The following is a 72089-nucleotide window of genomic DNA, read 5'->3' on the forward strand; positions in this document are numbered from 1 at the left end:
TGCTTGCAGAGATGATAATTACTGAGCCACAATTTCTCATTCCATCACGGTATACAGTGATGCGAGATTGTATGAAGAGGCATGCGAAGGAGAAGGTGGAGATGAAGAATATGTTTATTACCACTAGCCAGAGAGTGTAATTTATGACTGACACATGGACGTCCATACAGAACATTTACTACATGTGTATCACAGCACATTACATTGACAATGAGTAGATTTTGCATAAAATAATTATTGGCTTCAAAGAAATTGTGGATCATAAAGGTACATCCATTGGGGCGAAAATGGATGCTTGTATAAAGGACCGGGGAATTCGCAAAGTGCTGTGTATTATAGTTGACAATGCCAATGCCAATTACACAACAATTGATTGGTTCAAGTAGAATACAACGGTGAAAGATGATGTTATTCGGGCTCACGAGTTTATTCATGTTCGAGGTTGCACTCATATCATCAACCTCATAGTTGTTAACAGGTCAAAAGATGTTGATGATTCCATTACTAGACTTTGCAGCTTTGTGTGATTTGTGAGGGGTTCCCCCCAAAGGTTTGTCAAGTTTAAGGCAATAGCAGAAGATCATCAGATTGGATATTCTAGTATGTTGTGCTTGGATGTTCCAAATCAATGAAATTCTACATACATGATGTTGGATGTGGCACAGCAGCACCAAAGTGCATTCAAGCGGATAGAGGTCAAGGATGGGGGCCTGAGATATGCTTTGTTGGAGCCAACAGGATAGGGGCTCGGTGCGCCGGACGCACATGATTGGACTAGTGTAAGGTACTTTGTTTAATTTTTGAAAATTTTTTATGACATAACCATGCGAATATCTGGATCCAAATATACGACTACAAACTTGTACTTCAGCGAGCTCTCAGGGCTTCATTTCCACTTGCAAAATAGTTGTGCTGACTTTAGGGGATTGTTATCTACTATGGCTACGAGGATGAAAACCAAATATGATAATATTGGGGGAATATTGAGAAGATAAATAGATTACTATTTGTAGTTGTGATCCTTGACCCCTGATATAAGTTGGCCGTTATAGAATTTTGGGTAAATTCTATCATCGGGACAGTAAAGGCTGTAGAGTTTATTAGAGTGCTAAAAAGTAATATTGATGACCTATATAGTCACTACAACAATAGTTTTCAGCCTTCATTCGTAGCTAGTAGCTACTCATATTCGAGGCCGACGGGGTCGACAGCTTCGTTAGATGATACAGACCCATCCGGAGAGGTTGCAGGAGATCTTATTATGCAACAGTATCTTCAACTCATTGCAACGAGGAATATTATGCAGTGTACATCTGAAGTTGAACAATATTTTGTGGAAGCTGTCGAGGCACCTAGTGGTATATTTCAGTTATTAACTTAGTGGAAGGTTAATTCCGCCAAGTATCCAGTCCTTTCTCGTATAGCTCTGAGATGCGCTAGCTATTCTTGTCACTACGGTTACTCGGAGTCTGCATTTAACGCTGGAAGTCACATGTTAGATGCTTAACGAAGTTCATTGTCACCGTCAACCTGGGAGGCCCTTGTTTGCACACATAATTGGGTAAGTGAAATACTCATTGGACTTGATACCGTTGGCCCTGATGCCGAGAGTTATAAGCTTGAATCGAGTAACTTTATATGCTTTTAAATGATTATTTAGTTATTTTTAATGTTTCTAACTTTTACTTTTTATGATTTTTTATAGACCTAATTGTGAACCCTAATATAATTGCCGATAACTGAGAGTCTGAGACGGACGCCCCTTGAGAATTGGGATGGAGTTGAGAGAGTATGGACTATAGAGAACCCCCCCCCCCCTTCTTGGTGAGAATCAAATTCTACTTTTACCGTATTCAATTTTTTATTATCTATTTTTTCCTTTATTGATTGCAACTTTCTATCTTCATTTCAGGTATGTCCAATGGACCATCGAGATTTGAGTGAAATCCGTGTTTAATATTTATGTAGTTATCTTTAAAGACTAAGTCAATGTTGTAATAAATGAGATTGTTATAACTTATGGCTATATGTTATTTAGTTTTTAAACTATTGTATTTAAGGTTTTTTTTTTTAGTATTTTTTTTACAGGTTTGGAATTGGGCTTTGGTGAGCCCAAAAGTTGAAAAAGGGCATTCATTTAGCCCAATAAACGATTGGAGCTCTGACCTCCATTTAGAACTTTTATCGGAGTTCAGAGTTCTGACCTTCGATCGGAGTTCAGAGTTCTGACCTTCGATCGGAGTAGTACTCCAACTCTGGAGTAAAATTTTCCTCCGACTGGAGGTTAAAAATGTGACGGAGTCAAAGCTCAGCCCTGCATTCAATGCATCTTCATTCTGATGGTAGGAACAAAAATTCCTTCCTCTCTTCGCTCAATTGTCTTCCATTTGGTATGGCAACCTATCCTTCGACAGCACATTCAGGTTGTTGTGAACGAGTCTCAGACCACTTTCTCGAGGGGTGCTTGCGTTTCTCACCTTTTATCGCGATGGCTCCGTCCAACTTTCTCTGAGACTCTTTGTTCACTCGACCTTTGTGGGTGCCTACCTTTTTCTTTCATCTCTGTTTTCCTTGGTGCAATTAGGGCTTGTAGTGTGTTTTTAGTATTGACGAGGTCATAGGCCTTCCATGCTTTCTCCGCCATGAATGGACTTCGAGGCCATACACTCTCCAGAAGGGCTGCCAACATAATTTTCTCATCTTGATCATCAATGGTTAATCGCTCTTTATTGAATTGGGTGAGGTATGCCTTCAGTCTCTCTTCTTCTTTTTGCTAGATGGTCAGGAGGTATGTTGCGGGTCGTCTTCACCTCTTGCTAGCCATGAATTGTGTTAGGAATTGCTTGGCTAATTGTTCGAAGCTATCAATTGATCCCAGTCATAACGTTCCAAACCAGCCTCTTGCCATGCCTTTTAATGTCAATGGGAAAACCCAACATGCTGCCTCCCCAGGGAACCCATGAAGGGTCATGTGTGCTTTGAAGTTCTCTAGGTGGTCTATAGGATCTCGCAACGCATCATATAGCTCTATCTACAGGACCTTGAACTTTGGTGGGATTGGCATGACCATCACCTCCGAGCTATAGGGTAAATCTGTGTGGTTAAGAATCTAATTGACTGAGCCTCCCATCTTTTTGGCCTTCTCCTCATATTTATCAACAAGACTACACAATTCGTTGTGTAGCTTCTTCTTTTCTGCTTCCTTAGTATTCATTCCACCTGCACTGTGTGCATCTCCTTCTAGTTGTTCGCTTTGGTCTGGCGTGGCACCCTCACTATAGTCTTGGTTTTTTTGTTTCAGGTTCTTATTCTCTCGCTGGAGAGCCTCCATCGCTACATTCATCTTCTATAACTGTTCTTCCATCTCTATAAGTTGTGCTTCCATATTTGTGGAGTGGTTGTATGGGAGTGAGTCGTAGCAGGCATGTGAAAACCATGTTGAAATGTCTTCAAGAAATCCATGTCCATCCCACAGACGGTGTCATTATTTCTGACATGTTTCACCACCAGCTAATCTCGACCACTAACCTCTGACAATGAAAGAGGGTGGCCCAGTGTGCCTGGTACACCTCCAATGACTAAACTAGAGATATGTATTTATTGTCTTGTAATGAGGTATATGAATATATTAACTTGGGCTGCTAACATTGGTCCTCTAGAGATGGATTGTTGCTGATAAGGATAGTTCAATCATTTCCCCAAATCTCAAAGTATTGATTATCAAACTCCCTAGATATACTTCAGAAGGAAAGGATTAATTGTCGAGAATAAACATTTTGAAAATCTCGTTGTTTCCTTAGGGGTGAGTATCTTTGACTAACGTCAATTACCATATTAATCTCGTTAGGCCGTACGGTTCCATGGTAGGGAGCGTAAGGTGCACTTGCAACTTACTTGGCATAGTTAGTCCTGTTTTAGTGGAGATAAAAGAGCCTCTTCAGATGGACTGAAATATCGGGCTCATGTTATGGTTGTTCTACAAGTCGTCCGAATAGCATTGGCCAAGCTTTGAGACGGTTTGGTCGGTTCGATAAGGAAATAGACATTGGTGTTCCTGATGAAGTTGGGAGTCTTGAAGTTCTTCACATCCATACCAAGAACATCAAGCTCTCTAAGGATGTTGACTGGAATAGAATCTCAAAAGTTATCCATTGGTATGGTATGTTGCTGTTGATCTTCTCTTTGTACCGAAGCCACACTACAGTGCATTAGAGAGAATATGGATGTGATTGACTTGGAAGATAAATCCATTGTAGGTGAGGTACTTAACTCCATGGCCATTACCCATGAGCACTTCCACACTACTTTTGGAATAAGAAACCCATCTCCTTTGCCTGAAACTTTTGTTGAAGTGCCTAATGTCAGTTAGAAGGACATTGGAGGCCTTGAGAACGTTAAGCGAGAGATTCAAGAGACTCTTCAGTATGTTGTGGAGCACCTAGAGAAGTTCAAGGAATTTGTAATTGTTGCATGCTACTCAACACTGTCTGATGCAAGCTCCTTTGTGATCCTTTAGATTGTCACAACAGTTTATTTCTATGGAGTCATGGGGCAGCTTATGCTTGTATTTGCTCCAGTAGCAATTATTTTCATATCCTGGTTTACCCGCACCTTGTTGGCAAGCTGCTTTGAAGGGAGAGGATTTCTCACAATCCAAGAAATTGTCCAAGGCCCCAATAACGTAGTTAGAGCTCATATGTTTGTGACACCTCAAAATTCCACTTGGGATTAGACAGACTCTGAAGCGTCAAGACATGCAACACAAGGTTACCTACCCCTGTTCATGATAAATAAAGATGCAATGCACTTAGTATAGATCTAACAATATGTTGTATTCGTAGCGGATAATTTTTTTCTTGAGCAATACTATGCACCAAATATAACATATCCCAAATTAGCATAAGCAAGCTTCATAACATATAATATCTTACGTCTGAAAGTTACAGTGTATGTCCAAAAGTTTTGTAACATCAACATTATTGGAGAGAGCGCTCTTTAAATACATGCAAAAGCTAATATAAGTATTACGCTAGCCCATTGAGTAGCTCACGTAACTTGCCAAGGTAGCCAAAAGCCTATCGATAAAATGGAGCATCGAAGCGATGAGCTCTGCGTTGTTCAGTTGCTGCCTAGTCGACCTCTTCCAGTCGACCCTTTGTCTCAGCTCCTGATCTTGACACATGATCTACCATTCTCCATTCTGGGGGAATGGTAGTTGGAGCTTCCAAGTGAACATGAATAAATGTGGCGTAACTTGGCAGACATCATGACATGTATGGACATAACTTAATTTGACATGAACTGAACTATATTGACATGAACTTGAACTATACATGAAATAACGTGACATGAAAACTGAACATGAAACTGAGACTTGAAGCTAAACTTGCACATGAACTTGGAATTGCTCATAAATAACTACTTAATTAAACATGAACTGTGGATGCTACACGGGTCCCCTTAAGCTGTGTGCCTCTGCCAGTACCGTATCACATCATAGGTATTTGCCCCAGCTGTGAGTAAGTTAACATACATATCACACCATAGGTATCTGCAACTATTGTGAGTACATAATGTATGCATCCCCTAATAGGTATTTGCACATACTCGAGTGCGTATAACATGAATGTGAACTATGGTTGGCACCATTGGCGTTGGTGCCTGACGTCACTTCTACGAACAGTTAGTTAGGCCCCATTTGAAGCCTGTTGACGGTATTTTGTCAACTTAAATAATTTCACACCAGTCTAAACACTCCAATGTGAACAATGGACTTCTACTAGGATATTTCTCCATTCTAGTACTTGAGGTCGTGATAAATGTAAAAGACTCAACTAACTTGAAAATACTGTTTTTCTTCACGAACTCCAAACTTGTGACATGACGTGGTGTGAAATGAAATGACATGGCATGTAAGCATGACTAACAACACGGCATGACATGAAATAGCGTGTGATAAATAATTTCATACTTGAAAATAAAATATGGCATAACATAACTTAACATATATATATATATATATATATATATATATAAAACCTAACCAGCATGAATGATGGTTTCTTATCACCATACGCACATAGATACCCTGAAGTAAGTTAGAAGCTAACTTACAGTGATTGTAGCATGACGTAATAAAGTGCAAAATAACGAGAACTATAATCAGATATTTCTAAATGTTAAAAACTTCACACTAACATACATAGAAATATTAAATCACTGACTCATGGCGAGATTATCATTTTACCCCTAATTTAAGGATTTCACATAGTAACTCTAAAACTCACCAAAATAATATAAATTTCAACCACTAACTCATGTGACTTTTATTTTTGTTGTAATTCTTTCAAACTCTAACTTTCATGCTCAAACGGAATCATGTAACATTCAAAAATCATATCCTATGATTTCATATCATGCTAGGACAGTAACAAACCAAATATCATAAAAGTCACAATTTCCTTCATGCCAAAACATCCAAGTCTTTTGACCACAAAGAACAATCCTTGATGTTATTGGTTTATCCTTCTTCAAATCAATTCGACGAACTCCAAAAGTTAAAAAACATACTCTTAACATATTCAAAAATCAATCTTCAGAAATAGCATGCTTGAGCAAATAAGTCAAAGATCACAAAAAAAAAAAAAATCACAAAACATCAACCAACACAATTGGTTTGCACATTTACTCCAAAACAAAGTACTATATCTTTTAGTTTTTTACCAAACCACTAGATCTGAATTTTCCATGAAGTAAACCATCAAGAAACAATATCATATGCTTCATATTCAAGTCCTAAAATTGAACTAAGCATGAAACTCAAGATCACAAGGAAAAAATTGCATAGAAACACTACACAACCCGTGAGCCTCAAGCTGTGTTCCAACCGGACCTTAGCATGCATAAAAATTTATTTTCTCAATATCACAATCATAAATCTTCAACCTAACACATTGATCAAAGTCCTAAGAATAACATATGCAAATATAATGACCATAGGAGCATGCTTCCATAACAAAAGATCCAAGCTTTCTCAAAATAGAAACTGTTTTTACACCTCCAACTTTCAACTTTCTAGATTCAAAAGAACATCCTACTAAAAACTCTCAACATTTAAAAAAATCCACATCAAACTTGCATGTTAACATGTTAATTCTAAACTATAAAAATATCGGACCAAGATCTTTCCAAGAACATCATCAAAACATCAAAGAATCATACATTATCCTGATTATTGCCCAGAATGACCTTTGCATGCTTTAATAGAATTTTCACCAAACAAACATCCATGAAAAATTCAATGAAAACTAGACTCAAAGAGGAACAAATGATATAAAGAGATTTTTGTGATAGTCTACTTACAAAGGCTTCAAATAATTCAAGCAAGAAAGGTCAGAAAAACTGTCTATAGTCTCCCCTTGAGTTCTCTCCAAGAAAGTGAATGAAAAGTGACAAAAGCTTAAGGGATAAGCCATGGACGACTCCTATACTGCTAGAGGGATTGAGAAGGAGATATGAGGGTGATCATTTGGTGATGTGTTGTAAGCAAAAACCATGGACAACAGCACACGATTCTCTGCCTTGGAGTTGCCCAATGATGGGGTGGTGGTGAGGTGGTTGATTGCCCTCCCATCAGCCATAATTTGGGGATGACTTGGGTAGTGAAAGTACACTCATGGCAATAGAGAAAATTCCTCAGGAAGCCTTACATAGGTGGAGCTTTTCGGTGGATCTTAGTGGGTTTCAATAAGGTTTGGTTTGGGGTTTTAGTTTATAACAAGCCCAAATCTAATTTTTCTTGATCTAATAAAAATACTATGTTATAAAAGAATGGATAAGGGTGTAATGACATGAATTTGAATAGTTAATAGCATAGTTAATAGCATATGGAAGTGATTTAATTAAGTGATTAAACACTGAGATAAAATCGTCCACATTTAGGGTTTGGTAAACATTTGGGGTTTGGGGAAACCATTTAGGGCTTCAAGTTTCACCAAGGTTTTGGAGTTTCAATTGGATCTCAAATATTTGGGATTTCACTTAGGTTGAAACCCTCTTTGGTTTGGCACAAAATGAATAGTTGTATCGAAGTGTTTGGCTTTGGTTGCATGATCATAATGCTTGATTTTCCTTTCTTTCCTTCACATTTCTATCTCATGGTTCCTCTTGGTGCCAAGTGTCCTAAAACATTCACCAAGTGTGGCTAAGATATTGTCATATGTCCAAATAAAATTTCTCTAGACTAATTTGGAAAATCCACACTGTGATTTGAAAGCAATTGGAGTGTATGCTAACACTAGTGCTACTATTCACTCCAAGAATGGTGTAAATAACTTTTCACTTTAAAATCCTAAATAATCTATGAAACTAGGAGTGCAATTCGTTTCAAAAATTTTGACTCCTAAGCACCTTGAATAAATCAAAACACATTTTCAAACAACTATCATCCTAAAAATGAGAATAATTTTATTGCGTCATATAATCCTAAAGATCTACTATCAACTAAAAGAGAAGATGCTACTCACCAAGCCTACTGTCCATCACTGGACATATAGGTGCTAGTTGATGCGAGGGGGCATGAGTCAAGGTCTACTGTCTTGGTGCTGTGGCATATAGTAGAACACGTTGTCGTCAAAGTCATAAAACATGTTACCGAAGTGCCCAAAGTCAATGTGCGGCTCAACCTCCTCCTCGTCACTGCCAGGTATATGATCTTGAATGAGTAGTCATCCTCAGTAAGTAAACAACATAGATGATCCTGATGTCTTGGGCTCAGGATCGACAGCTGATGCGATGCACTCCTCAGCTGGACTCAGCTCCATCTCATGACATCCTTACCATGAAGCTATGTTGATTCATCCATGTGGTCTGGTGAAGAGGTGGGTAACGCTCCTCATGATGTAAAGCCTTCCTCTCATATAACCTATACCATTCTTATTTATGTCCATCACATGGGTGCGATGGTGTTGTAGATGTTCCATCTCCTGCCAATAGGCAGAAGTCTACCTATCCAACTCGATAAGTTGCCTCCTACGGCGTTCCTCTCTCATCTCTCGCACTTGTTGTGCGAAAAGAGTCAATTTCCTAACAGTCTTATGCTTGTGTGCCATGAATACTGCAAAAGACATAGTCAAAGATGGAAAACAACTCACGACATAATTAAACACGATTTCCAAAACAGATCTAAGATGAAAAATATATACTTTATTTGATACCCAAACAATGAAGTACAGTGACTGATGCATTGCAATGCAACCCGTACAAAAGTGAACACAAAAATCGACTGACACGAGACCATAGACAAAACAAAAACCAGATTAAGATCCCAACATATGAGGGTATTTGACTCTCATATCAACTTCTTTTTTCCAAGTTGCTTCGTGAACATTATGATTCAGCCAAAGTACTTTTACCAATGGGATCTTGCGATTATGCAATTCCTTCTCTTTCCAATCAAGGATTTGCATTGGTCTTTCCTCGTAAGTTAGTTTGGAGTACAAAGTTATGCTCTCGGGATCTACGACTGCTGGTGTCTAATTTCCAAAACTCTTTTCCAGGTAAGGACACGTGGAATACATTATGGATTCCATGGAACACAGTTGGTAACTCCAAACGGTACACAACTACTCCCACCTTTTCCATTATTTCTTAAGGTCCCACATATATCGAACTTAACTTGCCCTTAACACCAAATCGGCTTACTCCTCTCATAAGAGATACTTTCACCTAAGCCCAATCTCTGACTTCAAACTCTATACTCTTTCTATTATCAGTGTAGCTCTTCTATCGACTATGTGCTGCTTTCATCATTTCTCTAATTGTAAGGACTTGGTCTTTTATCTCTTGTAGGACTTCCTGTCCAATCACCTTATTCTCTTCGACTTCGTCTCAATATAACGGGGATCTGCACTTCCTACCATACAAAGCTTCATAAAGTGTCATCTGAATGGTGGTCTGGAAGCTGTTGTTGTATGCGAACTCTACCAAAGGTAACTACTTCTCCCAATTTACTTTGTGTTCTAGTACACAAGCTCTAAGCATGTCTTCCAAAGTATGAATCGTCCTTTTGATTTGTCCGTTTGTTTGAGGATGGTAGACACTGCTGAATTTCAAACTGGTGCTCATTAAACTCTGCAAACTCTTCCAAAACTAAAATGTAAAATGTGGCTCTCTATCTAACATGATAGTTATTGGTACTCCATGCAGTCTGATGATCTTTGACGTATAAATCCTCATTAATCTCTCTAAAAGAACCAATATTCTTGATGGGTATGAAGTTGGCACTCTTTGTTAAACGACTTACTTTCACCCAAATAATGTTATTCCCGCCTATAGTTCTTGGAAAACTCATTACAAAATCCATCGAGATATCTTCTCACTTCCATTCTGGGATTGGCAGTGGCTAGAACCCACCTGCCGATTTCTGATATTTTACTTTAGTCTATAGACAAAACACTTGTTTACAAACTCAGCCACATTCTTTTTCATTCCTTCCCACCAAAAATGATGTTTCAGATCCTGGTACATCTTTATACTACCAGGATGAGCTGTATAGGGAGTATTATAAGCTTCTCTCAACACCATATCTCTTAGTTCTCGATCTCTGTGATAAGTCTCTAGTCCTTGTAGTACAATGTTCCATCTTCTCTGATACTGAAGTCTTTTGGCCTTTCAGACATATCGACCTTTCTGTTGATCTCCATAAGTTTACTATCTTCTCTGTGACAGCATTTTAGTTCTTCCCAATCCAACCGAACAAACTCTTGGACTACTATCAGAATGGTTTCTTGATTGCAGTCTCTGATCAACAATTTCCTTATACTGATTAAAAAAGATCTCACTTTTGATGATGGAACAAATTAATTTTCTGCTCGACTCTTGCGACTCTGGCATGGCACTTTATGTCGTACTGGTAGTCACTAATTAGTCCCAACCATCTCATATGCCTCATATTAAGGTTATTTTGCTCAAAAAGGTACTTGAGGATTTTGTGATCCATAAAAACTTCACACTTTTCACTGTATAAGTAGTGTCTCCAAATCTTAAGAGCAAAATTCATTGCAGCTAACTCCGAGTCATAAGTAGGATAATTCTGCTCATTATCCTTCAGTTGACGTGAAGCATAGGCAACTACTCCCTTCCTAAATTAGCACACATCCTAGTCCTGCCTTGGATGTGTTACTTGAGGCTCCAACAATGTAAGTATCAGTGTTACCATATTTGTTTTCTTCAACTCAAGAAAACTCGCCTCACACATATCACTTCAAATGAACTTCACAATCTTCTTGGTTAAGGCGGTAAGTGATCCTGACAAATTAGAAAATCCTTCCACGAACCTCCTGTAATAACCAGCCAGTCCTAAGAAATTGTGAATCTAGTGCACGCTGTCGATCTCTACCAGTTCGTTACTGCTTCAATCTTGCTAGGGTCTACTGCTACTCCTCCACTAGAAGTCATGTGACCTAGGAAGTTTACTTCACGAAGCCAGAACACACACTTATTGAACTTGGCATATAACTCCTAATCTCTGAGTATGGTCAGCACCATACTTAGGTGGTTTCTATGCTCATCCTCGTTCTTTGAGTAAATCAGGATGTCATCAATGAATATGACTACAAAACTATCCAAGTAAAGTTTGAATATTATGTTCATCATGTCCATGAATGCAGCAAAAGCACATGAATACAGCAGAAGCATTGGTTAACCAAAAGCATCACCATAAACTTATAGTGGTTGTACCTTATCCTAAAGGCACTTTTCAACACATCCTGCTCCTTGACCTTCAACTAGTGATATCCGGATCGCATATTGATCTTCGAAATACTGATGCGCCTTGCACTTGATCCAACAGATCGTCAATCCAAAATAACGGATATTTGTTCTTGATCGTCAATTTGTTTAACTCCCTATAGTCTATGCACATCCGCATGGAACCATCCTTCTTCACGGGAGCCATGCAATACGCGCCTTATGCATCGGAGCCATCGCAGGTTCCAACTCTATTCCAAACTCTGTCTCTCTGTCTGATAGTAATCCAAGTAACTCGTCATGGAAAACTTCAAGAAAGTCTTCAATCATAAGTATCCCATGGATTTCTTTACCTTTTACTGACTTCTCGACAACCATTAGCAGAAATGCTGAGGCACCACCCTTGATGCACCTCCTGACCTATAAGGCCGAAATTGGATGAGTGGGCTTAACCGACGCTCCTACATAAATCATCTTATCTACACTTAAGGGTTCAAATACAATTTCTCTCTTCCGACAGTCTATCTTAGCATAGTGCTTAAATATCCAGGTCCAACACCAAAATTAGGTCGAACTCCATCTGACTGAATACCAATAGGTCTGCCTTCAACGTCCTACTTTCTACCACGACAGGATGCTCCTCAACTAAATGGGTACAAGCTACTGTATTCCCGTCAAGAATCGTTACTACAACCTTATGAGGTAATAGCTCGGTTTGTAAACTAAAAATCATTGCAAACACTGCAGACACAAAAGACTATGATGCGCCCGAATTGAATAGTACACAAGTTGTGAACCTTAATAGGTTGACGTTTCCTAATATAGATATAAGGTGGTACTACTATCAACAGTAGTCCTATCATCTATACTAAAATAAAAGCACAAAAGTAGTAGAAAATACCAGTGATGATGCCAACTTCCTCTGTCTCTGGCGCGTCACCATCGACATCACCTAACGTTACAGCATAAACTAGAGCTAGGATGTGGGGCCTTGGTTTTTTGTCACCGTTGTAACCGGCTCTACTACTCTACGTGGCATTGGGGCATTCTTTGATCAGGTGCCCAAGTTTTTCGCATCTGAAGCATACACCATATCTATAGCAGCACTCTTCGGCATGATGCTTGCCACACTTTGCACACTGCGGGTTGAAAGACGGCATCCCCCTCCCCCCCCCCCCCCCCCCCCCCCATTACTACTCCCTTGCCTATAGCTGGACTAAAAAAATATCTCTTTTTCTCGGTACTACCACTTACAACAAACAACATGGTCCTCTTCCATTTAGAATTGATCGGGATGGTCAGACCTCTATGTTCAGCCTTTGCTAGCACAACAACTTTGACTATCTCCTAGTAATTCTTTATTCTAAAACAAGCCCTTGGCTACGAAACCTAGGCTGAAGTCCTCCCTGGAACTTATGTGGTTGCATCCTCTCCATAGAAATTAGGTGAGATGTAAACCTCCCTAATGCCATAAATTTGGCAGCGTACTACTCTACAATCAAACTACCCTAAGATTGAGATGCAAACTCCTGTGCCTTCTGTTGACAGAATCTGGAAAGAATTTGTAGTCAAATTCTTCCGTAAATCTTCCCCAAGTCAATGCAGCTAGGGTTCCAAACTCCCTTACTAGAAGTTGCCTTCGTGTATCCCACCAAATGTCAGCTTCTCCTTGAAACAAATATTTAGCGTATAGAACCTTTTAGTCCTCAGTGCATTCGTAGATCACATATGTCCTTTCGAGATCAATAATCCACTTTTTTGCCCTCAAGGGCCCTTCATTACCAGAAAAGTTCAAGTAACAGTGAGTCAAAAATTTCTCGTACGAACAATCCCTAACTTTAGGTCTAAGGACATGCACTTGCTACTGTTGTTGTTGTCTGACCCATCTGTCAGTAGGTGAAGGGCTTCAACTATTGGAGGATTTCGGTCATCTTGATTGCTGCGTCATGTGTTACTCCTTGAAACACACGGGTACTCGTATTAGACCCACATGCTAACTCTTATACTTGGGAAATTCAAGCCTAAGAAAGACTAAAATTTCAATCTTATATTATCTAGTACAATTCCTAAGGACATGTGGATTTAACCCAGAGATGTATTGCTCTGATATCACATTATGACGCCCCTAGATTTTGCTTGGGATCGAACGGACTCTAAAGAGTTGAGACATGCAACACAAGGTTACCTGCCATGTTCAAGACAAAAAAAAAGATGCAATGCACCTAGCATACATCTAACAATATACAATATTTGCTACGGATACTTTTGCTCTTGAGCAATACTATGCACCAGATATAACATATACCAAATTAGCATAAGCAAACTTCATAACATATAATATCTGACGTCCGAAAGTTACAATGTATGTCCTAAATTAGCACTCCTTAAGTACATGCAAAGGCTAATATAACTATTAAGCTAGCCCATCGAGTAGCTAGCGCAACTCAGCCAAGGTAACCAAAAGCCTATTGATAAAACGGAGCATCAAAGCGATGAGCTCCGCATTGTTGCATTGCTGCCTAGTCGACCTCCTCCAGCCAACCCTCTATCGCATCTCCTGATCCTGATACATGATCTACTATTCTAGATAAATGGTAGTTGGGACTACCAAGTGATATTTGATTATAAATTTCAGCAAGTTAACAATTAACTTAAACTGACACTATAAGAATGCATGCATGTAGCATCTCAACCCAAGCTAGGTTCTTGAGGTTAAGACTTAATTTTTGTTTTGAGCTAAGTGGGCTTAAGCCCAGTGGATTATGAAGATGAAAACTGTGTGAGTGAAGGGGATCTTATCTTTTGTTAGCAGGATAGGCGCCCAAGCCAAGGAGAAACCCCAAGGTCGAGTGAATTTCGGCCATAAAGGGGTTTAGGGTCTGAGAAAAAGCCATTAGGGTTTTGTGTGTAAGTGAGAGGCACCACTTGGAGCCAAGCAAGAAGGGGAGTTTTGAGTTCCCAAGGCCACAATTATGAGTCATCTAGGAAATAGGTGTTTCGGGTTTTACAAGGGACGTGCCACTTGGCAAGCATGCAACCAAGCTTCTAGAAGATGTTACAAGAAAGAGAAAGGACTTGGGGTTCGGTTCACAAGAGTGCACGCCAACCCCTTGGAAGCCAACTTCAACATGGCCACTTGTCACACATGCATAGGCCTATGGAATTTCTAGAATAATCTAATGATGTAAAAAGAATAGATGAAATTCAGGCAATGAGTAGGAGACGCCACATATCTTTCACACAAAGAAGTTTAAGGGTTCTAGAAAAGATCTCATGATGCAAGAAGACCGTTAGGGTTTCAGTTTTGGAGGGCACACGCCACCCACACTACCATTTGGCAGCCATGCACTTCACCTTCTATAGGTTCATTGTATCTAGACTAGAAATGGGTGAAGGGAAGCTTAGGATTCGGCCACCTCAAGGGAGGCGCCACTTGTCCTCCATGCAAATAAGTCCCGTAAGTTAAATAAATAAATAAATAAATAATGATGAAGAGGAAGAAGAAGAAGAAGAATAGGATTTTGAATTTTCAAGGACCCACACCATAGAAGCTGATGCATGTTGGACAAGCTGATAGTGTGCTACCCATCATCACCCAATAGCACTCAAGCATTTAAAGTAGTGGTGGTTGGTGGAGCATTTAAAGCTTATTGGTGGTTGGCGGAGCATTTACAAAGAGCATTTATAGGGAGTCATTAATGGAGCTCATGGGAAATTGCACAGCATTTATGAAGAGTTATTAATGGAGGCTCCACTTGTTCAGCATGCATCAGCCATGCACCACTTGTCCCACATGCATCAGCAAGGCGCCAATTGCCCAACATGCATTAGCTAAGTTCTTCTAGGTGCCACTTGTCCAACATGTATAAGCTTCTAGGCATCACTTGGCCAACATGCATCCTCGCTTCCAGGATTCATTGAATCTAGGCTTGAAGTTGGAAGAAGGGTAGAAAGAAAGAATATGGTTTCGGTTTCCTAAAAGCCACATGCCACCCATTAAGCATTTATGCATCAGGAACTAAAAGAGGCACATGGGGGATTGAAAGAGGCCCATGGGATGAACAAAACAATTTGAAGACACAAGCCTTTAGGGTTCGGTTAAGGGGTTACATGCCTACCATGAAGATCCAATCCTCATTTTCGCCACTTGTCTTTCATGCACATAGTATGGGAGTTTCTAGGAGAAGACAACCACGAGGAAGATGAAGAGAGGCTTAGGGAAGAGGCACACACATTTCTCAAGGCTTCTAGAAGAATCTTTGTGGGAAGAGGACAAGGGAAAGGGGCGGCTAGGGAAAATACACACACACACATGCCTATCCCAAATGGCAACGATGCACACACTTAGGAACAAGAAGGCACTAGCACTGAGGAGACACATAAGGGTTCCAGCCATAAAGACCTACATGCCCTTGAAGGTTCATTGAACCTAGACCACATGAGGAACACACCAAGGGGTATTTAAGGTTTTGGATTAGGGCAAGGGCACACCACTTGTCATGCATGCTAGAGGGTCTTTTGGATTTTCTAAAGAAAGGCAATGATGAAGAGGGAAAGAGAGAAGTTTCGTCCAAAGCAAGAAGCTTTGTGCCACATGGCGTCCATGCACTTAGACTCTTGGGTTTCCAATGTTAGGAACAATGATGAGAGGGAGAGTTGGTGTGGGAAATGAGGGAATATTTAAGGGGTTCTTTAAGGGGACAATGCCTAACACCCCCCAAAGGTCACTTTGCAATTTTTCAAATTTCTCACCTTCCCCTTCCCTTTCAAACACGTCCACCTTAGGAGGAAACCAACCACCATTCTTTTCTTCCATCAAACACACCCCACGCACGGCTTGAGAAAGAGAGCAAGGAACCCCATGTTGGAGAGAATCGCATGGTAAGAACCACCAAGCCTTCTACTACACTCACTTCTCCTAAACATACATGTTCACAAGGGTTTTATTGGGTGAGAAGGAGCTCGGTTTGAGTGAGTAGAGCACCACCATACACTAGTAAAGGGGAGAAACAAGAGTGTTGGATTCCATCTTGGTGAGTTTTGTTAAAGCGTGGGATCACCATTAGGGTTTCAAAGTAAGGATTCTCATCTAAACGAGGTCCATAGGGATTGATGAACACATGCACACAGTCCAACCATTAAGAGAAGAGGGGCTACCAGCTGAGAGAAGTGGCTAGATTCGTTACATAGGCCAAGCCCATTACGGGACCTGATCCGACCCCAGAACCAAACCACACCTCAGAGATAGAGGGAAGATCCATGTCACATTGGTAACCAGCCGCCACTAACTAGTTACCTTGAAAGCGGACGATTCTCTCTTCTTTGTCTAGTTCGTGAGAAGGATTTGCTGCTTTCTTAAATGCTTATGAAAAGGCATAACCTTGCTTTCTTAAACTTATTTGTATCTGTGTACACCACACACACACACACACACACACACACACACACACACATCACATGTATTAGCAACCACTAGGGTTGCAAAGACCGAATCTTTGAAGGAGGCACAACCACTATTCGGCCTAGGGTTTTTACCTTATGGCCCAAGCTCATGAAAGGTCACACGGAGTAAGAAAAGATCCCTAGAACCGAATAGGGTAAACCCTAGCACGCCACACACACTCTCTTGGATTAGGGTTTCATTGATTTCGTTAAGTCTAATATTTTTAAACCTACATTTTAGCTTGCTTGATCGTTGGTATTTTTTTACTTTGGATATTTGTAAGTTAGATTCTAACCTACCCTTAGAAAAAGTTCATATGTAGCGTGTAAACTTTGCATGTTGTCGATCAAATTGGATTATGGAATGGTTTCTTGATGTATATTATGGTTCGACCATGTCTAACATTGCCATGTTCAAATAATCAAATTGGATTATGAAATTGTTGCTTGATGTATGATTTGTTTCAGCCATGTCTAATATTTCCATGTTCAAATATTGTTCCTTGTTCTAAAACAACATGTCTAAAAACTGGACTTTTGTTTAATGTTTGTTTGAGCTTCTATCCCTTGTTTTGTTACAAGTATATCACATGTTCTAATTCTTTCAAGCCTTAAATGTGATGCACATTGATATATGGCATGTGAATATAATTTTATTGCTTAAGAGTCACATTGTTCATGACATACATATTCAAGTCTTACATTAAAGGAAAAAAAATTTTTGTCACAAGTACATGTTGCATGCATTTCGGGTTGTGCATTTTTTAAAAAGAAAAGAATAATGATTTTGTCACAACCCCAAATACAAGGATGGGGGAATATCCTAGTGAAACTCTTCTGGCACTTTGGAGTGCTTAAATTGGAGTCGAAGTACAGTCAACGGACCTCGAACGGATTCTTTCTAAAGAATTCCATAGCGAAGTAGCACCTAACGTTAGTGTGTGCAACACACAGAAAATATGGTGAAGGCATTACAATATGCTGTATCATATTGTAAATACAGTGAAAGCAAATTGTGAACTACCGTATCATGTTGACTCTGACATACTCACACACGATCAAGAGGGCTGGTAACTAACAGGGAGTTTACGGTGCTTAGGGGAGCCACGAGGTACCCACCCACATTGTTATATTGAGAAGATTACAAGAGATTAATAAGAAATTATACTTTGTTATATAGTTACATTGTTGCTTTGATACATGGTTACAAGATCAATATTTTTGAAAAAATATTGAATAACGATGGGACAAAAATGTGTTTTGGGTCAAAGTATATGTTTTCATGAATTCATACTCACGGTTTACCTTATACATGTTTTTGTTATCTCTGTGTATATTTTTAGTTAATTTGCTGAGATTTTTTGAAATCTCACTATAGTAGTTTCCACTACCATTCCCTCCGAAATGGTAGAACTTTTAGCACGAGCGAGCATAGCTAGTTAGGATGATGATCAAGGCCAAGGATGAGCTCGACCTAGAGAGAAGACTGGAATTAGTCATAACTTGGAGATAGCAAAGATTAGAAAGATGCTCTAATGATTTCCTTGTTAGTAAAAGACCTTTGAAGACAATACTCATTATGTTAAAGTGTAACAAGGAGTTTGATACTCCATCACTATGAAGTGTGGTTTAAAGTTCTGAATGAAGTTGGGATATTAATCTTATTCTGGCACAACATTTTATGAAATGACTTATTCCACTGCGATTATTGTATACTGCTAGTATTATGCTAGGTGCATTGCATGTTAACTATCATGAACAAGGGGTATGTAGCCTTCTGTTACATATCTCAATGCTTCAGTCACCATCAAATCCCAAGCGGAGTCTGGGGGCATCATAATGCATAACAGTAAAAATATGAATGCTAATGTGAACATGAATAAATGTGGCATGAGTTGGTAGATAGCATGGCATGTGCTGACATGACCCGAACTGAATTGACCTGGACTTGAAATGTATGCAAAATAACGGGACATGAAAACTCAACATGAAACTGAGATTTGAAGATGAACTTGCACATGATATTTTCTCATCCTAGCACTTGGAGTCATGATAAACATAAGATTCAACTGACTTGAAAATACTGTTTTTTGTGATGAACTCCAAACTCGTTACTTGACATGGCATGAAATGAAATGACAGATGACATGACATGACGCAGCATGTAAGTATGACTAACAACATGGCTTAACATAACATGCAATAGTTAAACATGGCATGTCATAAAATGACGTGTAATAGATAATTTCATATTTGAAAATAAAACATGGCATAACATAACTTAATATATATATATATATATATATATATATATAACCTAGCCAATACGAATGATAATTTCTTATCACCGTATGCACATACTTACCTTGAAAGTAAGAGTAGTGATACAGATTCCTTTGCAGCAGTAAGAACATTAGTGTCTAAAATTAAAAGACTGATGCAAAGTTTCCTACAGTGGAGATTACAACATGGCAACGCAGCACATCGACTTGCAAGGCATGCATGGTCCATTACTGATATGCATATTTGGTGGCATAGTGTCCCTAGTTTCATTGAGAATATCATTTTCATTGATAAACACTATTATAACCTAGTTTGAGGTTTTATGCCTCGATACAATGAAGTTCTTTCCTATAAAAAATAAAAATAAAAATAAAAAGCTAGAGCCTAACTTACAACGATTGTAGCGTGACGTAATAAAGCAAAATAATGGAAACTGTAATGAGATATTTTTAAGGTTAGAAACTTCTCACTAACATACTTAGAAATATAAAATCTCTATCTCATGTGGTAAATGACCATTTTGCCCCTAATCTAAGGATTTTGCATCCTAACTCCACAACTCACCAAAATTTACATTCTTCATGTAAAGGTTATTTCTGAATCCAAATATCTAATTAGAAAAATTGAAACACAAAAAACCTATAAGAACCAAGCATAGGACAAAATATATAAATGCTAAAATCCTTGATTTTTGTTGCAATTCTTTCTAACTTTCATGCTAAAACCGAATCATGCAACATACAAAAATCATATCCTATGTTTTAATATCATGCTTGGACATTAACAAACCACATACCATAAAGTCACAATTTTCTTCATGCCAAAACATCAAGTCTTTTGACACAAAGAAGAACCCTTGATGTTCTTGGTCTATCATTCTTCAAATCAATTCCAAGCACTCCAAAAGTTCAAAAACAAACTCTTAACATGTTCATAAATCAATCCTAAGAAATAGAATGCTTGAACAATCAAGTCAAAGATCACAAAAATCAGGAAACATCAACCAACATAATCGATTGGCACATTTACTCTAAAACCGAGTACTATATGTTTTCGTTTTTTATCAAACCACTGGATCTAGATTTTTCATAAAGTAAACCATCAAGAAACAACATCTGTGCTTCATATTCAACTCCTAAAATTTAACTAAGCCTTAAACTCAAGATCACATGGCAAAATTGCAAAGAAACACAACACAACCCGTGAGCCTCAAGTTTGTGTTTCAATAGCACCTTAGCATGCATAAAAATTCATTTCCTCAAGATCACAACCATAAATCTTCAAAATAAAATGCTAACACATAGATAAAAATCCTAAAAATAACATATGTGAATATCAATACCGTAGGAGCATGCTTCCATAACAAAATATCCCAGCTTTCTCAAAACAAAAACTATTTTTACACCTCAAGTTTTCAACTTTCTGGATTCATACAAAATGCCTACTAACAACTTTCAACATATAACAAATCCACATCAAAATTGCACATTAACATCTTAAGTTTAAACCATACAAATATCGGACCAAGATCTCGACAAAAACTTCATCAAAAAATTAAAAGAATCATGCACTATCTCAATTATCACCCAATATGATCTTTTCATACTTAAATAGACTTTTCACTAAACAAACGTCCACTAAAAAAACAAAAAATATACTAATGGAAACTAGACGCAAATTGGAACAACTTATATGAAGTGAGTTTTGTGATAATTTCTTACAAAGGCTTTGAGAAATTCAAGCAAGATAGGAAAGAAAAAATGTATGAAGCCTCTCCTTGAGTTCTCTCCAAGAAAGTGCATCAAAAGTGACAAATTCCTAAGGGATGAGGCCATGGACGACTCATATACTGATGGAGCAACTGAGAGGGTATGTGAGAGTGACCATTTGATGATGTGTTGTCAGCCAAAGCCATGGACTACAGCACACGAGTTTCTGGCTGGGAGCTACCATGTGATGGGCTGGTGGTGAGTTTGTTGATTGCCCTCCAATCAACCACTATTTAGGGCTAACTTGGACAGTAAAAGTACACTCATGATAGCGGAGAAACTTTCTCAAGAAGCCTTGCATAGGTGGAACTTTTCAGTGGGCCTTAATAGACATAAACCGATTGGGCTTGATTTGGAGTTTTAAAATGATTGAGTTTAGGGTTTCGGTTTCTAACAAATCCAAATCTATTTTTTTTTTTTTTTTTTTGCGCAATATCTACAATAATGACGTGATACACAAAAATATTTTATATAAGTTTCACATTAGAAGTCATAGACAATTTAATATAAGAAGTGTGCCATAAACATCTAAGTATAAGCAAAGTGCTATGAATAAACTACATTGAAACACCTAGAGGATGTGATACAAAGTGAGAAACCCAGGTACAACAAGTTTTTGATGACGTCATTTTTTTGTTTTTTTACAGTACACTTGTGGATCAATCCATCATAAGCACATGGAGTAGTTCAAGTTTTAACATGCAACCCAACCAATAGAAAATAATATTTAAAAGATAGTAAACATCATAAACAAAAAGGTGAAAATAGAGTAATGTATGCATGCTAGAGCTCTTTAGAGCTCTTTAAGGCCAATCTATTGCTTCTCTCCCTTGGCTTTCCTTCACCGCCCATTGCCGCCGCAGTCCACGGCGGACTCTGCTGCCATCTCTCTCTCTCTCTCTCTCTCTCTCTCTCTCTCTCTCTCTCTCTCTCTCTCCTTTTTTCCCTCTACACCGATACCTTTACTCAATGGCAACACCACGAGACATCTCGACTTTCCTCACTTTTTCTTGCCCTTACTCAACTTTCCACCACAAACAACCACAGCAATCCACAAAATTCCAACAAACACGACAAAAATGGCTGCCGTCAGATCTGGATGTAAGTTTATATGGAGAAACATATGGTGGGTTTTCATAGTGGTTGTCAGATGGGTTTTTCTCTTCTTTAGATCGACGTTGTATTAAATTTTGCTTTCGGATTTGATTTCCTTTTGTGTGTATATGGGTATGATTTATTTAGTGAGTTTGAACAAATTTCAAAGGATTTTTTTGGATTTGGTTTTCTTTCGTTTATATTAGTATGATTTATTTAGTGAATTTGTACAAATTTGAAAGCATTGTGTTTGCATCTGCCTTGCTTTCGTCTATATAGGTATACTTTTTTTGCTGAACCTGCACAAAATAGATAGAAAAAAGATACAAATATAGAAAGACAAAAAAGTTAGTCGGTGGAGAAATAAAAAAAACAAAACAAAACATAAATTCGTCATAAAATCAGGGACAAAATAGGAAAAATATTATTAGACAAAAACATTGTTCATCCTTTGTTCGCACTTATTTAATAGAGATAGATAAGTTTTGTTATTGATCATCCTCACACATCATATACCATATTTTTTATTTTTTTAAGTTTTTTTTTAAATTTTTTTAGTTTTATTCTTTTTAAATTAATTGAATTATTCTCTTCATTATCTATATATCACATATTTAATAAAATAAATAGTGAGTAGTGTGCGAAAATAGTAAATAAAATTTTTCGAGATTTATATATATTAATATACTTATCCAAAAAGAAAGATATATATTAATCTAATTTTTAATAGGCGCAAGATAGGAGAGAGAGAGAGAGGGGTAGACAGAGACGTCAGACACAGAGCTCTTTGATTCTGCATTGTTATGTTAAAAAAGTAGTTCATATATAATATATATATATATATATAAAAAATGATTGGGCTTCTCTGTTGTCCAGAATAGTCCACTCTACTTGATCGATAGTTGTAAAAGTAATTTTTTTTCTATTCATATTTTTTTCAATGTATTTAAATATTTTTAAAAAATAAAAAAAAAATATATCAATACACTTAAAATCACTTCTTTTATAATTAAGTAAAAATAATAATTTCACTTAAGGGCGGCAGATTCGCTTTATTCTTCATATATATAAATATATAAATATATATATATATATCTTATATATAATAAGTATCAATAAGCAGGCAAGTCTTGGTTTATTAAATTTGTTTTTCCTCTTAGTCCCTTGGCCTATTTTTTCTTTCAATTTTTGCCCCAGCATCTATGTTTCGTTCCCCTCTATGTCCCTTTGTTTAATTTTTTCCCCTTTTTGCCCCTGCTGTTATATTCATTATCCTATTTTTTTTCCTTTTTACATTTTTACCCCTGCTTTTTAATTGATTTTCTTGATGTGTCCTTCAGTTTTTCGGTTCCTCTTTTTCATTTTATTTTCTCATTCTTGTCCTTCAATTGGTAGTTGTTTCTCAATTATGTCTCTGATTCCATTCTAAGTGAATTTATGATTTTGTCCCTATTTTTTCTCAAATTTCTGTGTTATATTTTATTCTATTTTCCACGGCTTTCTCGAAATATTTATTTCCCATCTTTATCATATTCTAGAGTTATTTCTCATCTTTATCAGATTCTAGATCCCTTTTTCCCGTTTCGCATCACTTCAGATTTTTTATTTTTTTCCCTCTTGTCTACTGCTTCAGCCGCTATTTTTTCCCAATTTTTGTTCTACCGTTTTCTCAGCTTCTTTTGTCTACATCTTTATCAAATTCTAGATCACTTTTTCATGTTCTACACCGCTTCGACCGCTTCATTTTTCTTCATCTTTATCAGATTCTCGATTTCTTTACATTTCTTTTCTGTTTTGAATTTTTTTTTCCTTCGCTTTTTGGTGTTGTTTGCCGATTACATTGCTTGTTATCAAGTTTTTAATCTTAAAATTTTGCCACCTCTTAAACAACTACTATAAGATAATCTACTTTTTTTACACTGCTTCCACCACCTGTGCTTCAGTATTAAAGCAATTGGGATGTTTTATATTTTCTACTGTTTGCAATCTGATAAAATCACAAATCTAACTGGTGCCTTCTAAGTTCTAAATTCTGTCAACTACTCTTTCAGTTGTGAGTTCCTCGAGATAAATTAGGTATGCTTGTGTTTGCTTTTATGTTCAGTTAAATATGCTTCTGTTAATAGAAATGTTAAACATTTATGGATTTGATATTTTCGAATTTCTTGCCTCCAATAATTTCTATAGATGCATCAAATAATACATATACATACATGTCAGGACAAATTTAGAGTGTGAAAAAAAAATAATAAATAAATGCACATCTTATTAGAAGTTGTGTAGAGAACTAAATAGAAATAAATATGTCCATCTGACAAACAAGCAATATTATACAAAGTAAATTGCTGACATAATAGAAACAAATCTAAATAAATAGATGCACAAAGTATTTGAAGTTGTGAAGACAAATAAATAGAAAAAAACATGACTAAGAAAGATGCTCTTACGTAAGAAGAAATCTTATATGTGAAGATGTCCAGAGATGTGTAGGGAAAAAATCAAAAATAAAAACAAATATATATTCATTTATTTATAGATTCACAATAGAGGAAAAAACAAACAAAACAAAGATCAAACAAAAACAAAAAATAAGCATCTAAACATCTGTTCTAATGAAAAAGAACCAACAGAAACCAACATCTATTTTATTAATGTACAAATTCACAAAAGAAGAGAAAACAAACAAAACAAAGTCAAACATGTGAAGATCTATTCAGATTTATAGGAAAATGAACATCGCAGATTAGAACACATCCTCTTCAAACAAAATAAATTCAGTTACAAAGAAAAAAGTACATCTACAGAAAAACATATGAATTTTCCTACGCTTCCATGAAATACTACATACACATGCAGTAAGTGATAAACCAAGGGATTTGAGACAAAACTATATAAAGACATGTCCAGGTTTAAAACAAATCATAAAAATTATGACTCTGTAGAACAAATAAAATAGAAAAGAATCGAACTTTATATACTAACAGATGCCAATGAAAATTCTTCAAACCCAGAATAGAATGTCCAGATATACTAGAGTTTCTAAATATGAGCAAAAAAAAAAAAAAAACTAGACCAAAAACTTTACTGATGTAATGGAAACAAAAAAAAAAAAAATTAGAGGTGAAAAATAAACAAAAACATAAAAAGTATATATATTGTGCATCACATTTGAATAAAAAAATTCAAAAATTTATACTAAATTGTCTACAGTTCTTCAGATGGGTAAAAACAAAACACAGGGGCGAAGAGATATATAACATCAACAAAAAATGACTTTTGGTTTCATAACATACATATACATGACATAAAAGACATGTACCTAAAAGAGATATAAGTGACGTGTCAAGAATTTTTTTGTTGAATAATTCAACTCTTCATACTTAAAATTCCAAAAATTTGAAGCTAAACTCAACATAATAGATATATATGCCAAACAAATAAGCTTCCACATGTTACAAATAAATGATATTAACATTTCAAGTTTCAAACATCTCAGACATCATATTACAACCAACAAAAACAATATCAGAAACAAGAGAACTTGATATATGCACATCATCTCTTCAAATATGAGAAAGGTTGGCATGTATATACAAGAAAAAAACCAACAGAAATGAATAACATGTATTGATTCATTTAAGGATTCACAATACAAGAAAAAATAAATGAAGGTCAAACAGAAACACCAAAGATAAGCCCACTACAAAAAAATTACAACTCAAATCTATAGGAAATGAACATTGTCTTTCATTTACTTACAGATGAACGATGGAAGAAAAAATTAACAAACAAAATGAAAAAAAGAAAAGAAAATGAAAGTGTAAAAAAATTACAGATGAACGAAAAAATGAAAAAAAAAAAGAACAAGTTTAGATCTGAACATCATAACTTCAAATATATGAAGATCCATTCAGATGTATAGAAAAAAAAAAGTAAAATATATGGCGCCCTAAAAAGTAATATACATGGACTCGAATATGTAGGAAAAAGATTTAATATAAAAAAAATATATGACAAAGCAATAAACATTAGTTCCGATGTGAAGATTTCTAGATCCATGGGAAAAAAGAAAATTCTACCGTCCAGATCTGAACACAATGTCTTTAAATATACGAAGATTTGTTCATATCTATAGAGAAAAAAATTTCAGAGATAGCCCAGCTAAAAAAAACTTACATCCATTCTGATCTGCATGTACAAAAACACAAACAAAAGAAATAAACAAAGAAATAAAACCATTTAGAAAAACACAGATTAACGAAAATGTAAGGAAAAAAAAACATGAAGAAACCAACTTCAAAAGAAATTTAAATCAATTTTGACTTCTGTACAAAACACAAACAAAACAGAAATAAAAAAGAAATAAAACTGCTTGAGAAAAAAAACTACAAATTAACGAAATAAATAAAGGAACAAAACCTACGTCAAAAGCGAGAACACAAGAGGGAGATCAGAGAGAGTCAGACAGAGTGACAAAGAGAGACAGAGATATAGAAGAGAAGAGTTAGCCTAGATTTTGTGGTCATTGTTGGCGACTGGGACAACGACGATGATCTATCGCAATGACTAATAGTGGTGAGAGAGGGAAATGACAATGAGCAACAAAGGGAAGAGAAAGAAACGATTTTGACAAATAGAAGAGGACTTCAATGGAGGAGAGGAAGAACGAGAAGGAGAGAAAGATGGAAAGAAGAGAAAAAAAATAGGTTTTGGAGACAGGATAGTAACATAGAAGAGGAATCGAGAGGCTATGAGCCACAAGGATGAAATTAGGGTTTGGTTGTAGAAAGAGGGAACAAGGGGAAGACGGAGGGAAGAAAAATGTGGAGGCCAAATATGCTGCTCATTTCATTTAGGATGTATTTATAGTGCTTCTGGTAGAGTTAGGGTTCCTTTCCTTGAAAACGTCGTCGTTTATTGTGTTGTTCTTCTTTATACATGAAGATAGGTGCGTTGAAAAATGTAAGAAAACAAAAAGCAGTTTAAAGAAAAAAAAATTGGACATTACGTCTTATTACAAATATTTTTGAAAGCCTAACTTTAAATTGATAATAAATTATATTAAAATTGTTAATAAAAATCAATTTGTAAAAAAATCAATTTCAATATTCTGAAAATTTTATTTCCAATCACAAAAAAATTATTCTAAATATATAGTCAATTTTGTTTACATAATATAACAATTTTTCGTAAAATTTGAATAAAAAATTATTACCAAATTATATTTAAATAGTATAGCTTTCTTTAAGAAACAATATTATATTATTAAAATGATTATGTTATTTTTTATAATATATTTTTTTGCAATAGAATTGATGCTTCTGTACTTATCTTGTTGTTCCTCAATCTTCTGGTTGCTGCTCTGCTCTATTTCCACTAATCCTTTATTCATTCATATCTCTAGATATGTTTTATTACTATCCATACAAATAGATGTTATTATCTGTGTTATATAATATTTTATGCACTTATTTGTTTGAAGCATTTTGCAAGTATGTGAAATTGTGATTATTAATTAAAATTCGTAAATATTCTTTGTATGTTTATTTAGATTTTTAATTGTAAATAGTTTAGTATTATATTACTTGATTTAATTTTAATATTAAGCATATATTATTGATTGGATTATATTTATTTAAACTTTGATATAGATATTTGCATTGTTGTTTTTTTTAGAATCTTGTTTATGTGTTTTGTATGTTTACATGTTTGACAAATTATTATTCATTTCTTTGTTTACTTTCTCAAATTGCTGCGACATTCACAAGCCGTCATAAGAAATGCCAACTGGTAGGCTTATCCTATTTCAAAATAAATAAAATTTTATTAACACTATCCTTATTAATTTATATCTAACATTCTACAAAACTAAATTCTGAAGAATCTAGAAATAACGCTACAAAAAAATATTGGTATGCCGCTCAATCGGAGGAGAAAAAATAAGAAATATGTCGAAAGAGGAGGGAAAGGTATGCAGAATTGAAAAACTCTAGAAATAAAAGAAACCAAATAGAAACAAGATTTTGGCATAATTTATCTTACACTCCAAGAGATGATGGAATTGTTTCTATAAGAGAAATCAGATCTTTATCAAATACTCATGCTTCTGACACTACTATAGATAGAAATGTACATGCTCTATCAAGATATATATGTCACAAAAAAATAAATCTCCACATCTCACAGAAAAATAATATTAAGATCTCAGACTTCAAACATCTCAAAATTCAAATTTGAATATGTCACAAACAAATAAATCTCCAAATCTCATAAAGAAATCATATTAGCATCTCATACTTCAAACATCTAAGATTTCATGTTTAAGACAATAGACATATATGTCACAAACAAATAAAATTTCACCTCATAAAGAAATAATATTAACATCTCAGAATTCAGCTCAGGATTCGGATTGGCTACTTGATAACCATAACATAGAAATTTTAACTAAAAATTGATAGATTTATGTCTATATTTTTAAAATTTTTTTATTGTTGACAGTACATATTATACACATGATCTGCATAATGTTTATAACTATAATACAAGAACTTAAAAAAACCAAATCACAATTTTGAGATGTATACGCCTGACTTTTAAAATCGTCAAGCATCCCAACCTAGATATCAAAGCAGCTAAATGGGTTTTGCTCCTGATCTTCGTCATGCATATTCACACCAAAGTTCAACAGGTTGGCTAAATAAATAGTTATGTAGCCATATCATACACTTCAAAATACACTTTACATCTAAAATGTATGTGGCTAATCATTCAGCCAACCTGTTGAACCCTGGTGTGAATAGGCACAGCGAAGACCAGGAACAAAACCCATTCAGCTACTTTGATACCTAGGTTGGGATGCTTGACAATTATAAAAGTCGGCCGCATACATCTCAAAGTTGTGACTTAGTTCATGTAAGTCGTTATATTATAGTTATAAATATTATACATATAATATATATTGTGAACAATAAAAAAATTCTAAAAATATAGACATAAATCTGTCAATTTATAGTTGTAAAAATAAAAATAAAAGAAAATAAAAGTGGTTTAAAAATAAGATGAGAAATATTATTTTGATAATAAAAGTTCATGATGCATACACTTAAAGTTTTATATCATGTATACATGTCCATACATTTATTTGTATTTACTTTTATATGCCTATGATATTTGTGGTATATTATTTATGTACTTGTTAAGATTTTTCAAAATCTCACTGTGATAGTTTCCACTACCATTTTTCATCCGGAATGGTAAAAGTTATAACAGGATTAGAAAATCCTGATGGGAAATTACAAAATGGCAGCAACTCCTCCGGAAATGATTGTGCCCAAGATGGTTATAAACTCACCCACGCCCTCCATCTTGAAACGCCTGAAGACAATTGACTAAGCTATCACAAAGATACTCGACGATACAGAGGATTTCAAACGTCATCACAATCGAGATAAAAATTGAAATCTAGAGAAAAAAGTAAAGCCCAAAACTTAAGATATTTTGTCGTACTTACTTTTTGAAAAACAATATTTTGATAAATCCCGTATTTGTGTTTTAGATTTTAGATTGTGCATATACTTAAATTTTATTACATCAACCATTTATTACATGTCATGTAAAAATTGAAACAAAACAACTGAATATGAAAAAAATGAGAACGTTTTATGTTATAGTTTCAAAAAAATAGAGACTTCACAATCAAGGTAAACATTTTTTTTCATATTCTAGATTTAAAATTTTTTACATTATAATTAGAATATATTAATTGCTAATATCAATAAATAATAATTTATTTACTATTTTTAAATATCAAGTTTATTTAGAAATCATTGATAGCACATCAACTCCAATAGCCGCTTTTGGATCTACAATAAAAAATTGTGTAGCTGTAAATGTGTTTGTGAGAACTCCTATGTTATAGTCATGGATATTGTGCAGATAATATATATGATATTATTTTTAGGATCAATGAGAAAATCTTAAAATATAGACAAAACTATTACATTTCATAATTATATATATTAATCTATTTTTTATTATTACATATTTTTACTTTACTAGTGTGTGTATATATAAATATATAAATATATATATATATCTATACTATATATAATAAGTGTCGATAGCCATGAACAGTGATTTTGTCGTCCTCTATGTAGCTGTCTGTTTTTTGTGTGTTTTCTCCTTTTTATCCCTCCGTTTTAGTGTTTTTGTCCGTTTAACTGGAGTATTTTGGTTTTTCGAGGTATTTTAGTCTTTTTTATCTTTTCCTTTCCCGAGATATATACCTCAGTTTTAACTTAAAACCGTCTCTCTCTCTCTCTCTGCCTTTATTGTTCAATTGTAACTCTCTCTCTGCATTTTCCCTTCCCGAAAGCTCTCTCTTCTCTCTTCTCTCTTCTCCAAAAGCGACGCTCTGTCTTCTATTTTTGTCTGCATCTGGGTTGTCTTCTCCCGGCTCCTCTCTTCTCAGAAAGCGATGCTCTTTTTGTCTGGCTTCTCTCTCTAGTTTGTTTTTTTCGATTTTTTTTTCCTTTTCGGTGTTGTTGGTTTGGAAATTTTACAATGGTTTGCTGGGTTTTTTTTTTGGGTGTTGTTCATTTGTGGATTTCACATATGTTTGCATGTTGGGTGTTGTTTTTTTGCGGGGAATGAAGTTTTCTCTTCGCATTTGGATGTTGTGGGTTTTTTGTTTTTTACGGAAACATTAACTTTTTTCTTCAGATTTGCATGTTGCGGGCTTGGATGTTGTGGGTTTTTGTATTTTTTGTGAAAAAAAATATTTTTTCGTGAGTTTGTTAGGTTTTTTTTTATGTTGTTTGCTGTTTATTTTTTTGTATTTTTCGTTTCGTTGATGGTTTTTTTTGTGATTTCTTTATCAAAGATATAATTTTTTTGGTTGTTTGTGGATTTTTTTTCCCTTTTTTGTGTATTTAAATGTTGTGAATTCTCTGTTTTCGGTTTTCTCTCTTCGGGTTTGTTATTTGTGGCATTGGGTTTGTCTCCGTTGATTTTTTTTCTGTGGAAGTGCATGTTGTGAGTTATTTTTTTCTCTTCGTTGATAGTTTGTCTTCGGTTTTTTTGGTTGTTTGATGTTTTTTTTTTTTGTGGATTTGCATGTTGTGAATTCTCTGAGTTTGGGTTTTCTCTCTTCGCGTTTGTTATTCTTTGTTAATTTTTTTTCTCTGTAGATTTGCATGTTGTGAGTTATTTTCTATTCTTTGTTTTTGTTATTCAAATGTTTTTGAAAAAATATATATTTTTTCTCTTCATTGATGGTTTGTCTTCGATTTTTTTGGTTGTTTGATGGTGTTTTTTTTTTTTTTTGTTTGATGGGGTTTTTTTCCCTGTAGATTTGCACGTTGTGTGTCGGAGGTTTTTTTTTGTTGCGTAGTTAGATGGAAGTCAGTTTATGTTTGGTTATTTACTTTCCTTTTGTATGTTATTTGCTTGCATGTTGTGGTTTTTGTGACTTTTTCTGCACTGCATGTGAACTATTAATTTTTTATTTGCTTTCCTTTTGTATGTTATTTCCTTGCATGTTGTGGTTTTTCTGGCTTTTTCTGCACTGCATGTGCGTTATTAATTTTCTGCACTACATGTAAATTTCTTGGGCTATTTAGTTTGGGGATTGTGTTTGTAAATTTTTTTCATATCTGTATAAATCTTTGGTGATTTTTTGTTATAATTTTATATCTGCATTTATAAAATTAATATATAGTATGGAACTTATTTTAATAAATGGATTTCCTGTATCTAACTATTTCATATTATTTTTGTTTTTTAAATTGTTGTCTTTTTCATTTGATGTTATGTCGGAGGTTTTTTTGGGTTGTGTGGTTAGATGGAAGTCAGTTTATGTTTGATTATTTGCTTTCCTTTTGTATGTTATTTGCTTGCATTTGTGGTTTTTGCAGCTTTTTCTGCACTGCATGTGCACTATTAATTTTTTATTTGTTTTCCTTTTGTATGTTATTTGCTTGTATATTGTGGTTTTTCTGTCTTTTTCTACACTGCATGTGCGTTATTAATTTCCTGCACTAGATGTAAATTTCTTGGGCTATTTAGTTTGGGGATTGTGTTTGTAAATTTTTTTCATTTCTGTATAAATCTTTGGTATTTTTTGTTATAATTTTATAACTGCATTTATAAAATTAATATATAGTATGGATTTGATTTTAATAAATGGATTTCCTGTATATAACTGTTTTATATTATTTTTTTTTATTAAATTGTTGTCTTTTTCGTTTGATGTTATGATGAGTAACTGGTTTTGGCCTTTTGACTAACTGGTTTTGGTCTTTATTTCAAGATGGTGTCTCCTTTTTTACAACCTTTTGTGATTTGTTTGCATTATTTTATTATTTCTTATTGTGAATATATTTATTGTGTGGCATTAACTTTTTGTTTATTTTTTTATAGAGGGTTTCTAACAATAGTATTTACATTAGAGTTTTACTTTAAGGTTTGATTTTCTCAACTATTTCGTTATAACATGTGATTATTAATTTATCTATCTATATCTATACTTCTATACTATATATAATAAGTGTCGATAGCCATGAACAGTGATTTGTCGTCCTCCGTGTAGCTGCCCGTTTTTTGTGTATTTCTTTCTTTTTATCCCTCTGTTTTAGTGTTTTTGTCCTTTTAACTGGGGGTATTTTGGTCTTTCGAGGTATTTTGGTCTTTTTTTCCTTTCCCGAGATATATGCCTCGATTTTAACTTAAAACCGTCTCTCTCTCTGCCTTTTCCTTTCATGCATTTTTTAAGTTTTGCTTCATTTATTTTTTTATTCAGCTGTTCATACTTTTTTTTTCCCCTCTTTGAATTTATGCACTTGATTGTTTAGTTCTTTGAAGGAATTTGGGTTGTGTGTATTGTGGATTTGGATATTATGGGTTTATGAGTTTAGTTTTTTGTATCATGCATTTTTTAACTTCTTCATGTACTATGAATATTTTTTTTTGTAGTAACTATAAAAAAAATATAATTGTTAACTATGGACCAGAAAAGACATTCTATATTTTTATTTGTTAATAAAAATGATTTTATAAATTGTGATTCTATTGTTGGTTTTTGTTTCTCTTTGAATTTATGTACTTGATTGGTTTAATTCTTTGAAGGAATTTCTTTTCAACTTTGATTCATTTTGTTTTGTGGAGTTTGAGTTGTGTGAAGTTATTTTTTTCAGGTGCAATGTAGTGTTGTGTTTTTCTGTTGATCTAGGGATAGTTTGGTCTTTTTAGAGGGGCTGTAGGTTTTGCTTTAATGGGATCCCATAGATATGGCAGGGTAATCCTCACTTGGATGGCTATATTGCAGTATGTGGTACTTTCCGCAGAAGGCAATCGGGGTTTGGGTGGAGTTTTGCTGCCATTCGATGCGAATCGTTCATTGCAACTACAAAATACTTTTATTTAACATTATTGTGCTTTGGATTCTATTTGTCGTGTTTGAAGATTTGATTTGATTTGGTTTTTGTGGTGGTTTTGTTTTTTTTTTTTTATGTTGCTTTAAGACTTGCATTTTTTTTTTTTTTTGTTATTTTCCCGTTGTCGATGATGCACTTCATTATTCTGAAAAGAGGTAAGTGGATTTTTGTCCGGCCGTCCCATGTTTGTGGTGTTATTTTTATTTTGTAGAAGTTTTGATGAAAGATATGATTTTTTATTTTTACTTTAAAAAACTGTGATCTTTTATCATTTAATGGATAGTATTTATTTGTTTGTGAAAGAAATATATGGATTCTTTTCGTTTGCTATACCTTGAAAGATAATTCCACTTTTTTTTTAAGATTTAAAGCTTTTTTTTTTAAAGGGCCGGTTTAAGTAAGTGTTTTGATGCACTTCACTTGTTGCAATTAGCTCTGATGGCAGCGTCATGTCTGAGACACGGGAATTTTTTTGTATTTCATTGCTCATTATTATTATATTGGTTATGTGATGTCTTTTTTTCCCCCTATTTGTATATATTTTTATTTGTGTATTATTTGTTGCAATGTTGGGTTTTTTTTTCCTTGTGATTTTTTCCTGTCTTTCTTTTTGAAATTTTTTTTTTTGTTGTGTCATTTGTTGTTCTGTTTTTTCGTCTCTTATGTTGCAGTATTTTTTGAGGTATATTTACCAATTTAAAGTTTTTATATCTTGACTTGTCATTCTGTTTGCTCCAAAAGAAAAAAATTTAAATGATGAAATTTTTTACCATAGTTGTCTGCAGTAATCATCTTCAAATGAAAGAAAAAATTGTTATGGTGTCATTTCATGATCTGATGAAAATCCTCCTTATTTATGTTCTTTCTATTGGGATTAACAGTTTGATGAGTTAGATGGTGCGTGGTGTATACTTTGGTTTGTATGTTATAGTTTTTGTGTGATATATTCTTCCAATCGAATAAAGGATAGCATTTGTTATTCTGTTTGTTCTATAAAAAAGAATTTGGATGATGAAGATTTTCATGAGATGATGAACTTTTTTAGTGTAATTGCTTGCAGTGATTATCTTCAAATGAAAGAAGAAGTTGGTCTTATTCCATCATCTGACAAAAATTCTCCTCATTTGTGCTCTTTGTATTGAAATTAACAGTTTGATAAAAAAAACCTTGATCATTGTTTTGTTTGAATTTATTATTTATTAACTATCAAATGCTGTTATGTGAACATGAAAGTATCAAAATTGTGTTGTTATGTAAATATGAAAGAATTAGAATTCGCTATTATTTAGTTTTAAGGCTTTTTTTTTTTTTTTTTGGCTTTCCATTGTTTTGTTTGATCTTTTTATTTTTTAATATCTTTTTGTCCTCCCTGTAATCGTTCATTTGTTCTTAAGAATCATTGTGTGAGATCTTATTTATCTTATGTAATATTTTTTCTTTTTTGGAAACTTTCAGATCTGTAAATATTTGATTTACAAGATTCTATCCAAAATATTTGATTTTTCAAGTGGTATTCAAGATGTTTTCGTTTAAATTTTAAAATTTATTGGTTGAAATTATACTATCTGATTGTTTAGGTAAATTCCTTTTCATAAAAAGTTAAAGGTCTTATAGTTTAGAAATATTATTACATTATTTCTAACAAAATAAATTATTTATTGTCGTGACAAATTTATAAACATCGAGGGCATTCTTTCATTTTTTAAAAATTAAGCATGTGAATTAAAAAATCTTTTATAAATTATGATGAAAACAAATGATAATTATTTTATCCAAGGCAAGATTTATTTATTTATTTCTTTTTTTTAGACAATGGAGGAATGTTCTCAGTGTTTTAGATTTGTTGTTACTTTAAGTATTTGTTTTTGTGAGATATTAATGTAATAATCTCTTAAACTATAACTATATTTTTATTAATAGAAAAAAAAATCGCAAAATGTCAAATTAAAAATGTAAATAAATATAGTTGAGTATGAAAGTAAAATAATGGCAATTTATACAGAAAAATTTACTTTTTTTAAAAAAAAAAATTACTTTGTTAAGAATAACAATTAATAATTTATGATAAGTTTCATTTTCATAAAAATTTAAGGGTTTTTAAATTTTAAGAATATTATTACATTAATCTTCAGAAGGTAAGATTCTTTCTTTTTATAAATTAAAGCATATAAGTCAAAAGATCTTTTAAAAATTATGATGGAAACAAATCATAATTATTTTATTCAAAATTTTTTGATTTATTTCTTTTTCAATATTTTGAATAAATAAATATAGCCGACTTTCTTTTTGTTTGAAAAAAAGAATGACAAGACTGAAATTGATTTTAGTGAAATAAAGACAAGACTTTATTTTATTAAAATTTTCTTTGGTGTATTTTTTTCTGTTCTATTTTTTTCCTGCCGAATTCTTAGTTCTATTCGTATAATTTTTTATACAAATTTTGATTAATAATACTAATTTTGACTCTTTTCTATTACTTTTTGTCAGGTTAATCTTTTTTATTAATTTGTCGGACTTCTTCTCTTGACGTTTCTGATTGTCATTTGCTTCTGGATATGCTCTATATTTTGTTTTTTCTTTTGAAATTATCAAGTATTAATTGAAATATAGATATTTTAATGTTTATCTGTTCGGTATTTAATTTTGTACTTATTTATTACGTTGTTCTATTGTATTTCATAAATGTACTTGCCAAACTATTCAATTCAGCTACCACTACTTTGGGCATCCATCACGAATCTTTATGTGCTCTTCGTTCTATTTATTCCCTTTGTGTATTTTATTTGTTCATTTCAAGATATCTTTTATTTTTATATATATTATTTGAATGTTCTGCCCATTAATTTTAGTTATTATTCTTATTTGTAATATTTAGTATTTATGTGTTTAATTATTTGATTTTATATCTATTTGTTATATTGTTTTGTTTCGTAATTGCATTTTTTTCTTTATAATGTTTTTTTTTAATTTTTTTTTATAATTTCTGTTTTTATATATCGATTCTGCTTATCAATATATATGCTTACATGTTATCTTTTAGTTGTGATAATACATGCATACTTTTCATTATGTTGATTATTCTTTTGTTGAAATTCCGTAGATAGTGATTCAAAATTCATACTTGACATAATTGTTGGCCCCTTCTTTTGTTGACAAACAAAATGAATAGCGGTAAGATGAGCTAACACATAGAGAAAATTTTCTTGAAAATATGTTTGTGTAATAGCCTCTTTAAAAAAATCTCACAAGGTCGTAGAAAACAATCAACAAAAATAATTCCATATAGTCTTTTATCAGAAGAACAAAAAGAACAATTACGTCGGAAGAGAAGAGAACAATACCATCGACAAAAAGGATCGACAAGTAGTGCCATTCAAGTTAGACAATTTTCCACCTATGAAACAGATATTATGGATGCATCTTTTCTTGAAAGTGATGAAAATGCTGATCTTTTGCAACGAAAAAAACGGAGTATCTCTCATGGTGGTATTGATCCAACTGACAACTTCTTTTCAGAAGATGTTGGGTATTCTCAAGACATAAGCATCTCTTCGGCTGATCAAGAAACGAATCTATCTACATTTGAAACAACTGATTCCTTGCCTCCAACGTTAACAAATATATCGATCGAAACTCCAAATAGATATGATCGGATTACAATTGAACAGGTTTATTGTATACATTTCATTTCTTTCTCCGTATTTTTAAATGAAATTCTTTATTTGTTATTTTATGTTCAAAGTGTAAACATTTTGTTCAATAGGCTACCTGTACTTTTCAAAATCAATTCAACTGCGAAAGTAGTACATCAAGGTCTTTTCAAGGTAACAAAAAACTATAATACTAAATTATTTTTTTTACGTTCTTTTTATTGTTTTGCTATTTTTTGGGTCCAAATTTTTTCAAAATTTAAAAAGTTGCTTCACATTCTTTCATCTGTATCTTAGGTAAACGTCCTGTTCAAGTTGCTCGGTTTAGGCTGATATTAAAAACCGTGTCAAATGAAACAAACTGTTTGCCATTGGTGTGATCTTGCAAATATTGTCAAGCGGAAAGATTTTATCATGAAACAAATAGCTTCTGCTGTGCTGATGGAACAATTACTTTAGCTGTAAATAACATTCCTGATCAACTCTATTATTTATTCTGTTTAAACACAACTGAATCAGCCAAATTTTTAACCTATGTCCACACATACAACAACAAATTTGCATTTACATTATTTGGAGTTAAATTTGATAGAGATCTTTACAGAAGAAATAGAGGAATCTATACATTTCGAGCTCAATGAAAAATCTATCATTATCTTAATGATTTGATTCCTTTGGATGGACACCCTTCTTATTTACAATTATATTTCTATGATACCGAACATGAATTACAGAATCGAATTTTTGATTCTGAAAGATTGGATGCATCAATTATCGCTCAACTTATGTTGATTCTTTCTGTTAATCCATATTCTGTTTTTTTCCGAACACTTGGTGATATGCCCAACTTGGAACATCATGAAATCCATATCAAATCATATCCTGGTTTAGACCAACGTGTTTTTAATGCTCCTAAAGCATCACAAGTGGCAGTTATTTGGATTGAAAGTGACAATTCAGAGCAATTGAGCGGAAGAAGTATTATGTTATACAATCATTCAGGCGGTAGTCATATAGTTCAATACTATTTTAGATGTTACGATCCACTTCAATATCCATTATTGTTTCCTTATGGCGAGACGGGTTGGCATAATGGCATACAAAGAGTGAAAAAAGGTATGCAAGTCCTGCCAAATGAAACATCAACATTGCTTGAACCGCAACAATCAATATCAGCTGATGATTTACTTTCAAGAGAAACACAAAGTTCAAATATTTTATATATTCTAATAATTTATTAATAATTTTATTTCAAAATTTGGAGCCATCTTATGTTCTTAAATTTAATTTCTGTAGTGCTCCAGAAAAAAGGAAAGAGCCAATTGTTTCATGTCGTGAATATTATTGTTACAAGCTACAGATTAGAGAAAACATCAGATCTATTTTATTATGCTCTGGTCGTTTGCTGCAACAATTCGTTGTTGACATGTATGTTAAGATTGAAACCTCAAGATTAAATTACTTTCGTACCAAACAACAACAAATTCGGTCTGAAATATATCAGGGGATTGTTGATAGTTTTTCGCTTGGAGAAAGAAATAGTTCCAAAATTGGTAAACGTATTATATTACCTGCTTCTTTTATTGGAGGACCAAGAGATATGCAGAAAAGATATATGGAAGCAATGGCTTTAGTCCAACGTTATGAAAAACTGGATATTTTTTTGACAATCACATGCAATCCAAGTTGGAAAGAAATTCTAGATGAATTAGGTCCGCAACAAGAAGCACAAAATCATCCTGATTTGATTGCTAGAATCTTCAGAGCAAAGATAGAGGAACTTAAATATCAACTATTCAAGTGACAAATTTTCGGCAAAGTTGCAGCATATATTTATGTGATTGAACATAAAAAAAGAGGACTTCTATATGCTCATTTCTTGATTATATTACAAAGAGATTGGAAGATTTATGTTCTGGAATCTTTTGATAAAATTGTGTCAGCAGAAATACCTGATAAAGATGATAATCCACATCTCTATAAAGCTGTTGTCAAGCATATGATGCATGGCCCCTATGGAATATTGAATCCGATGAATATTTGTATGACATTAAATGGTGTTTGCAAAAGTCATTATCCAAAAAACTTCGCACCTAATACAACTATTGGAAATGATTGTTTTCCACAATATAGACGTCGTGATAATGGAATTACTGCCAAAGTTAGAGGACAACATTTGGATAATCGTTGGGTTGCTCCGTATAATCCATATTTACTTGCAACATTTGATTCTCATATCAATGTTGCGATCTGTTCTACAATTAAGGCAGTAAAATATCTTTATAAATATATCTACAAGGGTCATGACCATGTTACTTTTGATGTGATCTCTGAACAAAGCAATCAATCTGTTGATGAAATTCAATTATTCCAATCAGATAGATGGATCGCTCCGCCTGAAGCTATGTGGAGAATATTTGGCTTTATTATAAATGAAATGCATCTAGCAGTGTATAGCTTACACCTACATCTTGAAGATCAACATCTGGTAACTTTTCCTGCAAATCAAAGCTTGAACAATATTGTCAACTCTGATTTCTATGCAAAATCAATGCTAACAGAATTTTTTGTAATGAATCGTGTAAATGAAAACTCCTGAACGTTGTCGTATAAATGATTGAGCTGAGTTATTGCATATTTTATACATTTAGAACCAATATATTTTATTTATTTCATTACATTATTATTGGTTTTAGAAGGAAAAATGGTTAAGATGAATAAATCCAAGTTGTGATTTAAATTGGTTAATAGCATGATTTATGCTTAATTTTATAACTTGTGATTTAATTGGATAATATTCATTCACATGCACAATATATTTTTGATATTCTATTATTCTTATTCTTATTTTATTTCTAATTTCTATTATTTTATTTCTAATTTCAAATTCAAATGACTTTTAAGTGGGCAAGACGTTGGAACAACCTAAGAACTTTCAACGAGTGTAGGACTCTTCAAATAAGGATAATGATGGGGTTTGAGGGTAATTCAGATCAGAGTCCAAAATTCGTTAGGAGATAAAATTGACACACTTTAGTATTTTAATCATAACTTTCTACTTAAATATCGGATTGATACGATTCTTGATGCGTTGAAAAGCTATCTTAAAGGGGTACAAAGTTGTCTCCATTAAGGATTTTCAAATTCGAACCCCTGAAGCGCGTACATGGCTGCCAAGTTGAGTCTTAAAATTTAAGCGATTTTTTGTGCAGGAATACGTAGACATTAAGGTTTCTTTCCTACCCTATAAGCATATCATTAGTGTGAAATTTGAGACTTTTTGGAGAGCAGCGCCGCACATTTGAAGAACTCTTCCAGGGTCCAATTGCCGCTCCAGCCACCTCCCCCATTGCCTACCACCTCCATCTCCATTCATTTGGCTTGCTCTTTTCAATTTCTACTATTTATTTAATTTTAGTTTAAAGTTTATGGAATATTTTTGAGATATTTGGCTTAGACTTTTGGGCATTTTATTTGCTATTTATTTACTTCGTGTTATTTATTTTTCTTACTTCTTTAAGCTTTCATTTAACAGTGATTACAATTGCTATGGATTAATTTTGAGAATTTGTGATTTGAATACAAGGATGAACCCTAGAATCTTTATTTTAGGACTTTTCAATTTTCAGTTCGTATTTTGTCAATTACTTTCTAATCTAGTTTAATTTTTAGATTAGTTTTATTAATCTCTTAGTTCCATTGCATATTAGATTGATTAAAGTTTAATTAAGACTTAAATAATTTCAGTTTTATTGTTTAATTTTTAGATTAATTAAGATTGTTCAGTTTAGTTGATTATTTGATTGTTAATTTCAATTTGTTAGTCTTTTACATTTCATTTCGACACTCAAAAATTCAAAAATATGAATATAGTCCATGACTAGTGCCCTTTTCATTTCCGTTGCACTCTTCCATTCATTGCACATACCATCATTTTTATTTTCTCTTTGTGAATATTTTCACCATTTCAAACGAGTTTGATTTTAAGTAACTTTTCCTGAGGAGACGATCTAAGAATTTATTCTTAATTATTATGCAACATCCTCCTGCACTTGGAATAGCCCTTGTGCTACTCATTTTTGAGTGAGTCAATAAAGAATTTCCCGAATTTTTTGTTTGGAGCAACAACATAAAACTTGGACTCCTCGAAAGAAACAAACAGTTATTAGCAGAATTGTTGCGTCAAATCCATTTGAAGGTGAAATGTATTATCTACGGATATTGTTGAACCATATAAGGGGTCCTCTATCTTTTGGCCATCTCAAAACAATTAATGGTGTTATTACTCCAACATTCCGTGAAGCAGCTACATTGCATGGATTATTAGAGTCAGATACATCTTTAGAAGATTGTTTATGTGAAGCATCGCTGTATCAAATGCCATATAGTTTGAGAAGACTATTTGCTACAATCTTAGTTTATTGTAATCCTACAAATCCAAGAGAACCGTGGGAGCATTTTGAAGAAAGCATGTCAGCTGACTTTAAAAGAGTTGGGAACAATTCTGCGAATATTAGAAAAGAAGTTTTGCGGCATATTTCTTCTACACTTGAATCAATGGGAAAAGACGTCAATATGTTTCATTTTTTAAATCATGATATTTCTTTTGATGAAGATGAACATCAATCTAGAGAGATTAATGATGAATCAATAATCATGATTTCAGAAGAAGATCTTATAGCATCAACAATTCTCAACGATGAACAACGATATGCTTATGATTCAATTTTACAAAAGGTTTTCTCAAATCAGGCAGGCTCTTTCTTTATTGATGGTCCTGGTGGAACAGGAAAAACATTTATATATAAAGCACTTCTTGCTACATTAAGGTCTAAACAGTTTATAGCGCTTGCAACTGCATCATCTGGTGTTGCCGCGTCTATTTTACCTGGAGGTCGAACAACATATTCACGATTCAAGATTCCATTGAATTTTGACAAAAACAATATTTGTAATGTTAGCAAACAAAGTGGACTTGCAAGATTGTTACGTGTTACAAAATTAATCATATGGGATGAAGTCCCTATGTCAAAAAAACAATCTATTGAAGCATTAGACATAATGCTCCGAGACATCAATGATTCTGAATTATTATTTGGTGGCAAAGTCGTTGTTTTTTGTGGAGATTTTCGACAAATTTTACCTGTTGTTCGTAAAAGTACAAGACAAGAACAAATTGATGCAAGCTTACTCTCCTCTTACATATGGCCTGCTCTGACAAAGATTTCATTGACTCAGAACATGCGAGCAAGATTAGATACAAAATTTTCAGATTATTTGCTTCAACTAGACAATGGAATATCTCCAATTACAATTGAAGAAGAGACGCGAATTCTTGATGACATGCTTATCAGTTATGAAAATGATTCTAATTCTTTGCAAAAATTGATAGATATTATTTTTTGTAATATTCATGATTACTCAGAAAATTTATCTGAAATATTGAATCGTGTTATATTGACTCCAAAAAATACCTCTGTTGATGAAATAAATGTCACACTTATACAAATGTTTCCAGGCGAACTAAAACAATACTATAGTTTTGATGAACCAATTGATACATCTGAACAGAGCGTTATGAAAGATTTTTTGAATACTTTGACACCAAATGGGGTTCCACCTCATGAATTACTGCTTAAAAAAAATTGTCCAATCATGTTGCTTAAAAACATTAATCTTTCAGAAGGCTTATGCAATGAAACACGTCTGATATGTTGCAATTTTGAAAGTAACGTCATTGATGCAGAAATTGCAGTTGGTCACCATAGTAGTAAAAGAGTTTTTATACCAAGAATCTCATTCTTGCCAAATGGTGATGAAAACAATGGTTTCTCATTTAAGAGAACTGAATTTCCTATTAGATTAAGTTTCGCGAAGACAATCAACAAAGCACAAGGTCAAACATTAGATTTCATAGGGATATATCTGCCACATCCCGTGTTCTCTCATGGACAACTATATGTAGCATTATCAAGAGCCAAGACAGCTTCTTCAGTAAAAATTCTGATAAGGCCAACATCAATCGATAGATCTCAACAGAATCGCACAAAAAATATTGTGTATAGAGAATTACTAAGTTTGGCATTTTCATCTTAGGATCATGCAAGTAAAGTGATTCAATAATTTAGATTCATGTTATTATTTTATAAACCTCCAAATTTAAATGCTAATGAATTTTTTTTTCTTTTTTTACATATGCAGTTTTCAAGATGCGAAAACTTTATACATCTATCAGAGATATCACACCAAGCACAAGAAATTGGAAAGTCAAAATGCTTGTAGCAGAAAAATCTCCAAAACGCACAGCTCAGCATTTACCATTAAAATATCAACACTTAATCTTAGTTGATGGGGAGGTATGATACTGATTGTCTTGTAAATTTACAAAGAATTATACCTATATACTTAATGATATAAAATTTGTTCTTAATAATGATAATCATATATTAATTTGTGCTGAAAATATATTATTTTAATATTTTGCAGGGCAATCAAGTGCAAGCAACCATATTTGACAAAGATATTGATTCACGTGATGACACTTTGCATGTATTCCAGTCATATTATATCAGTAATGCTTACGTGAAGTCATTGGATCCTAAATATAAAATTGAAACTCATCAATACCAATGGATCTTAAATTCAAGGACAATAATTGAAGAAATTACAAATGATGAAGAAGCACTGCAGCCGCCAGTTTATGATATTGTTCCATTTAGTGAACTTTATAGTTATAAAGATTCCATTGCAGAGATGGGTAAATATTCATTTAAAATTTTTAAATCCTTTCATAACTATATTTATTAACAAATTTAAAACTATAAACATGATTTGTTAGATTTGTTCGGAATTGCATTATATATTAAGCCAAGTAGAGAAGTGAAGACAACAAATGGTTCCAAAATCTTGCAAGAAATATATTTGGTTGATCAAAGGTAAACATATTCTTTAAATTATGTATTTATTTTATTGCATTTCCAATAATAATTTTTTTCTAATTTCATCTATTGACATCATATTATTGTTTGCTCCTGTTTCAATTTTGTAGCTTAAATCCTGTGTGCTTGACTTTGGGGGGTCGGTTTGTTGATGCTGAATGTCAACAAATTTCAGAAATTATTGGAACTAAACCGATCATTTTTGTCAGGCGGTTAAAAGTCACTTCTTATAATGGTATTATTGAAAAATTCAGAATTCTATATTTTTTTTTATATAATACGTTCATACAACAGCTAACACATCGTTTTAACTTAAAACTCTCTTTGTCATCTCAACCAACAAGTGTGTTCACAATAAATCCCACAATTCTTGCTGCAGCATCATTGCAAGAATGGTAATACATGTTTTATTCCTTTCATTTAATTTTAAAACAAACTCTTATTAATTTTTTTTTTCAATATATAATTGTTACATTTTCAAAAGTTATTATTTGTTTTTAATCTCTCTTAAATTTTTGCAGGGCAAGAATCAATAATTTTTTGCTTGAAGATGTATTTATAAAATTTTTGAATCCAACACACACATTTGCCATTGCTCATACTGTCTGGAAATTAACAAACATTTTTGATGTTGCAGAACTTCTCAAGGCTTCACAACCTGGAATAGTAAATTATATTCTTAACAATATTTTTTTAATTATCAATTATTACAACGCAATTATTTTAATACTTCTATGATTACAATGAAAAATTCTCATGTTACCATTGCAAGCACATGAGCATTGCACAACCACGATATGTACCTTTCTTCTAAACCTTTAGTTCACATCGCTTGCTTGAAAAGTTTAGCATATATTTTCTATACATTCTAACAGATAATTATATCTTTGTTGATAATAGTTGTCGAGCGTATGTTGAAGTTGATGATGGTACAGGACAGCTAGCTGCAATAGTATTTGGTGAAATTGTAGAAAAAACATTAGATTATTCAGTAATTCATTTCATGAATCATACTAGCAAGGTAATATAATACTATATTTTTAAAACTTCTTCAATTCAAATAATACAATTATAAATTAAAACATAATTTTTATAATAAATTCTGTATTTTTTTGCAGGAGCATTTACCATTCTTAGAAGGTATGGCTAAAGAAATTTCGGAAAAAAAATGGATAATTGAACTCCGTGCAGATGTAGAACAAATGAGCCAACAACGATATAAAAATTTTAATATCCTATCAATTAATTCTGCAAAAGAAAAAGAAATATGTTAGTTACTATGGTTCTAGCTTACTTTGATTGTTGTTAGAACTTAAATCAAACTAAATTTTATAAACTTATATCAAGCTTCTTTTGCATAGATATTCCTATGATTATAGTATGGACTTTGGTTATCGTTTAGGACTAAAACTAAACTACATTTTGTAAGCTTGTATCAAGCTTTTTGCATATATTATTTGTTTTGTTTCACAATTTGATTTTTTTTTTTCAATTAGGTTATAACTTTTTATTGTTATATGATTTATAAATTTGTAAGGGAATATAAATTTTTTTATAATGTAATTATGTTATTTTTATTTCTATCTATTTATATTTTATATATAAAAAATGAGCATATATATTTTATCTCCGGTGGGCAAACGTCCCTTGACGTTTGATCACTACTAGTATTATATATATATAAAGAAAACCAAAGCTGTGATTACTCTCTATCTCTCTCTCTCTGACCTATCCCCGCGTTGCCTCTCTGTCCTCTCCCTTCCCGTCCGTTTCTCAAGTCTCGACTCCCCCGCCCCAAAAGCAAAGCAATACCAAAACCTCCCTGTATTTACTTACAAGTACTGAAGGCATCTCCTAGCTGGAGATTTAAGAGCGATAGCAAGACAAACGAAGTTAGAGGGTGACATTATTTGAAAGGTATTACTATTTTTTTTTCTCGTTCTTTTTTTAACTCTCTCTCCGATCCTGTTTCTTTTCCGTTGCACCTAATCGTGTAATTTCGGTTCCGATCTATAGGCTAAGTCTTGCCTAATCTTGGCCTTTTCCAATCTGTCTCTTCCTCTGCCTTATATGACTCTTTCCCTTCTCTTTCATTTCCACAACCCCACAATCCAATTAACTTCCTTTTTTCCCTTTCGGGTGGCATTTCTTTTCGATTGTAACGTTTTCCTTTTCTTGTATTCTTTGGTTCTTTTTTCTTCATTATTTATCAAGTGTAGATCCGTTTGTTTCTGGTTTGTGTTTTTCTTTTTGGTTCAGTTGTAAAAATTTGAAACTTGTCTGTGGGTTTTCTTTATGGAGGGCTTAGATTTTCGTCGGCGTGGTTTAGTGGTAAGGATTAATGGGTTCTTGTCATTTCTTGGGTTTTTCTCTAGAATATATAGAATTTTAAAATGCTATTTTACGTTGTACGATTTTTCATGGATACGGTATTCGCGCTGTGAATTCTTCTCCTTTTGTTGTCTTCTGGGTTGCATTTTTTTTAATACTTGTTTTCACAACTCATCTCTCTCTTATATAATCATCACAAATTTTCTAAATTTTTATATAAAATAAAATAAACAATTCAACTTCTTCAAATCCTAAAACAAAAATAATATTAAAAATATATATTCTAATAATATTTTATTTAATTTTTAACATTAATCTCAATTCATCTCATCTATGAAAACAAACAGTTCGTCGAATTTTTTGGCAATTTAGATTACTCCCAGGTTTTACCTAAAACAAGAAATTGAAAAAAAAATCCTAATCATCTCTTGGATTCTTGATAAAGAAAATTATTTCATTACTCTCTCATAGTACTTTTAAAAGTAGTATGTGATACCCCAAAATATTCTTTGCTCTAATGCTCTGGTGACTTTTTTTACACTATTTTACTGAATTTTGTTTATTTTTATTTATTTTCTTATTTTTTATCATAATATTTTTGGGGGATTGAATTTTGGATTTACTTATATATTAGTTTAAGTTAATTATTTTTTTAGCACTGGAAGGTGGTTCGAAGTGAATGTTTATGCAATGAGTATGCTATTCATCATCCTTATACACCACACTTTTTTTCATTTTTTTTTTAATTTTTTTAAAATTTTTTTGGTTTTATTCTTCTTAAACTAATTGAATTCTTCTACTTATCATCCATAGACCACACATTTGGTAAGAGAAAATATAAAAGTAAATAAAAATAAGTGTGGTGTGTGGGGATGAAGAATATAATTTTTCTTATGTCACTAAAGGTGGATTTTCGAAATGATTTTGGATGTTAGGTAAGAAGGTAGCCCGTAGGCTGTGGAGGCTTTAAGGTAGCTGGTTATTTTATCGTTTGAATGCTTTTTGCATTCTCGGAAGATAACCATGTTTTCTGGATCATTTTCCTCGTTGTTTTTCCTTTTGTGGTTTAAATTATCTGTTGGTTGATAGCAGATACTCTATCCAAGGCCTCACCTATCTTTACGACTGACCTTGATGGTGTAACAATGCAGGCACATGCTCCTCCTCCTGGTTACTTTGTTCATCTGGAGGATACTTGTTCTGAACACTATATGAGTAAGAAATCCAGGATGCGTCGGTGGCTCTGTTGTACTTGTCAAGTAGAAGAGTCATACCCCTCAAATGAAAATGAGCGCCTGAAAAGCCCAGGGAATCATACAGATGTTGGTATGTTAGCTTGATTCTCACCCTAATGCTTCTGCAAATTTGCACCATGGAAAACGAAAACAAATATATATTTTTTTTATAGGTTGTGGTAGTAGAAGGTTAGCAGTACTTATAAGAAAATGGTAATAGAAGGTTAAAAGTGCTGTAACCTTTGTAGTTAGGTTTTCTATTCTAGCTTAAATTAAGCATTGGAAGCCCAGAATATTGATATCTCATTGAGCAATTATATAGTAATTTGGTCTTACGTAGAAGAAGAATTAATAATGTTCAATAACCTTGTGCTCTGAACTTCATGCATGGTGGGTCATTGAATTGTATATAACACTTGGGATTGGGAGATAAGAAAGAAAAATATTTTTCTTGGTTGTATTCGATCCCACCTATGCATGCAATTTCTTCTTCCCGCGACTGAGAAGGAATGAGCACTTAGCGGCCGAAGATGCTTTATGGAGATCAATAGGTAAAGTCCAAGCATCTAAAGCTCGCCTTGTCACGGCTCCTGACCTGCAGGCACTACGCATTCCTGGCTTGGCCCCTTCCGTCCGACGCTCAGTCAATTTTAGATAGTTTCCAATCCCCGACGGTACGGAATTCAACTAGTTGCGAAAGTGATCTCTATTCCTCATTGCATTCAGCGCGGCCTGTTGTCTGTAGGGCCTCCTCTCCCTCGTGGCCAACCTTGCTCTACTGCATTCATTTTCATTGGATCTGATATGCGTGCATACCTGTTGATGTTGGTTAGGCCGGTTTGGGGCACAAGACAAAACACAAAATTCTCTTCTCATCTCATCTCATCATTACACCTTTTTCAAATCCCCATATAAAATATAATAAACAATTCAACTTTTTCAAATCTCAATACACCTTTTTCAAATCCCAAAACAATAAGAATATTAAAACATAATATTTTAAACACAAAAATTCTCATCTCATCCCCCAAACCTGCCCTAGTGTTCTTCTCTTGTCCTAGTCTCCCATACCAGGCTGGTGTAGGGATCTGAGTGAGACTTAGGATTGAGAAGGTTTCATAAGTACTTGTAGGGCCAGTCAGTTTGTACTTGATATCACCTCTAGATATTCCACTCTACACCAATGGATTCCCACCTCAGCCTTAGACCGGGTCTAGCCTAGACCTGTGTCTCGGAGCATGTACTTGTTTCGATCTGTCCCCTGAACCATGCAAAGTTAATCTCTTTCTTTATTCATGATTAAGAACAGGCTAGATCTAGTTTTATAATATTTGTAGATTTTTTTTAATCCTGGTTGGAATGTAGTTCATACTTGTGTACTCAATATTGACTTTTTCACAATTTCTTGTCACTGTTGTAATCACCAGCTTCATGAAGCTTATGCGTTATTTGATTGACATACTTGCCATGCTACTTTTACCTTATCACTTTTCTACTTTAGTCGAACTGTTGCCATAACTCTTAGCAAGGAATTATTTCTGAGCTGGTACTAACCTCTTCCCATTCAGGATAAAAATTTCTTCTTATCTGTATATGGCTAATCAAAACTGCTAACAATTGTTCAACCAATATATCAGAGAGGGTGTTTACATCCTATAGCAGCGTGTAGATTTTAATGTCTTTTTTTTCAGTCTGACTTCTGACTTATTTTAATTCTTCTATCTTTAATGTAGATATGCATTATTATGAATTTATAGGGATTACTGGATATAATTGTATCTAGTAATCTATGATGATTTCTGATCTTTGGCATGCCTGCTCTCTATTTTGGCAATTCAGCAATTGATTTTGCATTATTGAATTCTTAAGCATTGCTTGTATTTCTTTCCTTTTTTTTCTTTTGCACATTAGGGCCCCAAAGAGGTGCTAAGGTGTCACCTCCTGTTAAATCTGAAGTACAAAAGCCACCACCGCCTATCGAAGTGCCTGCTTTGTCTCTGGATGAACTGAAAGAAAATACTGATAATTTTGGATCGAAGGCTTTGATTGGTGAAGGATCCTATGGAAGAGTTTATTATGCGAACTTAAGTAATGGGAAAGCTGTTGCGGTGAAAAAGCTTGATGTTTCATCTGAACCTGAGTCAAATACTGAGTTTCTATCACAGGTGTGACCTGAACTTCAAGTAAATATAGATTCAGTATCGTATCTATGTTCATATTGAAATTTAATTTGATATATGACTTTGCTTTAGTTTGTTGACATATCTGACTGCCTTGGTATTCTTTATATTAGGTTTCTAGGGTCTCGAGATTGAAGCATGAAAATCTTGTTGAGCTGCTTGGTTACTATGTAGAGGGAAACCTTCGTGTGCTTGCATATGAGTTTGCAACCATGGGATCTTTGCATGACATATTGCATGGTACGCAAAGCCACACTAACTTATTTCAAACCTACAATATGGACTCCCCAGAAAAGATATTGTGGAAAATGGAACATTAATGTGTTCTGTATAAAAAATCACAGGTAGGAAGGGAGTTCAAGGGGCACAACCAGGTCCAACACTAGACTGGATGCAGCGTGTTAGAATTGCAGTTGATGCAGCTAGGGGATTGGAATATTTACATGAGAAGCTTCAACCCTCCATAATACACAGAGATATAAGATCTAGCAATGTGCTTCTCTTTGAAGACTTCAAAGCCAAGATTGCTGATTTTAACCTCTCTAATCAGGCTCCAGACATGGCTGCTCGTCTCCATTCTACACGAGTTTTGGGAACCTTTGGTTACCATGCTCCAGAGTAATGTTTATGAAAACTCTTTTCTTTGGTTTATTCTGTTATTATCTTTTTCCATGAAATGCCTGTTTAGATACTTTTGTGCTGTGCTCACATTGTTTATCCCCACTCCATATGGCTGCAAGCCCCATATAATCTCCAGGGATCAGTTTTCAGTCTGTTGACATCGAGAATGTGAAATCGATCAGTTATCTTCTTGCCTCATTTCTCTGTTCAATTTTCTATGTTAAGGCCATTGCATTCATCCCCAAATAAATTATTTAGACTAATTTTTCTCTTTCATTTTAATGGCTCTATTTAACTTTGGATTATTAGGTTGGAAAAAATTCTCTTTAGACATGAATAACATTAGTAATTCTTGAGCCAAATTACACTGGGACAGTTGATACCCAAAGCATGCTGAAAGGGGGCGACTGATAAGCCCAGACGAACATTCTAATAGTAGCAATTACCTTGAGGGATGAAACTTTGTGGGCTGGGGACCATCCTCATGAGGCAGAGGTCACTTGTTCCACCCTACCCTCTTGCCTTTCTTCCTCTTTTCCCTTGTGGGTCACTCACAAGTAAAACTAAATAAATAAACAAAAAGTAAGAAAAACTTTTTATTTCTATGAAATAAATAGTCATCAAATGTAGCCAATGATAAGCAATCGAGATTGTTACAGAAAATGAGATTAAGATGAGGAACATATATTTCATCAATGCCATCTTATGTTGTCCTTGTTGCCCTTTCGCTGTAGTGTCTGCCTTTCCATAGTTTTTCCCTATTTAGATTGGTTTTCTGAGATGAAATTGAAACTTAAGAAATAAATAGCTGCTGAAAGAATAGAGGGTTAATAGACGTTTCTTCTTCTTAAAAAAAAAAAGGATTAATCGAACTTTTGGAAAAAAAATGATACCCATTTCGAGATCTCCTTGAAAGTCTTTCCTTGGAGCTTGTATTGGTAGTTTCCCTTATGTGCCTGCTCAAAATTAATTTATTTCAAAAGAGCCATGGTTTGCTATAGCTTAAGTAGTCTTTAGGCCTTCATATTTTTTCTTTAATAGCAACACATGGTAGTCTAATTGGTTCTGAAGTGAACTTGAAGCTGCCACCGACTATGAAGGATGTTGAATGATTTATCCTGTGAAACAAACTTGCAGGTATGCAATGACAGGACAGTTGACCCAGAAGAGTGATGTCTACAGCTTTGGGGTTGTTCTTCTAGAGCTTCTGACTGGGAGGAAACCTGTTGATCATACCATGCCTCGGGGACAACAGAGTCTTGTGACTTGGGTGAGTTTCTCTGCTTAGTTTCTTTTGGTGATATCATTTTTTTTCTTTTTTTTTTGTATGTCATTTTCTCCCACCGCTGTTTTCTAATACGGAATGGTTTTACGATGAAACTCACTTCTATAGGCTACTCCAAGGTTGAGTGAAGACAAAGTTAAACAGTGTGTAGATCCAAAACTGAAGGGAGAATATCCTCCTAAAGGAATTGCCAAGGTCGGTCGGTCACTCACTCACTCACTCTCTCTCTCTCTCTCTCTCTCTCTCAAACATATGAACTCTCTATGTTTTCATTTAATAGTAGCTTACAATATGGTTGTGCTTTTGCAATGCAGCTGGCAGCTGTGGCAGCATTGTGTGTGCAGTATGAAGCTGAGTTCCGGCCGAACATGAGCATTGTCGTTAAGGCTCTGCAGCCACTTCTGAGGTCTCCTGCCCCAGCTCGTGATACTTGAACTTGGTTTCCTTGTGTTGGAATTTCTCCCTGTGCACAGTTTGGTTTTATTTGTCTGCGGATTTCATCAATTTCTATATATATATATATATATATATATATATACATATATATTCAAAGAAATTTTCGTATATGAGATGAAATGTGTAGGACTGAATTGGCCCTTTGATTGCCATTGCTAAATTCTGTCTGTTGCTGGTACTGCATTGGGTGCTGACGTCTGGAGTATTTGCCTATGGACTGTGTGATGGATATGCTGATTGCTGGTACTCCTTGTATTTATTGTCTCCTCCTGTTTTGTACTCTGGTTGGTTGGGCCATATACATGTATTTTTCTTAGTTTTCAATTTCTGAAATATAGTTACTGCTGTAATAATTCCAACCGGTGCAAATAGATCGCTGATATGTGCATTAAAGAATTTGAAGCCTCTGACCCCTCCAAACCAGAATAGACTCTCACCCCTTTCCCCCTTCTCAATTCCTGTATTCTCACTCTTGTATTTATTCCTTCTTTGTTTCCTAATCCTTATTCTGTTATTTTGACTTTTTTCTAATGTTATTTTATTATTTTCAAATCATTTCTTTTCCAAACATCACTTTTCAATTTCAAATCGGTACTTAATCATTTCTCAACTTTTTTTTCACGTATCGAGTTTAATCGAGTGGGCTATCAAACAGACTGGCTCATTTGTTTGTGTGTCTTACTTCAATTTGTGTCTATTTCATCTTGAGAGCATTGGTAGTGGACTTAACAAAGTTTGACCAAAATTTAATTAGGAAATTCACTTTTACAAATATACACATCTCAATTTGTGTCGATTTCATCTTGAGAGCATTAGTAGTGGACTCAACAAAGTTTGGCCAAAATTTAATTAGGAAATTCATTTTTACAAATTTAGCTAGTCACTTTTTAACAACACAAAATAACAAACTTTTCAAATCTATTACTATTTTATTTAAATATTGATTTTGACATTTTCATTTATTTTAATTTTAATTGTAATTTGAATATTTATTCGTTATTAAAAAATTATAAATTAATTTTCTAACGGATAAAATTTTCTAACGATCGGGATGAAGATGGCAAAGGAGAGCATGAAAAAGTAGTTAGAATCGGAACATGGAATGAGCTATACCGAGTTTACTTATCAACTCTTGCAAGGGAGAAAGAGGGGGTGAGTGTGCAAGTAGGAGGACGAACGTCGGCCATGACCTTAAGCACCGCCCAAGCCCCACGGCCAACCACCGAAATCGAGAGCCACCCAGCCCCCTCTTGACGACAAGTCCCATGGAAGCAAGCCAAGCGCTGAACTCAATTTTCCTCAACCCACAGGCGTAGCAGCCAATGATAATAAGGCCAGGGAAGCCCTCACGTCGGTCGCACGATGTCAGGGAGGCAACGTCCTTCACCACTGTTGTAACGATCCAAAAGGAATTCAATGGATGAATTGTTTTAGACATTAGAGAATGTCGAAATTCTAAAAAGATTATAGGAATAGAGCAGCCGATTAGGTTTTAATTTGCCAGTACAGTAGGCTCCCGATCCACTATGGTGACATAGTTGCCTTTTTATTTATTTAAGGCCCTTAAGAGTATAAGTTTTTGAAATGAATTGCATCATTAGTCTCAGGTGAGTATTTAGAAATTTACGGTGTAATAATGTGTTTCCCTTTTTCTAGATGTATAGTAGTTGAGAGTGCCTTTTTATTTAATTGTACTTAGGAATCAAATTTTGCGACATTAATTGCACCACTAGACTCGTATGTTTGTTTAAGATTTTATGGTGTATAATAAGTTTCGTAATTTTTTGGGTGAACAATAACTCTCGAGATAGTGCCACGTGGCAACCCGTTTAAATGATAGTCAAATCGCTATGTAGAATGTCCAAATCCACTTAGAATCGCTAGGATTACTTTTTGGTTGGACACCTGACACAGTCCTAGCCATTTATTGGAATAGTAATAAGACACTTGTCACATGAAGAATGAAATGTGGTGAAATGGAGGGTGAATCAAGCTATGTAATTATGTCAACTATGCCAAACACTATTTCGACCAATCAAAATACTATTTGATCCACCAAAAGAGGGTTCAAGGGATTCCTTTGTTAATATGATGACCTTATGGTATGTATGTCCCATTCTCAGGCCAATCAGAGTGGGTCACATTTTTACCACTTTGCCCTTACTTAGTAGTAGATCAATTGGGTGAAAAGTTGCAAAGTTATGAGGTTGGAGTTTTTCACTCAGGGGCTTCCTATGCTATTATCATTATCAAACGGCTAGGTAATCGCAACTACGCTTGGATGAGGCGAGGAAGTGGACGCAATAACTAGCTCGACTAAAAGGAGAGGTTAACTCTATTTCTTTGATTACGAAATGCAGAATGCGTTTCTTGGTTTAAAGATTTGTCTGGTCTTTCCCATAATCCAGACAAGACCCTCACATCCTCCCTTCCTTAATAAAAAATTTCATACTCAAATTTTAGAGACGACTATCATATGTCATAGAAATGTAGAGGATGCTTCTGGGGTAGAACCTTTGTTGTTCTCTTCGTCATCATTGATGGGCTCGCTGGTTGATAGTGAGGGCACGTTTGATTCTTCTTGCACCACCAGATCTGATCGTTCCATCATTGGATTAAGGGTTTCTTCCCCTTGTGTTAGCTGTTGGCTTCTTCTATGTCATCGACTTTTGCTTCATCATACCCTAGATTCTCTACTAGATTTCGCGACGTCGGTTTCCAATGTAACCCCTCATTCGCGTTCTCCCTAGAATTTTCGTTCTCGAGCCAATCATCTTATTTCATGTGATCTCACCGATTGGGTGAACACAACACCATCGCAATAGTCCAAGACTTCGTTGCGATATCTCGCAGTCAAGGGTATGGCTTGATGATGTTCTTCCTTTGCTCATTGTTGCTCCTCTAACAACCTTGTAGCTTCACATCTTTCCTCTAAGAATTGCTTGATCAGTTCTGGTGGTGGAATTTGTAACACTCGGGCCCAAACAAGGCTCAGGCCCATGGTGAAACCCAAGCCCAAGCTCTTAGAAAACCCTAGATTTTTTTTTTCACTTTTCTGTCATTCCTACATACCACCACCTGTACGAGATTTTCCCCCATCACTCCACCCCTTGACGGTTTCCTCCCTCTTCCCATATTTCTTTTTCCTTCCTATTTCGTCTTTCCCATCCTCCCCAGTTTATGCCACTCCCTCAAGAATTCTCTCATCCCTCCACTCAACCTATGGCAGGTCACACAATCCCTCTCTCTCTCTGACTCACCTATGCTGGAAACTAGCACCCTCCCTTCACCAAGCATCACTACATCACTGTCGAGAGATTCCAACAGCACCACCTCAACCCGCCTTCCATAACCGGCAGCCACACAAAACACATGACAAGAAGCTACTGTTGCATTACTGCCCTCCATGTCCAGGAAGCAACCAGACAAGTCGTCTTAACGACAAACAAGAGCCATCTTCTTTTCTTTCCTACACCCGAAACAGAGTACCCCAACACATAATCGTGTGCAAATGCACCTCCTCACGCCACTACCCTACACCACCCAGCCACAAAACCCGCCGCTCGAGCAACCCATTCACGTACTTGCCAACCACCATCACAGAACAAACACTGAACGGCACAACCAAAGCCCACACATAGCCGACCCCTCCCTGTTGCAGAAACCTCACTACAACTGCACCACCGTGGGGTAACTATACTTCCAAAGCCACTCCACACTGCTGCCACCCTGCACTGAGAGCCCCATGCCGCCATCGCACATCCAAAGAGGCCCCTATTTCCCCTCACCAAAAACAGGGCACTGCCCAACCCGTATCATCACAAACCAAGCCTCTCACTAAGTGTGGCACTTCACTATCGCCTCTGTGCTCCACAGTTGACCTCGGCCAGCCACTACCAATCGCCAGGTCTACACTAGCCAACCCCCATAGCTCAGGTGTGCTCCTCCCCATGCCATTTTCCCTCTCGATTAACACACCCCCCACCGTACGTAAGTATATATCTCTCTCTCCACGTTCTCTCTCACTCATTCACTCACACACACTCTCTCTCTCTCTCTTCATGTTTTGCAACCTAGAAAGTAGCCGCTAGTTCTAGCTGGAACTGCAGCTACAAACCACGTCGCATAACTGCCCTTGTAAGTCCACCTTACCTCTCCAATGGTTGGCACGTCTGTGACTAAATCCCTAGATAGCATGTTATGTAAATACCCCTCTAATAAGTGTTAATCGTAGGATTAATATATTATGTTATGATTGTGATAAAACCAAGAGAAATTAGGTGTTTGAAGGTGGAAAATAATTCAGACTTTGATGTATTAGTCGGAGATATTTTAGTAGATATCGATTATTTTGGAGAGTCATGAAGATATTTTTAGGGTTATGAGAATGTTAGATTTTTAGGAAAAATAAGTTATTTTAGTATGTCAGGCTTGAATATCAAAATATACGTTTAATTAGTGATTTAAGTAAGTTACATGTCTATTTTATAGGTGACGATTGATATTTATTCGGTACTGTTGTTGACAAATTTAGAAAAGTTGAAAAGTCCAAGTAAGCGGGGTTCTTATGCTAGACTTTGCATAAAACGAAAATAAACTGAAGTTGATTTTATAAAAAAAATATGCATGTGACGTTTTGAAAAGAAATGTGAACACAACCTCAATTATGTGTTCTGCATTACTCATAAAATCAGAATAAAAGAGAAAATATTTTCTGACATGATTGGTGTAGATATGAGAAATATTTTAGAATGTTGTTTCTGAACTGTGCAAAAGTGCGAATATGAAATCTGGGAATTTTGTACATGTTATATGAAGATGCTCTGAATCTGTTTTGATTATGTGAAAATGATATGAATATGTTCAGTACTCTGTTTTGATATGATATAGTATCTGAAAAATCTTTGGCATGACATCCTGATTTTGTTTCTGATTCTGATTATGATTCTGGTTCTGGTTTTTGTTCTGATACAATATTTTTGATTCTGTTATATGGTTGGTACGAACATCTCTGATCTGAGTGCATCCACTTTGAAAACAAAGTGGTTTTTCTACGTGGTCTTTCCTGTGTGCACACTCGAGACTCTAAGAATGAATAAATGGAAGATTCACATTCTAATACTGCCTGGTTTTGCCACCAGGGATAGCACAACCCTACCACGAGGGTTAAACATGGTCTCTGATACTATATGGTGATTTTATATGATATGATAAGATGATGACGTTCAGTTATGCTATGCTAAAGGGTTTTTGAATATGAATGTTTGGAACTGTCACTTTGATATTCTGATAACATGTTTTGGGATCTGTATTTTGAAAATGAAATATCTTTTTCTGCATCCTATGAAAGGGTTTATGTTTACATACTAGAATATGTTATCTACTTACTAAGGTGTTGATAGCTCATCTCTTATCTCAATAATATTTTTCAAATGATTGAAATGTTCAGTTGAGGATCAAGATTAGGGAACATGGATGAGATTATTTAAGTATAGTGGATTAAGCACAAAAAAGATGCCATGGTTATTGGAGAATGTTATTCTGTAAATTTGTCGTATTCTGATGGCGTGGTATGTTGAGAGGTTGGCATTTATATTAAGACTTTGTGGTGTTATTAGTTAATTATTTTTGGAATAGTTGGTTTAAAACATTCAGATCTATGCGTAATTGAGAATTTGGAGTTTATATCTATAGGGTGAGATATGATTTTATGTGACAAGAAGCAACTCTTTGACCCACCTGAGACTAGGGCGTTAATGAACTACCTTCCGCGCAATCCTCTTTGCCCTAACCATAGCGATATTCTTCAAAGCTTACGAGTGGTACAACTAAGTCGCTTTCCTGTGACGACCTAGATTTTTGTAAAAATCCTCACTTCTATTATTTTATTTATTTTTATTTAATTCTAGCTTATTAGAGTTGGCCCAATGTTTTGACAAGCCAAGAAGATGATAGAACCAAGAAGGAAACACTTGGACCTAACAACATAGGCGTCCAAGCCTAATAGAGGCCCAAAGGAGCTAACTGGTAATTGGCCATTAAGGGGCAAAAGGGAGAATTAGGCAAAACCCTTACTAGGGTTTAGGGCATGGTGGTGCCTACTTGGAAGAAGAGAGGCTATTTTGTGCTTTTCCTAGAAATCTCATCATTTGAGACCTAGGGAAGGGGCACTCTTGGTTAGCACAAAGTTGCCACTTAACAACCATGCACGAAGGGTTCTAGAAGAAGCCAAAGAAAGGGAGAAGAAGGAAGGGTTCAACATACATAGGGCACACACCCCACTCAACCACCCACATGCCACATGGCTCACATCCAAGACCACCTCTAAGATACAATGAACCTAGACATGAAAGTGGAAGAAGGGTAACAGGCACATGAGGGATACCAAGGGCCTCAAGCACGAGTCTCCAAGAGACCTTAGGGATATGGCCAAGGGTTTCACACCTATCCAAGGGAAAACCAACCATCACTTTGCCATGTGTCACGCTTGCACTAAGGTTGGAGATTTTCTAGAAGAAAAAAAATGATGAGGAAAAGGAAGGGTTGCATGGGGAAAGGGCACATGCACTCCCCAAGGTTCTAGAAGAATCTTTATAAGAAGTGAGGAAGAGAGAGGGTCAGCTATGGGCATAAACACCCACACACACGCCATTTGCCACATGGCAAGCATGCAACCCTAGGTTTTGGTTTAGGGTTTTTGTAAAAAGACATACATGCCTCGGCCTGATCTATCACCATGGCGAGCTCAGTTTTTAACATCTTCTGTCGGCGATGAAGCTGCTTGACCTGCCTTCGGCTATTTTTCTGAGCAAGTTGGGCTTTTACCAGCTCCACCTCCTACCGTTTATTCTCCTCCTTTTTCCCTCCTGGTATAGCGTAGGACTTGTCGTGCCAATGAGCGGAGGGTCTGGTTCTCCCCTTCAACAACCTCTTGGCCATCCACGATGAAGGCAACCAGCAGAGCTGTCGCCAACAAAAGCAAAAATGTAAATAGTCAGCATGGAACTCCTAAATGATGAAACAACAGACAAGGAGAAGGCCAATGCAAGAGACCATAGAGCAAAAGCGCATTAAGGACTTGGTTACCCGGTCCAGGTTTTCTACTCGGGCTCCCCCCTTTTCGATCGCACACAGAAAGGGATGGCCTCCACAAGGCCCTCTTCGAGAGGTTGCCGGGAAGGCCCTAGTAATATCCGAGTCCTACTACGTAGGTCCTTATGTCATTTTATTAATTCTTTAAGTTAAATATTTTGAGATAAAGATTTTTATTACTTTTAATTATTTTATTTTAAGATGAGTATGCTTTATTTTTATAATATGATTTATTAAAATAAATTTAAGGGCATTATTTTTAAGATTTTGAAATATTTTCTTTTTAAGTACTCTAATTTTATTTATTTAAGAAATGACTCAATTATTCCCAACTATTAGATTGGTAGGTGAAAAGCATCCTTGAGGTGGATATATCTCCACCATCCATCTCCCAAGCTTATGTGATAAGCTTTGACCAAAGCAACTAAATCCTTTGAACCCGTAGGCTTCCTAAGCAAGCCACAAATTAACTTTTTCCTTTCCTTGCACCCATCGATTAAGACAACAAAAGATAGAAGAAAAAACAAAAACTATCCTAAGCATTCATTCTCCTAGCCGTCGACCTCACACCCAAGAAAAGAAAAAGAAAAGTTTTCATCTTCTCCTCCAAGCTAAAGCCGATCCTCTCTTCTTCTCCTCTCTTTTCATCTTCAAGAAACCAAGCTCCCATCATCTCCTTCAAGTCTTGTGACTCCATGGCAAGGGAAGAAGAAAAATATTTTTCTCTCATACTCTTCAAACCGTACGAGAACACTCCCTCCATGCCCATTTTCGGCTTTGCTTCAAAGCTTGGAACTAAAACTTGATTTCATCTTCCAAATGGTGAAATATTGAAGGTAATAGACTTTTAATTTATTCCCTAGTATGATTTACATGTGGGTTTCGAGTTTCACCATTTTCTTACCCATAATGTTTTGGTTTTGGGGTTAAAACAGTTCTATCATTTTGGCTCTTCATCCACACGGCTATATCTCTATTTGGTCTTCCACTTGTGTTTTGAAAGGGGCTAAGAGCTCAAGGTAAAAATCATAATTTGACTCATTTGATTTTAGTTTTATTTTGGAAGCTCACTAAGTTATTTTAGCTTGTGTTTTGGTATAGTTAAATTCCTATATTGTAAATAAATATGTATGCTCTATTTTTGGCCTAAACTGAATGGTATTATAGCTGTTTTGCTATGTATTTTCCTATATTTTGAAAAAGCTATGTTGTTATTAAACTTGATTTAATCATAGGTGATGATTATAGTGATTTTAAATTATATATGTTGGTAGTGCCTTGTGTTGAGGTTTGGTTGGTAATTTATTTTTAGGATCCTAGAGGTTTGGTTTAAACGTTTTGCTTGGGTTCTATAATTTTATATCTTGTTTTTAAGAAGTATTAAGTGAGTAAAGCATAAGATTGAATGTTTAAAAGTTTAAAAGTTTGCTTAATGAGTAATTTTGCTATACCTTATGCTACATTAATTTTAATGGGAGGTGTTATCTAAACTATTTAAATATTGCTTATGTGAATAGGTTATAACTTAGTTAGTTTAGATATAAGAGATTAATTGTGCATAATATATGATGATATGCGAAGCTGTCCAAGTACCTCTAAGCCTATGTCATGCCATGTCTTGAAGTAAAAATAGCTCATTTATGTTGTCCCTCGTTTGGTTAAATTCTACCTAACCCAAGAGTCCAAAATGTTGATAAGCTAACCTTTTTATAATAAAGGACTACAAGTTGATTTAAAGGGCATGTTTCCTAAGCTTGTTTAGCCTACTTGAGATGCTTAAATCTATTTTAAAATCCATTGTTGAGAATTTCCAGATTTTATCTCCTAGTGTCCACAACCCAAAGTGAGCTTGAACCAAGGAAACCCTGCTTGAAGCCTATGAATTCTTAACTACTTTTCATGTAAGCTTTTAAAATAGCTATTCCATGGACAGCTAGCATGTCATAATATTTAAGTTATTTATCTTGTAAGTTGAGGTGAGGAGTAGTCATTTGGGTTGATGTTAAGCATAGAAATGACGTTAGATTGTAATATCATGGCTTTCTCTTTTAAAGGAAGGGCTAAAGAATATTATATGAGTATTAACACGCTTATGTTATTTATTGGAATATGAATATTGATGATGGAAGTATCGAGGAGCATAGAGGTAAGTAACTATGACCATGGTTCTTACACTAAGTTCTCTTTATGAAAGAATGTCTCTCTCTCTTTCCAAATGTTCTTCTAAAGAAAGAGTAAATGTATATAATATGTACAAGCCTTTCTTGATAGCCCCTGTTAAGCACCCTATCGATTATAATTGTGTTTATGTGTATAAGGTAATGCATGCATGTATGTTCTAAGTCATAAGATTTCCATACATGCTCTCTTAATAAACTTATTGATTATTCCTATATGTAGTATAACATGAAAATGTATCTTTTCATAAAATTGCATGTGCATCGGAGTAAGAAAGATGATAAAAATATTTTGATTGTAAAGGAAAGGAAAGGAAAGGAAATGAACGTCTCATGCCTTATGCTTTAAGCGATGTTTTCAATGATGCAAAAAAAGTATTTTAAAATGTCCCTATGAACTGATGCTTTAAATGATGCGAAGAAAACGTTTTAAGATGTCCTTATGAACTGATGTTAAATTGTCCCGATGAACTGACGCTTTATGGATGCCATGAAAAATGATATTTAAGCTCATGCTTTTAAAATGATGTTGTTTTTTCATGAATGCATTGTTAAATGAAAAGATGATGTTTAAATTCATGCTTTTAAATGACATTTTTCATGAATGAACTGTTAAATGAAAATGACTGAAATGACTGAAATGAATGAAAGAAATGACTGAATGAATGAATGTCTTATTGTATGAAAATACATAACGGCCATATGAATGAAAATGGTATCAAAGAAATGGGCAGATTGCAATGCCGGGTTAGTAGTACTGGTAGTGCACCCAGTGCTGCCCCCTGACTGAAAGGGATTCCCAACCTGTGGTCACGGGTAGAATCCGGGTCCAAAGGAAGACCGCTAACCCTAACACATGGGGAGTAATAGTGTGTACCGGCCAAAGAAAGTGAAACATGAAAGTCTGGTTATTTCTTAAAATTTTTATACATGAAAGCATAGTTATTTCTTAAATGTTTATACATGAAAGTACAACTTATCCCTTAAACTGTTATGCATGAAAGTATTGTCAAGAATTAGGTAAATGTTTATGTATGCATGTTTTCAAAAGAAAAAAATAGATGCCTAGTATGTTTACTGCATGGTGTACTACTTACTGAGTATTCGACTCAGTTTTGTTTTAAATGTTTTAAATGTCCAGGTAATGATGAAAAGGCTGGGGAGCAAGGCATTACTGCAGAGGGTGAGACAGAGGCTCAGGATCTTCCCTAACTAGAACAATTATGTTTATGGATGATTGATTATGTTTTTATGAACGTATGGACTCTGAGAGTCTTTTATGGATGAATATTCAAATAGAATGTCTATCAGGTGTTCCCTTTATTAGATCAGAAATTTAGAGTACACTCATGTTGATCGCATGTTACTAGAGAGAGAAAAGAGAAAGAAAAGAAAAAAATGAAACAAAAAGGACAAGTATGTATGTTGCGACCTCGCCCTTCCCAAGGCGGGGTGGTGACACCCCCCCCCCCCCCCCCACGTCTTCAACAACGTTAGCGCTTCCCTCTGCTGGGCGAATGACGGACTGAAAGGAAAGATGGCCTGCCATAGTGGAAGGGTCTTTTTTGCCAAGCCCTTGGGGCTCCCGTCCCTCTCCAAAACCCTACGATCTATCCCCCTCACTCCTCACCTCCACAAGTGCCCCAACCCCGTCAGTTAGTAACTCGGCGACAGGCATGGGAGGAAGAATGACGGTCATCCTCTCAGCAGCAAGAACGAGCGCCAAGGCAGCCCCTGGCTCTGCTATTTTGCCACAAGGAATGCCCTTGCCAGGCTCTTCACCCGAGGCCACTAAGGTGTCGATGGCGGCGGAAGCAAGAGCAGTGCCTTTTGGTGATGGCTGGGAGCAAAGTGGCTCAGGGGAAGCCATCCATTCCACGTATGCGCTGGAACCTCCTATGTAATCCTCGACAATGCCCTAGAAGACTCGACCCTCGATGGCGGATTGCATTGTGGATGGAGAGGAGGGGATCATCTCCACGTTCACCTCGGAAAGAGGCTCCACCAGTGTTGATCAACGAGGGGCCGATTCCAGAAGGGCCTCGTAAAATCCCAGAGCATATTTTCCCCACAGGACAACCTGCATGGGCCCGCCAAAGCAATTAGCACTGCAAGGACCACGATTGTGACGGGCTCAGGAGTCAAAACGCCCATGGGAGGAGGAATAACCAGTGTCTCTGGGATGGCGGGGCTCCCGCCCCTCGGGCTCTTTGGAGGATTGAGTCAATGGACAAGTGCCATTGGTAGCTGAGGCGATACAAGTGGGGGGGGGGGGGGGGGGGAATATCGTACCTCTATCAGTACCGAGGACTGCCCCAGAGGGAATCGATGAGGGGACACAGGGCTGCTGTTGGCCCTAGCAGCCTCCTTTCAAACCTTATTTCCCTTCCCCACTGTGGGAGGGCTCACCAAATGCTTCTGAGCAGGGGTGGCTCTAGCCTGCATGGGAATGGTATGGTTGTCGAAAATGGTATGGCCAAGGGGAGGCAGGAAGGCCCTTCTGTTTTCCTCCCGAGGAGGGCCTCCACAAGGGTGTCGACTGGATGTTTCTGTGCCCATTCTTTGACTAGAGAGATGCGTTGCAGCTCCTCAGGCGAGGCCTTCGGTCACACTACTTTATCATCAGGGACCACGCCCCATATAGCCCGAATGGGGAACTCGCAACGATTCACCTGCTCGACTGAAAATTCACACCCATGACTAGACACGAAGAAAAATTTGGGAGTCTAGTCCTTGACCTTGTGATAGTGAGGCTCTAGAGAAACGAGGGTGTGTGTCGCCCTAAAATTGCAAATGTTCCCCCTCACACTTTATGAGGTTATGAGTCAAGAGAAACTTGCGGCCAGTAAGTCGGCATGCTCTGGGTCTAACTCCGAGAAAGCCCGCCGCCATAAGATGCAACAACACATCAATATCCTCCAAGCATTTGGGTGGAGTTGAGAGGGGGCCAAGGCGAGGCGATCCAATAGGTCGCGAATAGGGCGAGGGAAGGGTAACCTTAGCCCACAAGAAAACATGCTAGGGAAAAGAGTTCGAAGCGTAACCCTCATCGTCAACCGCCCCCTCACGGGGTCCAAGAACCTCAAAAACCACCTTCTTCGGGACGTGAAAGGTGGAAGCCAGCGACAATAAGAACTCATGAGTGACGTTTGAATGCCATTTATGCCCGATGTAGAATTGCTCCACGGTGCAAACCTTGGGCTAGCCCAGCTCCACGGGAATTTTGGGTTGAATAGCCTTCTTGGGAGCCATAAAAACTAAAGTAGAGAAAGACAATGGAAAGGAAGAGGAGTCGAGCAAAGGGAACGAGAAAGCTAGTGCAGAAGGAGACGAGGATGCAAAAAAGGTGGGAAAAAATGGGGCAAAGTCGTGTTTATATTAAAGGGAAGTGACTATTCCCCTTTCGTACCCATGTGGTGGAACGAGGAATATGAAAGGGTTCGGATCTCACGAAACGTACGGCACGATGGGACGTGAGAAACGAAGTGGCGTCTCGAGACCTAGTCTGAAGAGTGTAATTGTTAGAATGGGAAAGGTAAAAATGTAAAAGAAGAGAGGGAAAATTTAGATAAATGGCAATGGTAGTGGCAGTTAGCATCCCAAAATCATGGGGACGCACATGCCCAATAGGGCTGGCAAGACGTGGGTGCATCCCACTGCATGTACTGTGTGTTGCGACGTGGTGAAAAGGAATTGCTTGACACCATCAATGCTAATAGAGCGGAAAGGGTACAATCAAGTGTGAGATCCAGCCGTCATGAAATAGGCCAATAAAGTCGCAAAGAGAACTATTGATCGGCGTCATTAAGATAATGAAGGAAGCCACGCGGGCATAACCTTGAGCAGGAATCTTGTAAGTAGAAGAGACGGGGAGAATAATAACCCCCTGCTTCTAAGGAAGAGGATCTCAAGTCTCAACGACAGAGATAACGGGAAGGTATGAGAACTGGCGGGGTAACTGTAAAGGAGATTTTTTCCCCTTACCAGTCCACGGGGCAAGCCCACAAGGGGCCACTAGGAAGTAAGTCAGAGAGCCTGGCCGGTGTCAACAACCCTCCTTTAAAAGGAATCAGTGAGCTTCTGCAGAGTACTCGACCAATGAGTGAAACTCACCCACGAAGCAACCCACGCATGGGGAAAGCAGACGGTAGGAGCATATGGGACTCGCCGCCCTGACACCACCCCATGACACCCTACCCTCATGAACCTGTGCAGGTAGGTGGACAGGAAATATGGAGAACCCTTGATTTCCTGATAGTAGGCATGGAATGGCTTAATAGGGAACGTTCGGAGGGTAAAGCGAGTCAGGGGGCCACACCGCATTAATGGCGCTACTCCCTAGACTCTATGCTGCATTAATAACGATGCCTTAGAAGTAATAAGGATTCTGACTAGGCAAACAGTTGAAGTCACAAGGATTCCCTGAAGCCAGGCATGAGTTGTCCCCACCCGGAAACCTAGTATAAAAGCTAACCCACAGGTACGAAGAACTGGCTCTGATTCCTCTAAGTTTACGTACAAACTACTAAGGAGATATATTGACTTTATTATTAGAGACTCTCTGGCCACCACCAAGGCCTCCATTCTCTGTGTTTGGGCATTTTTTTTTAACATATGGTATAAAATATATATTAAAAATTAAAATATTCTTAAATCAGGTATATTTTAAAACATTATATACATTGTAGTTTGGCTTTGGGCGTGGTGTTGTTTTACAAATCTTTCAATTCATCTCATCTTAACATTCGAACACCATTTAAATACAAACATTTTTTACTTTCAAATTTTCAAAATTTTCTTTTAATTATCTAATCATTATAACTTTTCCAAACTTCCAAACAAAATACAAAAAAAAAATAAAAATCATTTTTTTTCAAATTCTAAAACAAAAATTATATTAAAAAATTATATTCTAACTATCTTTTAATTTTATAATTTTATAATTTAATTTTTCCTCTTTCATTTCCCAAAACCTTAGAAAACATCTTAACTTAAACTATTTTACTAGTATTCATAAATTATCTCACTATTACTCATATATTTCTCATTTTATATCTTTTCATCTCATATGTGTAACCAAATGGTGCCTTAAACTGCCTGACTTTTGAAAGTGAGTTTTTTTCATTTTAATTCTCAACTTCGTTCATTTTGATCTTTTCGTTGCATATTCGTCAACACACTAATAAAACCTCCATCACATGGCTCCTAAGTTACACTGCAGCCGATTAAAATGAGTTAGATGTTATATTTAGCATGTATACGTATACATTTATTACTAAAATAATTTTATTTAAAAATATTTATACTACAATTGATTTAGGTGATATAATTTAATTTAAAAGATAAATTTTAGAATTTAAATCTTATAAATTAAATTATATAATATAAATAACAAGGGTGTTCATCTGGGTTCCAATTCAGGTATACCCGTATTGGGACCAGGGTTTCAAACCTAAGCCGGAACCCCGACTGAGTTGGTCTAGGTCAGACCTGGGCAGGATAAATGAATCCAAATTTTTCAAAACCCAGATTCTGGATTGAACCTGAATTTTTTTTTTTTGTTAATTTGAATGGAGGTTTATGACTAATTAATACACCTACAAGTCATGAATTAAAAAATGGCTAAAACTTGGACGTGGTATCTTAATAGAATTAGGAAATTGCTTTAATTTCCTTTTTCATTTGATTGAGAAATCCTATCTCACATAACTTTATATATATGCATAAAAGAAAATTCTACGAAAATTCCATTGTTTTAAAGAAATTATGAAATTATGCTAAATTATGGCATAAATTATGCAGCATAATTTATGAAAATAAATTACGGCATTGTTGAAAACAATGTTGCATGCAAAAATTGAGAGCTGCTCTGATTCAATGTTTTGGTGATTGGTGCCGTGTGGATCAAACATAACTACAAAAGAGATATTTTGCATGACAGTTTTAAATATAAATTTGCAAATTTATTTATTCCTTTCTTATATATTCTGGGCATAAAAAATGCAATTATGCTGCTTAATTAGCAAGTTAATATCCAAATCAATTAGTCTTGTGTAAATTAAAAAGGAAGGATCCAAACATTAAAACTCAAAAAAAAAAAAAAATTAAGGTATAGAGTGTACCCGAATTTAGCAACCTAAGTTACGGCCTGGATTTATTCTGGGCTGGAAACTGGATCCGGGCCAAAATCCAGATCTAAAATTCGATTTTCTTGATTCCAGACTGGATCGGAAAAAAATCCGAATCAAATAAACTGTCATAATAAATAATGTGCAGTATAAGATATTCAAAAATCGATATAAAATTTTAGAAAAGGATGAGCAAGAGTTCGATTCCCGCAAACGTCAGGAAATAATTATGTCAAATCAAATATAAGAGTTTAACCGCGCCGCTTATCTTCATCAGCACAGAACTGCAAAAAAAAAAAACCACGCTAAAGGAGCAAGTGTTCGATTCCCGCCTTTCTGCCACAACAGCACAAGAGCCAATGTCGAAGGCGAGAAGAAACTCGGTCTCTGCTACGGCTCTCAGCCCAAAAGTATCACCCAACTCCGAGCAGAAGAATCCGAACACGATAACCCGAACTCCCACCACAATTCTCTCTTCCCCGCTCTTCAAATCTGTACAGATTTTGCCCCCTTTTACAAACTCAACACGCATGCTCTCTCATTTTCTGAATTTATTTTTTCTTTTTCCTAATTTTGATTTGCAAATTGTTGTAAAGGTGTTATTGCATGATTGGTGGCTGGTAAGGGCTCCTCATGGGAAGGGTTTAGCTGTTGGAGGGGTTGCTTCGCTAGAGTAAGAGACTTTTGCCTTTTCATATGAAGTTCCTCAAAAGATGGGTGTCTGTGTCTATATGAAGAAACTTTTTATAGTTCTAAAAGCAAATATCAAGAATTTGAAGGAAAATGAAGTTCTTAAGCAAATATCAAGAATCTAAGGAAAATGAAGTTAACCCAAAAAGGGTTTTTGGAGGTTGTTTAGATTTTGTTGTAATTTCACTCTCAATTAAAGTTTAATATAAGAAAGAAAAGATCAAGTTTTCTGTTTATCTGATTGCTAAATTTTATTGTCGGTTTGGAAAAGAACTGAAAGAACGAAAATTTTCTGACTTTTGAGAGAAACTAAAGTTTTCCTTTGATATTTCAAACACGCTATTGGGCCATTGGCACTGTAAAATTGAAACAAACAAGAGTTTTGCAACCCTTTAAGAAATGAAAAAATCTAATGTTCTTAAATTCTTTTTGTACCTTTACAGGAGAGTAGGAGTAAGAATCTTTTGCTCTGCTGCAATTTCCCATAGACATGATGCCACCACTCTTGACACAATGGATGGCATAAAAATTACAATCAGTGGTTTCATAAATAGGTCTCGGACACATCAAAATGGTTTTCCATCTGAGGTATATAACTCCTCTTTGATTAGTTCTTTCCTATACTTTCAAAGTAAAGTTCAATACTACATGAGTCAGCTGCATGATATCATGTTTGGTGTAGTTGTTTTTTAATGATTAAGCTCGACTCAAGTGAGCTAAGCCTTCTTCCAAACTACTTGGAGTAGTGCGATGGGCCGGGACCACAGGTGGAATATGAATAAATGCAGAAGCACACTGTTAAGACTGACACTGAAATTAAATGGAGGACAATAGTATTGTAATGTTTCTGTTCCTTGTCTCCATACCCTTTGATTGACATTAATGTGCTATTAGCCTAGTTCAACTGTGTTTTTCCATTACTGCCAGACTTATTATATATGTATAAAGGATTTCTCGTTCAAATGTTGTTTTAATTCAATATCTGATTCTTATTGATAAATGTGGAAAGGTATGCAATCGTTTTCTGCTCGGATTTCCCTATAACTGGGAAGAGTATGCTGTTGGTTGTTCCGGGGAAGACTCTACCGACAGAGGTGTTTCAACAAGGGTTTCTACTTCTGATGACTCATCTTTGGGTTTCAGAAGAGATGGAACTTTTCCATTTTCTTTAGGAGATCTCCCAGTGACTAGGATAGGTGATCTTTTAATGTCCACTTTCGGAGATCGAGAACATCGTTTAATAACAAACAGCATTTACAATGATATGCTGGGAAAATCTAAGGGGAATGGTCCAATGCAAAATGTGAAATCTGGACTAAATGACACTCCACTTTGTCAAAAGGAGATTGAGGTTAATCATAATTCCAAAAATGATAATAGTGGCTTGAATTCAAGGGATATGACAGGAGTAGAAAATCAGAAATCTATTTGTCATTCTGAGATCAGTATGAATGTCCTCACCTCAACTAGAGGTGTTTCCACCAGAAGCATGACTAGATTGAAGAATTCTAGATTGGAACAGGAAGACAGACTTTCACCCGACACTCACACGAAGCGTAACTATAGTGATCAGGCTACTTCGTCCAATGCTGCTAGAAACATAATTGAAGTGAGTGTGCCAAGAAGAGCTACAAAGGTGAGCCGTCCAACAAAATTATTTGGAGAGGATAAATGTGTATCAGGAATTTATGATGCATCTGTCAGAAGATCAAGCAGGAGGCTGATGAATATGAAGAAATGATATGCAAGGAATATGTATTTACATGAAGAGAATGCCTCAAATGTACGATAATCACAACCACAAGTTAGTTGCTAAAGGGGGGTTGGGGGAGAGAGAGAATCACAACCACATGTCGACATTTAATGCGTTTTTCCTTGTGATTGATAATAGTTTACTTTGTATCAGACATTGTATTTAGTGTAACTAACTCTTTTTGTTCAAAACTTACTGCAACTTCCCTATATTAACGATCTTTTCATTTGTTGTAAGATGACAAAGGCTTGGAGCTCCACTTCGACTTTTATATCCCGAATGATCTTGAAAGTTCATTAAATCACTCTCGTAATGTCTTTTTAATTACTATTAAGATACTTCAGGTTGATGAATGTGTGAACCATTTTGATGGAGGTCTTGCGTCTTTCCCTTTGGTTTGCAACAGGAGGTGGTGTCAATAGCATATTTTAGATTTTCACCACCCCCTATGGCATTGTCTAGCGAGTTGAAATTAATAACAAATTCCCCAAGAGTAGCGAGTTCATATGTCCAATACCTAAATAAGGGTCCGAAACTCTAATGCCAGACTATGGGCTCCTCCCTCAATTGCAAGGTGGGGTAGGAGTTCCCCCGCTCTCCATGGTGGGGGAATTCTTCCCCCCACTGCATCGTGGGGCTCAAATGTGAGAATGATCTAAGAATAAGAATATTCTTGAAATCATCCCACCTAGCCACACACCTTGTGCGTTGGGGCACGAGGGTGAGCTGCCGGGCTGGTCGGCTAAAGGATGACTCCATTTACTTATATTTTAGTTTCCATAAAGTTTTAAAGAAATGCTTTAACCATAAAAAGATTTCATAAAAGTAAATTTACAAATTGACGTGACTTGATGTGATACGTTAGATTGTAAAATTATTTTTATTTTTACTGTAGCGGTAGTCTACAAGTTTTACATGTAAACCTAATCCTGATACATGACCATTTATAGTTTAAAAAGTTTTAAACTGATGCCAAAGATTAGGTGCCTATTCAAAAATATCCTTCCAAGTTTCAAAGTATTTTTAGTGATAGAAAATGTTAACGTGGCACATAACTATCATGTCATAACCAATCAAAAAATGACACATGTTATATGCATAGTTAGCGTTTAAAAAAATTAAGAATGCACCATGAACATGCTACATAAATTTTAAAAGGGTTAGAGCCTCCACTTTGGGCAACCCAAATCCCAAATGGATGGTAGCCATTAATCCCGTTTGGCATTAAAGGTGTTACAGGAACTTGGCACAATTCGGGATGGTGGTTACCAAACATGCTTTAATAGTTGGTGCTGTCTAGGGGATCAGAATTACTTTGATCTAACAGCATCAACTTGCCTTTTGTACCCCAACTACGACCCGCTCCTGAATGGCCCACATTCAAGAAGCCCCTCATGTCAACTAGAGAGGTGTACCTACAGAAGTAGAGGAGCAATTGACAAGGCCAACTCTAAAAGTAGAGGAGCTCAAGAATGTTGAATCAGAGAAGTGTGTAGCAGAACCAGCTCAGACCGCCCTGCAAGTCCTGCCTCCACCTCCTGAACTCATTGATCAGGAGGTGGAAACTCAGGACGAGTAGAATCTGAAATAGGGAGAGGCCGACGAGCCCTTCGAGCTAGTATCCCTGGACATCACGCATTCAGAGAGGATGGTGAGAATCGGGACAATGATGAGCTATGCGATGAGGTTCCAGTTAATATGGTTCCTCACTGAACATCATGATGTATTTGCTTGGAGCCACACAGACATGTTCGAGATCAATAGGAACTTGATCGAACATC

At 35.4% G+C, this 72089-nt stretch overlaps 3 protein-coding genes across 3 annotated transcripts; all 3 read left to right on the forward strand.

The window, feature by feature from the left end:
• Positions 1-41625: 41625 nt before the first annotated feature.
• On the forward strand, positions 41626-43518 carry LOC121247303 (ATP-dependent DNA helicase PIF1-like). Its single transcript, XM_041145672.1, has one exon. It carries the CDS (start codon positions 41626-41628, stop codon positions 43516-43518), a length of 1893 nt encoding a protein of 630 aa, XP_041001606.1.
• A 2549-nt stretch (positions 43519-46067) lies between these two features.
• On the forward strand, positions 46068-52822 carry LOC121246923 (PTI1-like tyrosine-protein kinase 3). The gene is made up of 8 exons (XM_041145247.1): positions 46068-46277; positions 47843-48017; positions 49838-50091; positions 50220-50346; positions 50451-50724; positions 51865-51997; positions 52121-52207; positions 52327-52822. The coding sequence occupies exons 2-8, from the start codon at positions 47903-47905 to the stop codon at positions 52444-52446; spliced, it is 1110 nt and encodes a 369-aa protein (XP_041001181.1). The 5' UTR covers positions 46068-46277; positions 47843-47902; the 3' UTR covers positions 52447-52822.
• A 15303-nt stretch (positions 52823-68125) lies between these two features.
• LOC121247663 lies at positions 68126-70609 on the forward strand. Its single transcript, XM_041146064.1, has 5 exons — positions 68126-68359; positions 68462-68538; positions 68999-69143; positions 69565-70362; positions 70411-70609. The coding sequence occupies exons 1-4, from the start codon at positions 68225-68227 to the stop codon at positions 70294-70296; spliced, it is 1089 nt and encodes a 362-aa protein (XP_041001998.1). The 5' UTR covers positions 68126-68224; the 3' UTR covers positions 70297-70362; positions 70411-70609.
• The last annotated feature ends 1480 nt before the right edge of the window (positions 70610-72089 follow it).

The sequence above is a fragment of the Juglans microcarpa x Juglans regia genome, chromosome 1S (assembly GCF_004785595.1).
Source record: "Juglans microcarpa x Juglans regia isolate MS1-56 chromosome 1S, Jm3101_v1.0, whole genome shotgun sequence".
NCBI lineage: Eukaryota > Viridiplantae > Streptophyta > Magnoliopsida > Fagales > Juglandaceae > Juglans > Juglans microcarpa x Juglans regia.

Bases quoted from the DNA above. Each gene is read 5' to 3' on its own strand.
- LOC121247663 (XM_041146064.1), top strand. From the start codon at position 68,225: ATGTCGAAGGCGAGAAGAAACTCGGTCTCTGCTACGGCTCTCAGCCCA. The intron at 68,360-68,461 runs GTACAGATTTTG...ATTGTTGTAAAG, and splicing joins CTTCCCCGCTCTTCAAATCT to GTGTTATTGCATGATTGGTG. The intron at 69,144-69,564 runs GTATATAACTCC...AAATGTGGAAAG, and splicing joins AAAATGGTTTTCCATCTGAG to GTATGCAATCGTTTTCTGCT.
- LOC121246923 (XM_041145247.1), top strand. From the start codon at position 47,903: ATGAGTAAGAAATCCAGGATGCGTCGGTGGCTCTGTTGTACTTGTCAA. The intron at 48,018-49,837 runs GTATGTTAGCTT...TTTGCACATTAG, and splicing joins AGGGAATCATACAGATGTTG to GGCCCCAAAGAGGTGCTAAG. The intron at 50,092-50,219 runs GTGTGACCTGAA...TCTTTATATTAG, and splicing joins ATACTGAGTTTCTATCACAG to GTTTCTAGGGTCTCGAGATT.
- LOC121247303 (XM_041145672.1), top strand. From the start codon at position 41,626: ATGTATTATCTACGGATATTGTTGAACCATATAAGGGGTCCTCTATCT.